The sequence below is a fragment of the Rissa tridactyla genome, chromosome 2, assembly GCF_028500815.1.
Source record: "Rissa tridactyla isolate bRisTri1 chromosome 2, bRisTri1.patW.cur.20221130, whole genome shotgun sequence".
Taxonomy (NCBI): Eukaryota; Metazoa; Chordata; class Aves; order Charadriiformes; family Laridae; genus Rissa; species Rissa tridactyla.
The window spans coordinates 107,524,933-107,585,880 of NC_071467.1; the positions used below are offsets into that span (position 1 = coordinate 107,524,933).

General features: G+C 41.1%; 1 protein-coding gene across 3 annotated transcripts; it reads right to left on the minus strand.

The window, feature by feature from the left end:
• Nucleotides 1–1,784: 1,784 nt before the first annotated feature.
• RAMP3 (receptor activity modifying protein 3) lies at nt 1,785–56,304 on the minus strand. 3 transcript variants are annotated; one of them, XR_008464908.1, is made up of 5 exons: nt 56,090–56,304; nt 38,780–38,809; nt 35,923–36,055; nt 8,477–8,558; nt 3,037–3,170 (listed from the first exon to the last, which is right to left on the minus strand). XR_008464908.1 is itself a non-coding variant. In XM_054191863.1 (4 exons), exons 1-4 carry the CDS (start codon nt 56,139–56,141, stop codon nt 2,915–2,917), a joined length of 471 nt encoding a protein of 156 aa, XP_054047838.1. In that variant the 5' UTR covers nt 56,142–56,294; the 3' UTR covers nt 1,785–2,914. The 3 variants fall into 3 exon arrangements, 2 of the variants coding, with proteins under 2 accessions (XP_054047838.1, XP_054047839.1); XM_054191863.1 differs by lacking the exon at nt 8,477–8,558 and having other exon boundaries at nt 1,785–3,170; nt 56,090–56,294; XM_054191864.1 differs by lacking the exons at nt 8,477–8,558; nt 38,780–38,809 and having other exon boundaries at nt 1,785–3,170; nt 56,090–56,296.
• Between the last annotated feature and the right edge of the window lie 4,644 nt (nt 56,305–60,948).

A 60,948-nucleotide genomic window follows, 5' to 3' on the forward strand; every position in this document is an offset into this window, starting at 1 on the left:
TAAACACTTTCCCAGTTATTCTTGAATGAAAAAAATTCCACAACTCACCGCAATTAAGCAATGTCGGCTAGCTGCTTAGCAAGCCTGTCACATCTCTTCTGGACTAACCGTTACTTGGGGTCAACCACGGTTCCAATTCTAGGAAGGATTTTAAACCAGTTACTTGCTTTCTATTTGAATCTCTGCCTATTTTCCTCTGAGACTCTGTTGTAATGTAGAATTAATTCACAATTACAAAATGAGCCAGATTCATGGTCCCAGATGTGATTTTCTTGGCAATGGAAACAGGCTTTGGGGGAAAGGTAGCAAGCTCCATGCAGCAGAAAATAACCACTAATTCTCACTAACACATAGTACAAGTTATGTCAAAAGATCCAACAGTTACCATTCTGGTTCCCTATTAATGCACACAGCTGTTAAGACCTGGATACTGTGGTTGCCTTTTTCCTTAAAACACTATAAATGTTTCTCCAGATTTAACCACTGAGGCTGCATTAAATTAGCAGTGTTATTTCCCACGCACTGTTTCAACTTCTCTGCCCTTCTATCAAGGATATCAAAAAAAATAGTTGAAGATCATAGTTTGGACGAGGAAGACACTCCAAAAAAGATGAAGTTTTCACATCCAAAGCACACAGCAGCAACACAATCCTTCCTCTGCCCCCACGGCAACATGAAGGAAAAGCCACTACCTTTTATTCTTCGAATCTTACATTTCTTCGACTCTTTGAAAAGCTCACACTAGATTTTATTTTCAAATTAAACATCATTTGCTTAAACACAGCATTTTCTTAAAGACCACAATACACATTTAATAATATGATGTCATCAAGATGACAGTTTCTTCTCCACTTAGTACACAAGGCCAATCTATTTTATAATGAATTAGCCTGGCTGACATCTCTCAGATGACCTGTTGATCAGGTGAACGCAGTTTCAAATGAGCCAGAACTGGTCAAGAATTCGCACCAAATACAGCAATTAGATTGAAATTAATATGGTTTTGAAAAAGTCAAAATGTTCGCTATGTGGTTTCCAAGCTAAAGTTTTGAAACTTGCTTTGAAGCTTGTTGAAATTTAAAGTAAAATGAGGATTAAAATAAAACTCCATGCAGAAAATAAAATATTTTGGTTTGGGCCACAAAAAAATGCTTAGGCAAACAATCTTTTGGATCAAATGAATGGGTTTGGTTTGGCTTTTTTTACTTCACCACTAGTTTTGGTGGACCAAAACATTTTAATGCAGAAAATAATAGTTAAGTAGAAAACTAAACCAAAATCCTTAGTATATATGTCATTCCTCTTCTACAAAGAGCAATTTTCTGCTAGCACCTAGAAAACAAAAAACTATCTTTGGAAAAATACACAGGAAACACCTTAGAAAATGAATCATTCTAATATTAGGGTAACGAAAAACAAGCCAGTGCCTTCAACTCTTGTGAAAGGACGTTAAACCAAACCAGTATGGATGTTACCTACCTATATATAAACAATTCTAGCAAAGGGCACACTTCTGGTTCAATTCAAGCCTGGAAATGCTTCTCATACACACAGACTTAAATCTCAAACACTGGGACAGAATCTTAAAGGAGAAAATCTAACTAGCAGAGATATAAAACACCATTACTTGGCCGTTCAACCTGTATTCTATTTGTGTGCATAAGGTATGGAAAACTGAAGAGTCACTTGTAATGGATATTGCTCATTCAAAACAGAAGAACGTTCAACTGAAAGGCATTTTGTGAAATGGCAGAAAAGAAAGGTTTACAACACAAACATACAAGTTGTTTTATTTTGGGCATATGAACTTTATTTAAATTGTTACATAGGAATAGCTTTATAGAATAAGATTTCTGAGAAGAATTTTTTGTCTTTCCTCCTATGTCTGTTCCAAGCTTTGATGTTCACACTTTAGTTCCCACACTCTTCATGGGACCAAGAACTGTTTATGTACAAAATTATACTCTGAAAGGCACCTCAATCAACATGATACCTTTATGTTTATTTGTAGGATACTGCTTGCACAAATTGAAGTAAGAGTGGGAAGTATACAGTGAACACAAGTCGTCAAGAATAATAACTATAAAAAAGGAAAAATAAAGAGTCTAGCATATGAAAATTTCTTCATTACTCCTTATAATCAACCAATGTCATCTCACATTTTCCAGCTCTGTAAAATAAGATCTGTATATCTTCCCAGAGTTTGTTTGTAAGCCATACAATTCCAAGTAGCCATGCTTAAAGGCATTTTATAAACTATTTTATAACGTGGTGTGGTATTTTCCCTGTGGGGATAATCACTGGACACATAAATTGTTCCTTTGCCAGAACAATACTTCCAATCCTTGAAAACGATGTTCTTGACTAGCTTCCGGGAAAAGCTGCCACCTGGTTACGTCCACGTTCAGTTCCTTTGCCAGTGATCTTCTATCCAAGTCACAAGGTTCACAGATGAAAGCCTCAAGCGTCCTGCACAAAAACTCAAGAGATATCATCTCCCCCGCAGTCGATGTTACACCACGTGCACATACACTTATATACAGCTTTGCAAAACTCAGCTTACCAACCAGCTTTACCAACGGGAAAGTAACTTTACCCCTTTTACAGCTAAGGGGTCCATTTGCCTGGGGACTCCCCTGTTTCTGGGAGCTGCCTGTGAATTCCATGACAATGAGGCCCAAAAGGAAGCAGAGAGCTTTGCACCAGCAACACCGATGGCCAAGCTCAGAAGCAAAGACTTTTGGAAGCAGCAGCAGGCGGCTCTTTGTTCACAGAGGCATTGCCTCTGTCTCAGTATCTCACAGGTTCCGTTTTGGCAGATCTGAAACCTTTGTGTCAAGTTTCTCTCTTCATCCCCCTTTCTTAGTGTTTTTGGAAGAAGGAAATAGAGGAAAAGAAAGCCCAGAGGAACAACTTACACCAGGATATCACTTCTCTTGCTGCACCATACTACCAGTGTTATCATGGCACATGTCAACATGACTGGGATCAAGATCAGAGTTATGAGAATTTCATCTGGTGGATCTTCCCAGTGAACCTTTTCTGAAGTACAGTTTGAAAAGAATTGTTTATGAATTCCAGTGATAAAGCCCTCTGCCAGGGGGTTTGGCCAAAAGCAACTTGCATCGTTGGCTTCACGTTCTGTGCACTGGGTAAAGTTGTCGTAATACCTAGGAGAAGAAGAAAATTATGAGAAATTTAAATAGAACACATATGCATATTACAGAAAGCAACATAGGGTGCCATATAGAATCTATAAGAGTGAGTGTATCACGTAGCTGCTCTGCTGAAGGACCTTTAAGGGAAGCTGTGTGTACCAAATACTACACAGTGAGCCAGAAGGAGAACTGACTCACACGTACTCACAAGTAGTGAGAGATTTCATGTGAAATCCTCAGATCCTGGATGGACAGTGTTCAAAATCCTGTCTTTTGGGTGCTGTTACCACAGCCAGGACCTCCTAATGCCACTTAAGTAGAATTAAAACCCCCTCAGTAGAGACATCCACAGTATCTTTAAAACACATACACACAAATGTGCCAAGAACAGGACATTTTGAGCAAAATATGGATAATTCATGCCTCATCTATCATTGAACGTGATGCTATAGTGAAAATGATGATGTGACGCTGGGACAGAGCCACAACACGCATTACTGTGTAACAATTTCAGTTCTGTTGTACCCTCAGGCCACAAGAAGATAATGGGAAAATAAAAACACAGAAAGTTAGCTTTTGACGACCTTTATCTTGCTCCCAGCTCCAGCAAATGCCCATCAGGAAAAAAAAAAAATTCCTAATTACACACGTTCGCAGTGCTCATGAAAAACTGGGAATGCCTTGTAATGTCTGACACTTGATTTCAACACAGCATGTGCTGAAATTTACCTGTCCAGGGATAACTTATATTTATGAGAATTGGCTACCTCTCAGGACGAAAAAAGGAAACAATAAGCCTAAATGAGTAATTGGATGGGGTTTGTGGTGTTATCATAAGCCAAAGAAATTCAGGAAGCGAATGGAATATGGGGGAGGAGATTGGAAGTTAAGAAGACGAAGTGTGTCTGGTCAGTACATGAATAGGGCAAGAAATAAGGAAGCTGAATTATTGTCTGCTGCATTTTTAAATATTTCTTTGACTTCTGTGTGACTCAATAAACTCACTTCAAAGGGAAATTAAAAATAGAAAGGAGAGAGCAAGAAGCCACATGACACCTCAAGGGATAGCATCCTGCACTATTATCCGAAGGCCCGACCCTGCCTTTCAGTACGTATAAATAAGGTAACTCCTCATGAATGACTCATTCTGACATTAAGTACCATAAGGGACTAAAGCTGACTCAATCCTTTGCTGTGATGTGCTACAGACACTCAGTGTTTAGGTCCAGACTGAAGCCCACTGTCTATGGCTTGCACACCAGGGGAAGCGTCCGCCTGCCCACGCTACAAGTACATAGTTGGGAATACAGGCTGCAGAGCACCTCTGTTCTCAGGGCCACGTTCACGGAAGAAGAAAAAGCCTCACAGAAAGGCCCTTCTGCAGCCTCCTCACACTTCTCATTCTCTGGGAGTCTGAGTTGATACCACTTTATTTATAAGCAAATAGACCGGACGATCTGACAAGCCCGCACCCAGATGCTCTGGCACGCAGATGCATATATGCACAATGTACGTATATTTTAAGCAAAGCAACTAGAAAGGAAGCTTTTGTGACAACGTCAGCAGCCGCAGAGAAACAACAGGAAATAAGCTAAAAATAAAAGACAAATATTAGCTGTTTATTATTTTAATAGTGCCATTCTTCCACGCGAGCCGGTGGCATCCATTCTTTATGACCTTGGACTAAATTAGAAGATGAAGATGTCTAGCTGAATACGGGAGAGACAGTCCCAGAGGACCTGAAGAATAATACATCTAAAGACCTGCCTACAAGGTTCAACAGACTACAATGCGGGGACAGCAGAGCTAGTATCCAGTTGTCCCCAGACAGGTCAGTGCTCTGTCTAGCACGGGCACCAGGCAGGGCTCCAGAAAGCATCGGGCTCTGCTCCAGCCCTGCTCTATGCCACGCGCTGGTGAGCAAGCTTGTCCCATCAATGGTTGCTTCGGCTCCCCGCTGCCACAGATACCTCAATTTGCCCATCCGTTCATGCAGAATAACAAAAACAACGTAAAGTCTCAGTGACCTGAGCAGACTTGAAAGATTTAATGATGTAAAACCTTTCTTTTTTTCTTTTAATTTTTTCTTTTTTTTTTTTTTCTGGGTAGTTATCCTATAGAAAGTTCGCTGCTCTTCCAAGAATTCTGTAGAATTTTTTCATAAATGTTAGATGTTGCAAACAAAAACATTTCCCACTGATTTTGCATTTCAAGTACAACATAGCTAGAAAAATCTGGTTAAATGTTGCCAAAAGGCCAAATAAAAATAATTAGGGAGTTATATTGTATTTGAAAGACTGAATCCTTAAGAGCCAAAATAGAATAAAAACGTTATCTTAATAGTTTGAATTCCTTACAATTTTCCCTTAATACCCTTACCTGCACTAAAACTGTTTTTTTTCACACAATTGTGAGAATGTAGATAAGAAAAAATCTCAACTATTTGAGAATTACATGCCTGCCAGGAAAGCTCAATTCACTTAAATATTTATGTACTTCAGTAATTTGGAGTTTATGCACTGCAACAGAAAGTTCACGTTAAAAAAAAAAAAAACAAACAAAAAACAAACACCACCTCTTCATGGTAGTGTGCAACAGCTGCCTCAGATGGGAGCAACTGAATCCTCATTACTGTGGCATGGGCATTTTATAGTTGATCAATTGCTTTGCGAGTTGTTGGGCTTTTTTTAAGATGGAGGTATAGGTTAATAGATTATTTAATTCCGGTTCGATTTTCCTATGCTTAATTCTCTTATGCATTACAGAATTCTCTTTATTCAAATCGCAAAGGCTAGAGTAGGCTAGTATTTTCATTCTGTATAATAAAATGCCTACCTCAAAGACACCCTGGCTTTTGACTGGAGGTACTTCAATACAAATGCATAAAAATTACACACTTCATGAAAGGAAAGAACACGAAATGACATTTTCTACTTATTCCCAGAACAAGTAATTTGAGAGCAGTAGAGCAGCACGAGTTATTTCACCTTTCGTATTATAAGGAGGTGTGGGAAGGTTATTATTCTCTGTGCTGAGTCACATTTTCATCTCTTTCAGGTTAGCTACAAGGACCCTAGTTAGTTAACACTCAGAAAAGGTATATTCACTGAGAGCTAGGTCACAAGCTTTGTGATCAGTGGGCTGAAAAATTAATGTAGCTGTGAGTTTCAACTCAGTTCAGTAGGCCAGTACTGAAAAACAAAAACTAAGCATAGCCTAAGCACCAAAATTCATATAAAGATAGGCTTTCCCCTAATATGCGCAAGAGAATCATTGTAAGTTTTATTGAGGAACCAGCTACTTGGTCATACTGCGTATTACCGAAAATACTCACTTTCAGAGAACACTAAAAATACTTAATTCCTCTACGGAGCAATATCTGAGCTGTAACGCATTTGTCTTGAAAGACAATTTTCAATATTCTAGAATAATACTTCATTTTCAAAGCACAAACACTTTTTTTCTCCTGTACTTTATGTTTTCACTAGAACAGATAATAACAATCATGTGTTTAGTTTTTGTAAAAACGGTGGGGAAAAAAAAAATTATTTTGCGAGTTACTTTACCCATGAGAAAATGTGTTTATATATATTCACGTATAACCAAGGACCTGGACAATGGGCAATTATCAGGGGTGCCAGCGCACACATGTGCCTTAATGGGATAGCATTTCACAGAGCAGCCACTCAAGCTATTTAAACAGACAGCTGGATGTATCCCATCTCATCCACCTCTGGGTACCCAGCTGCCTACCACTCAGGGCACTGCTCAGTGTAATTGGGGGCTTAAATCCCACCCACAGTTTCCCACATACCCAGGGAGGAATGTGGTAAATTCATGCTTTCTTCCTCAACGTCCCTGCACAGAAAAACTGCAGAGATGATTGGTTTGCGAACACAAAAAAAAAAAAAAAAAAAAAAAACCCAAAAACCACCACAACTCCCTCCTCCAAATTTTCATTACCAATGAAACCAAGAAAACAAACAGATTGTTTGTTTCATTAAGAGTTTCAACAAATTAGCAGTTTCCAAAGAAAAAAATGTTCTTTCAAAAAAACAATTCTCGAAAAGCTGAGTACCATATATCATGTTACTGAAGACACACTTTTGAAGGCATTCACTGGCTGCAGCCAGTAGACTCACCGGCAGTTCCAGGAAGAGAATTTTGCCACTTCTCCAGCACTCATGGATAGACCACCCCAGAGACACTCTGCACACATGCAGTCAGGGATGTTTTGCCATTGCTTAATGAGATGGTTCAGGAATTAAAAAAAAACAAAACAATCACCAGACTTTCACTGTCCCATTTTACATAAATCAGCTTCATGATTAGCGATATAATTCTGGAAGGGTACAGTATACAGTATGGTACATACATTATGAGTTAATTTTTGTTATTTTGAGTCCACTAAGTATACAGAAAACACAGGGAAAATTCTGTCTAGTGTGAACAAGTCTTGATATAAATCATGTAATAGATACTCCAGGGACACTCACTCCTCCTGCTACTCTACAATCCTGGATGGGAATCTAGAGTCACTGTTCCAGGATATTAGAAGTTTTGTGGTGTGTTTTAATAAATAAAGATGTTTTAAATCTCTTTTTCCCCCCAGATTTCTTTATACATAGTCATATATTAAATTAGAGTTCAAAGTGAATGATCATCCTTGTAGCCTCCACCCAGTCTGGAATTAGAAATGCTGTAATAATAATAATAATTATAAATATCATATGATGAGAAAGGCTCTTCTTACAGAATTTCCAGATGAAGCAGAGGCAGGAAGTAACAAACAACTTCACCAAAAAAAAAAAAAAAAAAAAGTGCGCCTATTCTTGTGTGATATCCAGCCAGATTTTATAGAATATAAGGGTGTAACAGCCTGGATGAACTTCAAATAAGGATCCAAACCTTAAGATTATTATCTCCTGAGGTTTCACCATCACGCTAAAAGGAAGACTTTAGTTTTCTAATCAGCCGTGAGCCTACAAATAGGGTGGAACATTTCTGAGCTTTTTTCACTCAACATCTCTCCAAACAGATTTGTGGCTGTATCTCACCATTCCTTTAATCACCGATCTTCTGCCAAGAGGAGTATTCTCACAGACACACTTTCACCTCCCTAATCAGATCAGATCTGCTGTTGTACATCTCCAATATAGACTTCTGCCAGAAGAAAATAATGCAATACAAAACATAAGGAAGGAAATGAATGTGGGGGGGAAAAAGGCAAAACAACCCTTGCCGGTGTAATGACAATATATAAAGCATAGTTTATTCCCATACCACCAAATGACGGGCATTATGACAGATTTACTCACTTGGGTTGAAAATAATAAATACATTCTGGTGTCCTTTGAAATAATTACAAATCTCCACCCTTGGCTTCACATCAACAGCTGTCTGGAAAATGAAAAATCGTTGAATAAACCTAACTGAAAACCCTGAAATCTACAACTCTTACTAAACTGATGTTAATTTCCTAAAGATACAGCAAGAAAATGTAAATAAAAGAGCAATTGTAAAGGTAAGCACTAGTTTGTATACCTAATATCCATCTCCAATGAGCAATAGAAGCTACTACATTAAGCAAACGCAGAACAAGGAGGAAAATATAGCCTGACACCAGGTACTCTGTTATGAAGATCAAAAATTTAGTAGCACTGGAATTTTACCAAGCTAGAAGCTTCTACTAGCAAGTGGCCTTTGCCTTCCACCACTCCTGAGCTACATTTTAATGATGACTTGGTTGTAAACTCAGCCCATTTTTTGGGAACACCAGTTCAGAGGGGAAGTATTCTCTAAAGCCATCACTATGCCATGTCTACACGAGCCAGTCCCATAACTCCCTGCAATTAGACAAAAATCAAAAGAGTAAGCAGAGGCAAATCCTAATCCCACAAAAAACTAAGCATATGTACCCAACTCTATATGCACCACCTCTTAAGTAGTCATTGCCATCAGTGATGACATGTATACAAAGTATACATGTATATAGTATACGAAGAGCCTGCACTGGGTCCCAGATGTTGTCAGCCACCTCATGAATTCCCACCAGAGGAACAGAGATACAGGGAGCGCACTGTGGAGGGTATTCAGGAAAATGCAGGATGCCAGAGCAGCACACGGAACTGGCACCCTACAGTACAAACACTGAAACAATCTGCAAACACCTGGCTTGCAAAAGTTCATTCATGTACTGTATCTTCCAGACAAAAGTTTGGTTTGCTCCTTAGAGATGATTACAGCGTTGCAGTATCACTCTGCTCTATTGCGTCTGGCTCAAGAGCTGTGGCTTTAAAATAATTTGTCTAAACCATTATTTACTATGCTATCGCATGAACAATGAATTACATCGGAATACATTACTCCATGATGAACTCATCAGGGACAAAGAGAAACATGAAGGCTGAACTCCAAATAAATGCTTCTTAAACTAACTTTCAGAGTAGCAATGAAGAAATATGTGCTGTTTTAGTGGTGAACAAGAATTGTCCTGGAAGTTGCCAAGTTGAGGTAAATCCTTCACCACTTTGACACAACAAATATGAACTATATGATCTTTAAGGTCCCTTCCAACCTAAACCATTCTATGATATTAAGCTGCTATACTAATTAACACACACATCGGATGCTTTGCATTTCTGGCTTAAAATTGTACATTTCTTTACTGTAAGAGTAGGGTCATCTGTGACTCACGGCTTTTGAATTATCACTGCTCCGTGTCTAAAGTTGACTTGAATTACAACTTTGATAGAGCAGCTGATAGAGACCGCAGTTACAACCGCAGCTCATTTCTGCGTAAGCCCCTGAGACAGTGCAAAGTTGCCTGTTAACAAGTTCCTTGGTAAACAGACGTCCCCAGGTTTGCAGCAGCAACCGCTCTATCTCAGCTCAGACTGAGCTTAACATGTAACACTGCCAACGGGACTGAGGATTCGGTACTATTTTAGGAAGTCTGATGCCTGCTCTCTGCTCTGGTCCAACACCAGCAGCTATTGTAGGAACACTGACATTTGACGAAAAACAGAGAGAATGGCAAGGAGGAAAGAAGGGTCATTTGTTATTCACTGAAAGTTGAAAGAAAGCAGAGAAATTTTTAAAACAGAGCTGTGAGCTAAAAAAGACACTTCTAATTCCCAAACCTTGAGAAGAAAGCTTAACCAAAAAATCGGCATCAGGAAATAGAATGAGACTGTATGTGGAGGAGAAAGAGGATTAACCAAAAACGTACCTTTTACTACATCGTACCTTTCATTTTAGAAAACTATGATATTACAGTGAATGAAGATAACAGTAATTCCAATGCATTTTCTCACTCTTCTGTTTCTTCTGTCTTGTGTGAAGAGTTGCTTTGTGCTTGATTTTATTTTATGAGCAGAGCTTAAGTGTCTAGTGTGGGTCTGGAGTGACACGAGCCATTATGAGATCTACAGCAATTGTGTAGAGACAGATTTTTAAAACTAGTGAAAACCCTAAAAAGAGTCGTGTATGTTATTTTGCAGTCAGTAGAAAATAGATGACTGGACACACATTAATTCCCTGGGAGGTATATGAAAATCCTTTTTCTTTCCTCTTCTTTTGGTGACTAGTAAAGTCTCTGTAGCTGAATTTCAGCTGCAATCATTCCAAAACTATTTGGGAATTGAGGTTGTATAGCCAAAAAGCAAGGGCGTTTAACTTGGCACAGACGACAATGTTTCTACACTTTGCTGTATTCCTCTTCCTCCAGCACCATGCTATGCACTCTTCTCAAACTGGTTTCTGAATCGCGGCACCATTCAGCGTGATGCTGGAGGACCACAAGGAACTGTGGTGGTTTGCCCTGCAGATGCTCATGAAGAAGAGGTGTTGCCAACCCAATCTGCATGCGCTCATCAGTTAGACATCTCTGTTCCTTATTTGCCTGTCTGTAAAACGATGCTAAAGTAGCACTGTCCAACCTCACGACAATACTGTGTAATAAAAATATGGTCTCTAATGACTACCTTATGAGAGACCATATGTGTCATATACAAATAGCTGGCACCCAGTTTAGATGTTCGATAACTTCCCAAGTACATAACAACAATCCCTGCGTTGTTTGATTGATTGCACTGTAAGTGTTAAAACGAAGCCCGCGGTAGCTATCTGTTTCTCATTCTCAGTCCTGTTTGCTGTGCTGCTCAAACTGGAGGTAGCAGGTTAAGCAAACCGAGGAAAGCTTTCTCTTTACAATTTCTGCTGTAAAAGAGACAGACAAACGTGGCATATTTTCCGTATCACTCCACAACATCTGTACTCAAAAACTCACACATGTAAGTATCCCTGCAGTGACAGTGAGAGACCACTGAAAAATGAATAAAAAAATAAAACCAGTACGGATGACTGCATAGTTTTGGTTTCAAACTCAGAGAGCGGTTATGAAATGCTAGCTAAAATAAAACAACTGATTTCTAAATAAGGGATGGTAACACAAAAAACCGTGCAGGACCGCTATTTCAGACACTGACTTCTATACACAAACATTTTAGTGGTTTGTGTTATTTACTAATGGATATAGGCAAAAAATATATTGCTAATAACGCCTGTGTGTCATCGAATACCTTTCATTCATTAATTTGCAAAGGAAGAAAACATCCTTATTGTTTTCTAGATGACAAAACTCAAACGTAATATGGAATCACAATTTGCCCGCAGCAGAGTAGTTCGTGGCAGAACTGGGAATACAGCATGTGTCTCCTGGGCTCAGGACCATGCCCTTAGATACAACCCACACTGCCTTCGAGGACTCTGATTCTTATCCTGCAACTGGGGGACTGAAAACAACCCTCTCCTTGTGGAATCTCCAGTTTGAGCTACACACATCCCCCCAGCATGCCTACATATGACTCAATGTCTTAGGAAACTGGGCCATAAAGTGGCCTGTCTTTCACAGAAAGTGGAGCTCCAGAAAAGCTCAGGCTTCAGGGATCACTTGGACAACAGAGCACCAGGTCCACCAAAACCTGATGGAGGGGAACGGAAGGATGCCCTGAACTTCTTTCTGCTCTTTCCTCTGCACCCGACTGACACGGAAGGAAAACCCTGTCGATGCTGAACTCAGGGACAGAAAACAAAGCACAAAGTTACACCTGAGCAACTATCTCAGACTATACACAAAACTGCAACAGCCTGAAGGAGATCCACGGGTGACTGAGACCCGAGCTGCTCATTTGCAAATAAAGAATATATGAACTACCACCTTTAATTCAAAGTATAGAAGACACCCTGTACCTCAGTTCTGAGCAAATGCAAGAGGCTCTGCTCCCAGAGAGTTCATGCAAGCGTTGATATGAATTTCAATTTCATTTATGTTACTGAAGACTGCAAGACAGTCCCCAGGCTAAGGGGAACTCAGTTACAAACTCATAGTTATCCACCTCCTCTCTCCTTCGGTTTCCACAAAAAGCAAACCTCAGCACACAGGCCAGATGAGACCCCCGACATGCTACAGCAGAGCCCTAATAACAGGCTATCAGAAGAGAAGGCTTCTGGAACATTGCACAGCAAGTGAATCACACCAAAATACCAGAAATCAGACACAGACACAAAATGGAGGTGGGACTCATTACATCCTGCTTTCATCTCGCTTCATTCCCCAGAAAATGCTTCAAGTTTGTATTTTTCACCCGAAGATCAAACCCCTGTCTACATTCAACAAATGGCTTGCCAATTTTAAGTTCTGCACAGATCCTGCAAAGCTCACTAAAAGAAATTTATGTTACATAGACTTGCATATCCTGAAAACGCAAAATTATACTTTTGAGACATGCTGCAAATAAGTCCATAAAGGTGAGGAGGTAAAACATTCTCACAAGATCTGTTTTATAAGCCTGTTTCTCCTAAGATAGTATGAAGTACTGTTGTGGCGGGTGTTACCAACTGATACTGTTTTCTACTCTCTCCAAGTGCTATTGGCTTTATTATTTTTTTTTTTCCACAATGCAGAAGCAAGCTTTGCTTTTGGAAAGACACAATGTGCTGCTAGCTTTAAAGTACGCAAAACGATGCATGCGAACAGTTTAAAAGACGGAAACCTGGATGAGCAGCAGGTAGAGTTTGCAGTTTGTCTGAAGCCCTGGTTAGAGTCAACTCCACTGAATAACTAAGGCTCAACATCAAAACAAATGCATACAAAAGCACAGATACCTTCCCTAACATTGCAGTCCCCAGCAAAACTCCTGCCAATTTGCAAAAAAAAAGACGTGCTCTTTTCCATCAAACTCTGCAGCAATGAACTAGCCCCTAATCCTTTAAGAATTAATCCTACTATTAAATCAAACATATTAATCCTACTACTATTAATCTATTTCAAAATGTAGATTAAAATCTAGATGAGCATGGACATTAACTGCTTTACTGGCAGACCAATGTGGGAGTGGTCACTGTTAAACTGCAGCAATGTTCGGCTAAACTTCGGTCTAACAAAACATAGTGTTCCCGTAGGAACAGAGTTCCTCCTCCAGCCAAATCACCGAACACACTGAAAAATCCTAACCCTCAAATTCAGCAACAGGAAAAACAAAATTACGGCTAAACCACAGACCTAGAACGGAATTCCTCAACAGTAATGTTTTATTGCTATTTAAATCATCGCTTCCAGACCCAGATAAAGCAGGTGGTGTTCTAGTGGGAATGGCAGTAAAAAAGCCTCCCTGTAAACAGCCTACATGATGTTGTCAAAAACCTCTTACCTTCAATACCATAAAGTGTCGAGGGACTGAGCTATATTAATCTGGCCAAGCAGCAAGTTAATAATTTTTTTACTAATTATTCCCTGTAAAGAACTTAGGTAACTCTGAAAACAGCAACTTTCCCTATAATTATACAACATTAGTCCATAACCTCTATTCCTATGGCAAATGAACCACAAATAAAAAGATGCTAATTCAATCAGTAGCTCAGTAAGCCACTAAACCAATGCAATGCAATACAATTACACCACAGTAACTTTCAATTTGCCAGCCTGAATATTAGGAACAGTTTAGCCTTACCTACGTGCATCTCAGAATAAGCTCGTGTATCTCGTTTTTACAGAGAGCTTTGCTCAGCTCCGTTCTCCTGCGGACTGGACTGGTATCGCTCCCAATCTACCTGGCTTTAAAGGCAGGCAGTTGAGCTGACATTACACTGCAGCTGGTGCTGGAGCTTTTGCGTGGAGACGACCACCGCAAGACTCCTTTTCTTCTGAAACTCAAAGCACAGCTCCCTGCTCAACTCCAAAAGCAGTAATTCATATGAATGAGAAGAAAACTTCTTTGCCCTCATCTGAAGAATGAATTCGCAGAACTGTAGCCAACAGCAAACATCAGGACTTATTAGTAAAATTATTAGTACTTTTATGCTTCTGCAAAGTGAGTCATGTTTTCAGCATTTCTAGGAAACAAAGAACAGCAAGACCCGCATCATCTAGACAAATGGTAAGTGCTCTTGTTGATCAAGTCCTATCCCATTTATATTCAAAGCAGTATCACTGGGGAAGTCTAAGGAATGCCTCAGCAATATCTGTACAGGATTACTGAGCTCCTTTGTTCCAAGATTTCGATAGACCCTCCAGCTTCTTTCAAGAAAAACAAAGCTGAATGTAAACGAATCTAACAACCAAGGGAAAGGGTTAACATGTTCCTTGATATCTTCATGTAAGCTGAGTCAGAGACAACAAAATTAAAGGACCCCGAACAATGTCCATGAAGGCTAAATTTCTCTTATTGTTACAAAATCGTTATTTTCCTTCCTGGAGTATTCTGACTGCACAAAGCACTATCTGTGTGTAGAAAACCTCAGCTGTGTCAAGTTTACAAATTGGCTGGTGACACTGCATCCTCAAATACCACCACCCCAATCACTAATGAATTCTTACATTTGTCACTTATTTCCTGCTCAGCGTTGCTCTTCACCTCTCAGTTGAAATGCCATAAAAGGTGGCTGTGGACCTTCCACGCACAAAAAGGTATTTTCTTGCAAACAGTCAGCAGAGAAAAAAAATACGACTTAACAGCGTGCTGAATGGAGAAATTGTACAAAAGCACAAGATAGCTCAGTGGCTCAGAGAATTTAAGTGCCTTAAACATCCTAATTGAGGCCAGTTATCTTGACACAAGGGCATTATACTGAACAATTCAATATTGTTCAGCAGTGATTCTTCTTTAAGAAAAACAAACAAACAAACAAAAAACACACTTCCCCCAAAAATCAGCTTAATTAATTCATATTAGCGTATTACTTTGAAGTAGAATGCGTGTGAATGCTGCATTTTGTAAAAGGACTAAGTACTTCCAAACCTGCGTGACATGGTTCTTGAGGAAAAGAAACATTTCATAAGGATAATTCTCTCAAAAAAATGATGTTCTAGCTGTATTTTGCTGTCTCTAGAATGGGAAAATTTTATCAGTAGGAAACATCTCCAGTGCACGGCAAGCAATAAATTTTCAGTTTAGTAGCAAGGACATTACATAGAATTGTTATTTTATTTGAGGTATCACGTGCTGCAGTTTTGTTAGACACATCTCTAATGAAGGGGAACAGCCAATGCATACAACAGAGAACGGAATTCTGTTCTCTGAACAGAACTATACCGAAGCCTGTTCTCTCACGTAACATTTAACAGTCTCCAAACACTGAATACTTTTCATGGGAAGCAGGTAACACATTTCTGCTTGGCAAGACCTAAAAGTAAAGCTCTTCTGCCAGCAACAGAGAGCTGAAGGGACTGCTGCTAGAAAACAAGCTTTTTCATTCACACGATATACATTACTTTCTTCTAGTTTGTATGGGGATAAAGACTGCTTCCAGTGATGACTGATGTCCCCCTAAAAAATTAAAGAGGTCCATGTCAGTTGGCATCAGTTTTCCTGTCTGTCTTATTGGGGGGTGGGGGTAGGGGGCTGTGTGCAAACATTTTCTTCAGTCTTGCTTTTCTCACCAACATACCTGTAGCCCTTATTATTCTTCGCATCCCCTGCCAAATCCAGCTCCAGCTATGCCTTAGCTTTCCTGATCACATCCCTACACATCCGGGCAGCCTCCCTGTATTCTTCCCAGAATAAGCTTCTCTGGTTCTACTGCCTGCGCATTTCATTCTTACGCTTGCTTTTGACCTGGAGGTCCCTACTTAGCCATGCTGGTCTCCTGCCTTCCTTGCCTGATTTTTTACACAGAAGAATCCAGAGCTGTTGCGCTCTAAAAAAAATATCCTTAAAGAGCTGCCAGCTCTGTTCTGCTCCTTTATGCCTGAGGGCAGTTTCCCAGGGAGTCCTATCCACTAATTCCTTAAACAAATGAAAGTTTGCTCTCCGAAAATTCAGGGTCCTGACTCCACACTTCATCTGGCCTGTATCCCTCAAGACTCTGAATTCCACCAGGGCACGATCACTGCAAACCAGGTTGCCACCAATCTTGGCCTCTAACATGAACATTTCCCAGTCTGCTTCCAAAGGCCTTGTGAGCAATGGTACAACCAGAGCAGGTACAGAGATGACAGCAGAGGCAATACTCTTTGTTAAGCAAAAAGTGAGGGATGCAATTCTGTCTTGAGCGAAAACAGAGTAAATCAGGAGTTGCTTTAGAAAGGCACTCAAGCTACTGCCTATTTCAGCAGCCTCCTAAGTATTTGCATCTCCTCAAAGGCTGAGGAGTTTTTCTTCTAAAGTAGAATAGATCCTCAAGATAATGCTGTATTTCAGACTCTCACATGCACGCCTGCAGTGCTGACATGGAAATAATATAAAAAAAAATATCAAAATCTTTACAGAACGACATAGGTTTTGCTTCCAAAGAGATGTTTTAATATGGCTGTTTATCTTCCCCTTTCTAGTTTGCTTTCCAAGACCCCTGAAATGCTGAGTGGCTACACCAGTGCGTCCCTTAATCCTCAGCTTTAACACCTGCAGTTTGGATACAGCCTCCAAACAACTCTGTCAAGAATTAAGGCCTGTGCTTCCAGCGCTCATCAAACATCTTGTCCACCACTCCTTAGTGCCGCATGTTCCTGTTGTCTGGTGCAAGCTTGAAAATGCTTTCTATGGTAACACAGCAATTCTAAAGCTATGTTGGGGCCTGGCCCACGTCTACCGAGCTGCTGTCCAGCACCCTCAAAGGGGCAAGAAGGTTTCCTGCTCTGAGGTCAGGCAAACAAGAGACGGAGAAGAGTGTCTTGCTCTGAGGCCACACAAATGGGCATTGAGACTAAGACACAGACCTAACCTTCAACTCTAATAGTTGCTCCTGTAGTCAAGAAGAAACAGTGGAAGCAGAGGTCAGCTCAGTTAGTAAGAGGAGAAGCAGCTCCTCCTGAGAGGGGGAGAGAGGAAGAATCAGAAGAGGCAGCCTATTCTGCAGCAGGACAGGAGAAGAGAGAGATATAAATCATAAAAGAGGCAAAAATTATCCATGGTCCCTATCCATAACCAAGCTCCGAGGCAGGCAAAAACATTTCACCCATCAACCAGGTGGGCGAAATTCTACCTGGTTGCTCCAACTCTGGGAACATAAGAGAGAACTATTTATAGCTTGGTGGGCCCATGTAACATTAGGACATCCCAGGAAAGACGCAATGTACGTTTGGGCTCAAGGTCAAGGGGCGGACGTAACCACTGAAGCCATTGCACAGATTATTCATGAATGTGAAACACGCATCATAATTAAGCGAGCTACACAAGTAAAGCCTCTTTGGTGTAAAGGACGGTGGCTACAATATCAGCAAGAGGAGGCCTTGCAGACTGCTTAAATCACACTGCCACAAACCCACCAAGGCAATGGTCATCTGCTTATCATGGTAGAAGTAACAACCAGATAGCTGGAAACATACCCTATAACCCAAACCACTGCCCAAAATCCCATCCTGGGCTTTGAAAAGCAAGTCCTGTGGCAACATGGCACCCCAGAAAGAATTAAGTCAGACAACGGGAGTCATTTCCAAAACAACCTCATTAGCACCTGGGCCAATGGACATGGTGCTGACTGGGTGTACCACATTCCCTACCGCACACTAGCCACTGGAAAGACAAAGATACGATGGACTGTTAAAGACCATGCTGAAAGGGATGGGCGCTGCAACATATAAGCAGCAGGATGCAAATTTAGCAGAAGCCACATGGCTAGTTCATACCACAGAATCAGGTAACTGACCAGGCCCTGACCAAACAAAACACCTGCATATTGTAAAAGGAGATAAAGTCCCTGTAATGCATGCAGGGAACTGGCTGGGAAAGACAGCAGATTTGCTTCTCCTTTGGGAAAAGGCAAACCTATCCGTGGGATTGCTTTTGCTCAAGGACCCAGTACACTTGGTGTGTAATGCAGGAGGATGAGGAAAACCTGTGTGTACCTCAAGGAGATTTAACCTTGGAGGAAAATTATTTGAGTTGTCTATTTTAGAAAGTGCCACAGTAGGAATCACCTAAAGCAGCAGAGAAAGAGCCATGCAAAATCTGAACAAGGGCAACAGTGACTTAACCTGAGCCGATTTTGGTGTCCAGTAACCCAACACAACTCTCCTGTTCAGAGTGACCACCGTAACAGAGAGAACCCAAGTCATGGACTAAATTAAGTCAGTGGACATGTTATGGAGATTTCACAGGGATGACCTATACACCAAGGGAAGATTTCTCTGTGTAGATCAAAGGATGGGAAGGGGGCTGCTAGTTAATGAGGATGTATTGGATAGCGTAGCTCCCAAGCAGGATATAAATGATACGGAATAAGGGGTGGAGATTGTACTGGGCTTGGCTAGGATAGAGTTAATTTTCCTCATAGCAGCTCACATGGTGGTGTGATTTAGAATTTTGATGAAAACGGTGCTGATAACACACTAATGCTCTAGCTTTTGCTGAACAGTGTTTGCACAGCATCAAGGCATTCTCTGTTTCTCACTCTGCCCCCCCGCAGTGAATAGATTGGTGGGTGCACAATAGGCTGGGAGGGGACACAACCAGCCAGATGACCCAAACTAACCAAAGAGATATTCCATACCATATAACATCAATATTCCCTACCGTATAACATCATGCTCAGTAATAAAAGGGAAAAGAGGTGGGTTTAGGGAGGTTAGCCATCTTTTTGCTTGGGAACTGATTGGGTATTGGTCTACCCACAGGAACTGATTGCCTTTGCATCATTTGTTTTGTTTTGTTTTCTTCTCTTCTCTCTCTTTCCACTTATCCTTCACTTCTTAAACAATTTAATTTTTTATTTGTTTTATCTTGACCCCCAAGTTTTCTTGCTTTTATTCTTCCTTTTCTCCTTCCCTGCCCCACTGGGGTGGACGTGGGGAGAAGCATCTGTGTGGTGCTTAGCTGCCCATCAGGGTTGACCCATGATATCTTTAATATAAATTCTCCCCTCCAGTTCAAAGTAGTATCTGAATTTAGAGCATTTTCTTTAGAAAATTGTTTTAAACTTTCCAAAACCATATATCCACAAGACATTTCGTATTTGAAGTACAAGAACTGGAAAATGAAGGAAAGGCCAAAAAAAAAAATGAGGTACGGTTCTTAAATTAACAGAGTTAATGTGTGACAACTGCTGCCAGCTGCATAACTGAACTATCACCTGGATAAGAATACAATTTGCCAGACAACATACTAGGGAACACCCTGGACTTACAGATGTGTACTTTCTACCAGACCACACACATACCTGTCAAGTGACATCGGTTGACTACAAGTAGCATGAATCATTACATACCTACCCTTTACAGTCAAACAAATCAGGCTTGTGTTTCTCTAAGTGAAATGTAAACTTTAAAACTTCTTACTTATGGGTCAAGTTTCAAACATTTGTCAGGTTACTACACTAGTGAAAACCCTTCATCCTCTTGGGCTTCTCATGATAGGAGACGGTATGTTTCTGGGACAAACATTCAAACACATCACTTTTTCTTTTTTGCGTGTGTGTCATTATACTTACCTTATATATACCTTATATATATATATATATACCTTATATATACCTTATACCTACTTATATACTTATATACTATACTTATACTTTAAATAACAGTCACCTGTTGAGGCAACTTTGCTTTCTCCCAAACACATCAGTCACTTTCTTCATTCACCTTGTAAAGCTTGCTGTGAAGAACAGCTTATTTGACATCACTTTTCTCAAAATGTTCCCACTCTACGCTAAAACCATTATTCCACCACTGCTTCCAAAATGAAATGCTCACCCAGCTTCAGTCCAATCCTCCAACACCTGGGGAGGAGCCAGAGTCAGGAGGGAAGAGCCGGTCCCCAGCCCAGAGCTGCTCTGAGCTAGTCATTCGCGGCACACTCTCTGTATCATCCCAGCAGCAAAAGGCTTTTCTTTCCATCTAGATGAACCAAGCTGACACGCAAGCAGAGGAAATACGGCTCTAATCCAGATGAGTACTACACAGCTGGGCCTCCAGACAGCCATTCAAAACAGGTACCTGTGAACACAGTCATTTTTCTGACCAGCAGGCAAAAACTCACAGGGAAAGAAATAGCAGAAGAGGCACCCTCGCTCATTCCAGCCTACATCTACAAACAACTGCTTCGGATTCCATTTTTAAAAGAATATTAAAGTGTCATCTGCTGAGTGGAAGCTGTTATTAGATTCCACTTAGTCCAAAGTAGCACAAGCCTTTTATAACACGACAGTGTCGTTTCTTAAAGTGGAAACAGGGGAGAGAAATGTCTGACGATATCCAGCTGTGAAACAGAAATCACAGGTCAACCAGGCTTACCCTTTGAGAAACACCCACTGCAGCATGTGCGCAGAGTGAAAAATAAATAAAAAAACAGTTCATCTGCTTCTAAGTGGAACTTTCCATCATAATTTCCATACCCCTCCTTACTTCATTTTTCTGAGCGTGCCAAGAATGTAGATTTTTTTCTGATTGTTTATGGAAAATAGGTTTTATATACACTGATAAAATTCCTGTAATTAAGAAAAAACATTTCCTTTGGGAAGAAAGCGGCAGTTGTTTTCTGTTCCAAGCAGAACACAAATAATGGGAGTCAAAAATCAGGTGAGTAATTACAGAACTTAAATTTTGGATCACATCAACTACTAGTTAATGAACATATGATTTTTGTAGTTTTGAATAATAAACATATTCTTCAAAATTGCAATCTGCCCACAGAAAGTTCACAAACAAGACCAAAATTGATGAAAAAATTAACTACAGGATCAGAGGGACAGTAACAATATTAGAAAATAATTTAAGGTATAGCATAAAGATCTGACAGGGGAAGCAACATGTATAGAAAAGTCCTGCTTAACTACTATTCAAGTATATGATTATGTTTTAACATGACTTTGACAGTACAGCCCATACACCATTGAATGTGGACTTCTTCCTCTCTTACGTCTTCCTTTCTTACTTGCAGAGGTAAAGACACATGCCCTGTCCTTAAGTAACTTCTTGTTGTGCTTTTTGGCTTCCTGAGTCTGTTCTGACATCTCATACAGACAACAGAAGCAAATGGTGGATCCAAAGGCCCCTACTCCATCTCCAGAACTGTTTATGGAAGGCTTGAGTGTTGCAACGCTCTCTGGAGTTGCTTAAGGACAAGTCATCACCCTCCTAAGCAGGTGCAAAAAATACTACGGCAGGAGATTTTGGATGACATTCAGAAGCAGGGGGACCCAGCATCTTGAGGGTGTCACCTGAGAGAGGCAGATGGTTCTCAGCTTCTGGCTCTGCTCAGTTTACACACCTTCTTCTTGGGTCCTGCTAAACTCTACATTAATTTGAGAAAGGCTCATCACCTGTGAAAGATTACAATCCATAGGAAGGCTATTACGGGGACTGTTCATTTTTAAGCACTGTGACTAGCCAAGTAGTGGTTTTACTTTCTGAGCCTTAATCTAATTCCTCTGTGGATGATGAAAACACTGCCTTATTTTCACACTGACAGTAAAAAAAACTATTTTTTTTCCATGCACACCAATACAGCTGTGCACTTTTGTACCTATTTTTTCATGAGTAATAACATTAATACCTTACAACTCTATACCACATGTCAGCCTAGATACGTATTATGTATATGTACTCCCCTGTAATAAGATGCAAAAATCCATGATAGATTACAGTGCAATGTGATAAATTGTACATAACATAGACCATCTCAAGATCATTCTGCTTCTTAAGCTACTTTTTTGCAGACAAAAATCAGACTGAGGGCCTCAGTGATAACTCCCAGTCCCACAGGCTCCATAACGGAGGCAGACGCAGAACCTGGTTCTAGATCCCAGAACATCCATTTTAACGTTTCCCTTCCCAAAACCCATCTGTGTTATGAACTGATACTCACCTTAATATGAAATGGTACATTTTAGCAGCCATTGAAATGGGTGAAAGACATTTGTATACCCAAGAGAAATGTAAAACAGCAGTTTCATGACAGCTGAAAAGAATGATCTTCTTAATTGTTCACCTATGCACTTTGTCCTTTCCGCTCCTTACGCATTCAGCTCTTATCACAGAAAAAAATCTTTGACTTTACAAAGCTGCTGTACCTCTACCATTTTTCATAAGTACTATAGTCATTTCATACATGGCCGTCAAGTTTATCAATGCAAATAGCAATGTATATGTCTGTCGTTTGCAAATTACACGATAGGCTGAAGAAGGTGACTGATGTCTTTAAGAGTACAGAACACTGCATTTTTTGTTTTGGATATACTTTCCAACATGGAATTATATCCTGTTTTGCACGGGTAAACAGAAATGCCAGAGCCTTGTCAACTAACCATGTAAAATACTTTTTTTAAAGTATCGTTATGTAATAAACTTCTGTAATTGAAACAAGACTCTGAATACAGAACAAATGGGTAGTATTAATTCATACCTCGTCATGCTGTCAACATTTAACCACATGACTAATACCACGTGTAGCCTGAAGCAAGAAAATCTATTTTTTTGCCTCTGCTAAATTAATCTGGGTTATTATACGTTCGTGGTTGATCCGTTCCAAAAACAGGAATGTAGAAACTGTCTCGCAAACCAAAACAGAAGAACCACAAAAGTTCTTATTAAGTATTCATTTTCATAACTTTTATCTTCTTTTGCATTTTCACTGTCTCTAAAATATACTGTCCGTGATATTCGCATTGCATAATTGATACCAGTCTATCATTTATGCCGTATTATTTTACCACCAAGTAACTTTAGACAGAAATCTTAGGTATTACTTATTTTGAAATAAAATCTTTAACAATACGCTCCATGAAGACTGTTTTCTATTACTGATCTTGCCATAGTAACATTCGCAGAGGGCATGAAAGGTGTTAAAAGGGCCTATCAGCTGACAGTCCTGAGACTTAACAGATGAGTGCTTTCTAATGTCACCTCTAAATCGCTTTCGTTTGGGTTTTTTTTGCAAGTGATTTTACACATTAGGATTATTATATTCTTATATCTTGAACTATTTGTTGTTTTACTTGGTAAAGTAAGCACTGATATACTGATCCCATATTGTGGGTGCAAGCTACCAGCCATTAGTCCAATGCATCTGATGTGGTACGCATCAATTTGACTCACGGCACCCTTGTTAAAATATTGTCACTGGTGTCTTCTGGTGACCTTAACTTCACTGGTGTTGAGAACTCAGAACTGTAAGAAGTAATTATCAATATTTACATCGGTGACCTTTCGGCAAACGCCAGATTTCACTCTCCTTTTGAAAACGACGACTCATGACAAATGTAACAGATGTCAAAACTTGTCGAAAAAAGGACTTGAAAAACTGAAATCTGATATTAAGAATTGAAGAGTTTTCAACTATTGGTAATGAAAAGCTGATTTTTATTTCTACTTCGTAGCAGGCTCAGAAGATCCCTCTCTTGCACTGGTAACAACTTTCATAAAGATTTGCAAAATTATCTGTAAACTGAAGAACAGGAAGGTCTGGGCTCTTAAAAGCCTTGAAAAGATGGAGAGTGGGCTGCAAAAAACACATTATTTGTCATGAAAAAGTTATCATCATTTTCTTAATGGCAGATCCAGAATCTCCAGGGGTTTAACAAGAAACAAACAGTTATCCTTGATGAAGAACAAACCCCTATCTATCCTCTCCTCTTCTCCCCATTCCTCAGCAGTGGTATCCCTGAGTGGAGGCTTTTGTAGACTGCAGTTACAACATGTGTTGTGGTAAAATAACAAATAAAATTGTTTCACTTCACCAAATCTGAGCTCTTGGAAATTTGTGTACTTAATTCAACAGCCTCCCAAAAGACTGGCCAATTTCTCCTTATCCTGTTCATTCAAACAGTTTACTGGTTTCAAGGAAGCTCTTCAAAGCAAGGTTTTCTTTGTGAAAACCAAGATTTTTCATTGTCTAACGTGAAAACCCAAGAAATCAGATTAAAAGCTGATAAGGCTTTGCTAGTTTGTAGCATAGCTATTTCTACAATATGCAGCAGAACAAAGTGATGGCTTTGCATGTATAAGCAAAATGGTCTGCAGGTCTTCACAGAATTTATAAATGCCAGTGTCCTTAATACATCGTTAAAATTCAGAAGTCAGAGTAATTCATTAAAAATTCAATGTTCATGAATATTTTTCACTACATTCCTGTATCATCTAAGATGGTCACAGCAGACACAGATTTAGGTGTGCATTGCCCTAACTTTGCAATAAAGAGAGAAAAAATATTAGAAACAAGTGTCCAAAGCCATAAGCCCATTCCATCCTTCATCTGGAATTATCAAATACCGATTTCATTCTCATAGCCTTGAATTGTATAAAATGTCCTTCCCTCTCCTATGCAGTAAAGGAGAAAAATTGTAACTGCATTAAGTAACCATATTTCAGCCTCTGCATCTATCAGGAGGAAAGCAATTACGTGGTAATGGAGTATTCTTGCCCGATGTGGAATCCTGGTCTCTGAATTCAAACGAACCCCTTTATTCACATTCATCAGGACATACTTTTATCTACACAATATAAAACAGAGCTAATATATCTCATATGGAAGTAAGGGAGATTCACCTGAAACGCAGTTCCTCTTAAAGATTTTCTAATATTGTCTCATTTAGGGAAAAGCTGTGCCTTTGCATTAACTTCACGGCAACTTTGCGGCTAGAACAGCTGATCCCAAACAGCAGGTGAACGTACGCATTTTCAGCACAGCCCTGCATCTGGCAATCTGGTGAGACTTTATAAACTGTAGGGTTCTTTTATTTCCAATTTTTAAAATAATACATCGGAAACATTATTATTTCTGCAATGATAAATTGCTGTTGTCAGCTACCAGCATGATGGCAACAAAACCGCTCAAATATGACATTCTTTTCCGTTGTTTTACTTGCTTGCACCTAACTGATTTATAAGCTGCTTTGCTTTGCTTTTAAAAAGAAAGGCATGAGTCACAGAAGAAAAATAATAGGTTCTTGGGGGTAATCATTACCAGCCTGGTTTTGCCACTGCTGCCATGACCTCTAGGAGTTTTTTGAAGGATTTTCTAATACAAAATTACTGTAAGTTTTGGTATGTGAAGAGGTGAAAGAAATACACAGGTAGAAAGGATGAAATACCAGGATTATCTGCATTTGAGAGCTTAAAAAAAAAGCAACAACCATACCTGTATGGGAAACCCAAAGGAGGACCACCCTATTAAAGAAGAAAATGCTAGCATCTACCACAGCGGTCCTCATTTTTCTATACCGCACCAAACACTTAATAGTAAATAAATTACACGGACATGAGGCCACATAAAGTGCAGGTTTCTTCAACCTTCCTTCACAGAGGAAGCTGACAAATAATGTTTTCTCCTACAAAATCTGGACTGACAAAACTGGGAGGGGTTACAGCAGGCTAAATAAGGAATTTTGGTTCCCTTCCCCAGTAAATCTCTAGGGAAAAAAGGGAATTTTACTCTTCAGACACATACAGAATGTTACATAAAAACACTGCAGAAGATAACCGGGAGACCAAGCAACAATACACTGAGCTTTTGTTATGCAAGCACTTTTGTGATTTGCAGCGTTTTACCATGACTTATCCAAGATAAAGCATAATGTACTAGTCTGTCTATGGGGATATAAATTCTAACACAGACACACGCACCCCCACATGGCACAACTGAGGAAGAGTGGAACTTCCTTTAAGCAGTACTATTCTGGATCTAAAATCACATGTGTGCTGGCCACTCAAAGGTCCAGCTCCAGGCAGCCCCCGTTAGCCTTTCATGTGAGAAAATCACATGCAAAAATCCAGAATTGAGGCTTTTTTGATAACGTTAAAGCGAATGAGCCAAAGGTGTCCGTTTTCCAAGTGTGAGACATGTTACTGTGGGAATGAATTAGCTCACACGAATGAGTGCCTCACCTTCGCTGCAAAACAAACCCAGAGGTTTGTCTGAGATATTCACAGTACATTCCTCTTCTACAGATGTTTTGACATTAGCAGCTGGATGCAATCACCAGTCAGCATCTAGATCAGACTTCCTGCAGCAGTCAATGGGGAAGATGAAAAAACCTTATACAGCCAACCAAGAAAATGACTCAGTTTGGAGGGCTCTTACACACTCAGCCAGCAGAGGTTATTAGCTCCAAGCTTTAAGACCTGGGGGCATATAATTTCATCTTGGACTGCATGTGTTTCTTCCACAGTTTGTTTTCCCGTTGATCTTACTGTCATCTGGCTTTATTTTCTTTAATATTTTACTATGTTTCTTTGAAAAACAGGCACTTTTATGATTAGCTTAGTTGGGCCAAATTGTAACAGGCAAAACTCCCATTGACTTCAAAATTGAGCAACATCTTTAGGATTATTTTTCCAGAAGATTAGATCAAATTTGGCTCAACTCATACACATCTTTTTTCCTTAATTCCTTTTTCAGATCTTCAACATCTGTATAGAACATGGGTGGACTCCTTCGTCATCTTCAATGGGACTGAAGCCTATTGCTTCTGTTTATAGAATTCATTTTTGATCTAAAGGGTTCTGGGAAAACTACGCTGAGGCTGTACAGATAATAAAACAGTTGTTCAGCATGGGGACAGACCTTGGACCATGCTCACAGCAAAGCGGAGAATTCCACCAGGTACACACATATGTGCAATGAATCAGCTTCAGACATACAGCTAAAGAAAAAATTTGCCCTCTCCTATTCTGCTACGGACTGAAATTTAAAACTTTGGAAAAATCAGAATTGTAACATCTTCCAGGTGCCATAGAGAGTGCCACAGAGCCACTGCTTCACAGCAAATCAGGGGCTCTCTGGACTGTGAAGACAGGTTTGATGAGGTAAAAAGAAATGCAGGGATTGCATGAAGCATCCTGTTACACTCAATTATTTTTCTGAAACAGAAAAGCCAGATGCATTGCACGCACTACTTTGCTAGAAGTCTCTTCCAAAGCACAAATTGCTATTTTACCCTTGGCCTCTCAAATCCAAAGCTATTCCTTGGCTGGCAAACATAGAATGAGCGGCTGGGAGCTCCCAGGGTAGCAGGTATGTGACCTTATACACTTGTGAGATGACTGCTGCAACAGTAGTATCGGCTTGAAATAACAGAATACCTTACACCGAAACAGATGACACTTGACTAAATGAAAGCTAACAATTCATTTCAGTCCAATAGCAAATAAACGTTACTGAGGCTGGTCTGTGCCTTCAGGAAATGGTTGGAGGACTCAAACACTGGAAAGTACATATCAGCACTATCTTTTGGATATGTAGTTATCAACTGTTATTTCATTTATTGATTCAGCTAAAGAGAAGTACTCCATAGTTTGCTTCGGCGAGAAATTAGTTTGGGGATGCGCTCCTTAGACAACTCCAAGGTGGCATGCCTATGTGGAGCCTAGGTTTAAGAAAGGACTGTTGGAGTGACAAGATGCGTAAGGATACAAATCAGTTAAGTGTGCAGCAAAAGGCACGTACGAAACATGTAGGCATCCACTTCTCTCTGGTGAAAGAAAGCCTTTGAAGGAAGATCACTTTCTGGGCTCATTTGACATCACTGTCCCTAATGACATTAGAGAGAGACTCATCAGCTCTGCTCAGAGACAACAGGGTGCTCTCTTCACTACATCTTTCCCTGTCTAGAATAACGCAGCACCCTGCCCTCATTTTGGTTTCCCGATACACTTGCCTGAGTGATGGCAATAGGGGTTGCGTTCTTCAGTGGCATCTGCTGCCCAGAGCCCCAGCCACACAATCTGCATCTTCCACCCAAAAGAGGTTCCTTCTGACAGCTGAGTAAATTAAGCATCAACTCTTAACATTTCAATCAAAGAAAGGAGGTGGCCTATGACTAAATATCTATGTTACGTTCATCTTTGCTCTTCCTTTAGTAACCCCTTGATTATTTCTCTGTATTCCTACGGCCTAAGAATTTTTATTGCAGAAAAACTGCAAGCCCAATTCAATGTTAAGGAGGTCCACATACTTCTAAATAGACAAGGTGCTCGGTGGTACGTCAACAAAAAGAGTACGTGAATATCAGAGTGCAATGCTGTTAGCCCTATGGCTACCACTGAAAGTACTTTATTTCTAGATATAACGATGTAATAAAATCAGGAAAGCCGACTCGCTTGTGCTACAGTATAGTTCAATTTGGACAGGGTTTTTTTTAAGTGCTGTCTTTGAACGGAATTACTGGATGCCAATGCAAAAAGTAGTATAATTGCCTATAATGAATGCAATACAGTATTAACCAGTAGCAAAGATTAAAGTTAACCTGATGTGACTTGATTTCACATACTAAGTAAAACTTCATAATTAATCAAAGCCCTTTACTTATGTCTCTTTTTTTGGTATACATTGGTAATACAGCTTCATGCACTGACATGCCATATAGATCTGTATTTCTTACCTCTATAGTGTTTGCTCTTAAGCAGCCAATTAACCAGAAATGCATATATGGCATACAAAAGTCTTATTCTTATGGATTTTTCAAATTAATCTTTTTGGACTTTTGTGTGAGCAGATACCACATGCCTCCTTATAATCACTGTATTTTGCTCATTCATGTTTAAAGACTGAATGTTTTATCAAACTTTGTTTAAAGCATTTTGATGAAAAAAAACCCAAAACAATTAGAAATCATGGTAGCCCTTGAAATGAAAACAGATGGAACTTGAAAATTAACTAGAAAAAAGCAATTGCCATTCATGGAGGGCAACTGCAAAAGTTTTGTCCCAATATCTTAATCAATCAAGTGAGGCAAACAATTTTTACTTAACTATGTTAATAGCACGGTAAATGGTGAAGAAGAAGATGTAGGTGTAGTTACACAGACTGTTTTGGATGACTTACAAATGTGGGCTTATCTAAATCACATGCATTTTAACACTGGTGAATGCAAGATCCAGAAACAAACAATATACGTCACACAAGTCCCTCTGAGAAGGACTTAAAATCTTGTACAGGTCATAGAGCCTGTCCTCCTGAAATTACAAGGTAGCTAGGAGGCTGTGGTGGTGTGCTCTCCTCTTTCCCCCCTCCCCGGCTCCTGCTCAAGCCATAACCATCAGTGGGAGTTGTGATGAGTTGCACCTGGGGTTTGGGGGATGGCTGGCAACACAGTCAAAACACTGTGGGAATGGGGACCTAGACATCCTGTTGCTAGGCAAATATGACTATAGGTCAATTATCTCACTCTATAAATAGTGGACAGCCCAAGAGCCCTTTGAGCTCTCCTGCCTGGCAGCGGGTTGCACACCAGGATCTCCCCTGCAGTGGGGACACCCCCTCAAGGTTACTACTCGAGATTTAGGCACAACAGAGTCTCAGTAAGTGGTTAATAGCATGCTAACTTTGAAATCTTAGCTAAGTGATATAAAGGATTGATTGCGCATTATGTCCTTTAGACACAAACCGTTGACCAAGTCTGGGACTAGGATTGGATCCAGCCGCACCTAGACTCCTCTCTGAGAAGGAGTTTAGAAAGCAAGGGGGTCCTTTCTGAACCTCGGGACTCAACAGGAGGGCCTCCCTGACGGTTCTGTCCAACCCTGCCCTCTATGCAGTAACCAACCAAGTGTACCTTGCCATCAAATCTCATAAAACACTGACGCATTTACTATCAACTTTGTTAAATTGCTGTTTTATGTCAATAAATATTTCACTGCTTCTCTCCTGTTAATCACTCCGTCCGCAATAGAGGGTTAATGCAATACACAAATATTTTGGCAAAAGAAAAATGCTGAATACCCAGTAGGTTCAGAGGAAGAAATAGGGAAGTCTGTACGTAACACTATGCAAACTACTTCTGGGTGAAATATTCAATTCTAGACTGGAATCCACTCTCCAAAAGAAAAGCTGCCAAAACTTGGAAGGGTTCAAGAAGTCTGAAATAGATGCGTTATCATGACAAGCTGTAAAACTTTGACCTTAATTTATCAAAAAAAAAAAAAAGTGATTGAGAGGTGACTTAAAAGCGATTTGGTTGTATTTAATTGGGAAAAAAGAATTTCTGACAACAGAAGAAATTTTACCGTATCAGGGAAATACATAAGAAGGTATAATCACTGGGAACTGGAGTCAGGCAAGCAGATGAGAAATAAGACACATTGTCTTCTGATTGTGAACTGGACAGTGAACCCTTAGGAACAGATGTATAACAGATCAATACTAATTTGATATCTTTTAAATGAAGAGTTGATGCCTTCTCATAAGATACTTGTTCACTCTTACAGGGTTTAAACAATGACTAGTGGGCAGATTGCGTGGCCTGTATTAGTCAACAGTGCAGACCAGATGGCCATAGACATCCCTCTGGCCTGAAAATTACTGAAATGCTAGTAACTACACTCAGAAACATTTGGAAAATGGGGACGCAGAACAGAGAGGAGATATGAGTGCTTGGGAGCAGATCAAAAACTTCATGACACCGAGAACCAGCACAAGGCACATTGCGGTCCCGTATTTCCACAGGGGTTAGGGCTGGGGGAGACACAGGGATTTGTTTAGAGACTGTTTGTTCTAGCTAAATTGTTTCCAGGATCTAGTTAGAAGTATTTAGAAAATCCTTTCATTAGCTAAGAATAGAAAGTAATCTACGCAACTACAATAAGCAACATTTTTTCAGCTCTGGGTACTCCCATCTTCATCTGGCCACTTGCTTCAGGAATTAGTCATACGTGGCCTCTTGACTACAGCCCCAGTGTAACCAGACCAGGATTTATCACACAGAGCACGGTGAAAAAAATGTGACAATTAATAATGGGCTTAGGTTTGTGGACAGTAGCAGATTTTATATATTTAGCTGCAGTTGCTAAATATTAAGAAAATAATACAGAGGTATAATATATCTAAGTTATCTATATCGCATATAATACAAAAATATATATGTTATTATAAATATATAAAACATAAGAGAAATATTACACATTAAGAATAAAAAGCTCTCTGTAATTTCCAGTCTTCTGGGGAACAAAAATTATATTCGCTTTTGATAACTCCTCATAGCTTTCACCCACACTTCAGTCTCGGCTTATTCACGTGCCATGTATCATAATTTCCTGTCATTTAAACGACCAAGTCGCATTTCCATCTTCAGGGCTCCCTCTGAACAGCCTAAAAGCATCAGCAAAACTGTGAACAGCTGATCTCCTCCTCTTTTGTCAATGAATGTCTCCAGCTGCTTTTTGAAGGTTATACCTTTCTGGTAAAGTGTTTCTGGTTGTCCTTCATATTCCAGTATCCCAGCAAGTACCACTGAAACCCACCACATCTAAGTAACTTATAATATTTTAAAATGCCATTTTGATCCCTCATCATATTTAAGCTTTCAAATACCTTTGGACAATCTGACCCAGAGTATTTGCATCCTAATTTCTGTATGGATCCTCGCAGAAAAATGTGAAAAATAAGAACGAAACTTTCTCCTGATAGTGCTTCTGTAAAGCTTTACCTGAAATTTTACAGTTTATATGCGATCATTAGACATTTCCAGCAAGATCAAAATCAGCTATGGAAGCTAAAACTCTTATACTGGCTTCCAGTACCAGTTGCCACACATGAAAGCCTCGTCTGTTTAAAATCTGTCAAAAGGCTGCTTTTTAAAGAAAATTAGTTTGTTAAGAATAAAGTCAAGAAACAAGTAACAGAGCTGTCAGAAAATCGTACCGTATAATTAAGTTACAGCAAATTGAAGTCACTGAAATCTCTCTCATGATTTTGTGTTTGGCCAAACAGTGAAGCAATGCAGATGATACAGGTGGGGCAGAGAATGGCTTGAGAGCAGCCGTGAGGAGGACTTGGGGGTGCTGGTGGATGAGAAATTGGACATGAGCTGGCAATGCATGCTTGTAGCCAAGAAAGACAACCCCATCCTGGGCTGCATCAAAAGAAGTATGGCCAGCAGGTCAAGGGAGGTGATTCTACCCCTCTACTCTGCTCTGGTGAGACCCCACCTGGAGTATTGCATCCAGCTTTGGAGTCCTCAACACAAGAAGGACATGGACCTGTTGGAATGGGTACAGCAGAGGGCCACAAAGATGATCTGGAGCACCTCCTGTATGAGGACAGGCTGAGAGAGTTGGGGTTGTTCAGCCTGGAGAAGAGAAGGCTCCAGGGAGACCTTGTAGCAGCCTTCCAGTACCTAAAGAGGGCCTACAGGACAGATGGGGAGGTACTCGTGAGCAGGGAGTGTAGCAATAGGACAAGGGGTAACGGCTTTAAACTGAAGGAGGGTAGATTTAGATTAGATACTGGAAGAAATTCTTTACTGCGAGGGTGGTGAGGCACTGGAACAGGTTGCCCAGGGAAGTTGTGGCTGCCCCATCCCTGAAAGTGTTCAAGGCCAGGCCGGATGGGGCTTTGAGCAGCCTGGTCTAGTGGGAGGTGTCCCTGCCCATGGCAGGGGCGTTGGAACTACATGATCTTTAAGGTCCCTTCCAACCCAAACCATTCTGTGATTCTATAATTGCTATTTACAATCCCATAACCAAGGACAGCCATTTAACCTGAAGAGCTAAAACTCCTCCATAAAACAAAGAGTTTAGATAAGAAGCAGATTTCCATAAATGATTACATTTTGATATAAGATACAAAGCGAAATTTTGCAAGATCTTTGTAACTGAAAAGCACTATGCAGAAATTACTGTATGAAAAAACAGTTTGCTTCATACAAAGCTCACAGTTTAAACCCACCATCTGATCAGGTTGACTAATTTTTACTGCTGGAGGCCAGATGTAAACTAATACCACCAGGCTTAAATATCTGAGTTTTAAGCGACCATGGCTAGAAATACCATTTTTTCATTAATTTGTCAGAATACTCCAAATAAAGAAGTGTTTCAGTCCCATCTGTCAGGGTTCCTCCAATAAGCTGGAAGAAATTAGCCTATATGCTTATTATCTAAAGCATGACATGAAATTACAATGTCGGTTCTCAAAAGAGTAAAATTCTTAAAGGCAGATGTAAATGTGCTGCTTCTTCAGTGCAATGAACCCTTAAGATAAGTTTGTAATCAGAGTGATAATGCTTGACTAATACTTGATTCAGGAAATAAATTCCAAAACAAATTCCTCCCTCTACTCTCTCCTAAGCTAGAGCTTGAAATACAAGTGACAGAAAGACATTTTTAAAAAACTATATTATATAAAAATGTGAAAGATTTTTGTTTTGGAAGAGGCTGCAATTCTACTTCTGGTACTGCACATGGGGAAATATGAGAAAAAGCCTCAGTCTGACCGATTTCTTCAGACAAAACAATCTCCTAGATAGGCAAGGATTTTCTTGTACAGGGAATGAAAATGACACCAAAGGGTAAGTGCGATCGGAAAGGATAAAAGCAAGGTGGATTCTGAACTCTTAATTGAAAATCAGGAGAACTCAGAGACTTCAGTCACCTCCAAACCTTGAAAAAAATCTCACACCAAAATATTTAAACTTTTGAAGACATTTTAGCGCAAGGCTTGCAAAAATCTGCCTGCTTCTTCACCTGCATTAACAAAGGCAGAGTTTAGTATTTTGACTCCTGTAGGTACCTTTCTTTCTCTGCTGCAAGTAGTCCCATTAGTTAAGGACACTTACCAATATGAACAAGATATCAACAAAGAACTCTGTTTTCTGATTATAATACAATTATAATGAAGATCAGATGGAGCAAAATTACAGTGCTTCCTTCAAAATAAGTCAAACAACTTACGCCTAGATGAGTTGCAAAATTAAAATTATTGCCCCATAACGCACAGATATTTGTTAAATAAATTTAGCAGTACCTGCATTGCAACGATTTTCTTTTCCTTTGTATGCTAACAATTCTTTGTCAGATTTGAATGCAATTTCTGCAAGCTGGATAAAAAGGGCTTACCTCCTCTTGCTCTTCCCCACAGTTGGAGAGAGCTGCATGAGTGCATCTTTCACTCCAGTGCATGTGTTTTAAGAAACTATCTTTTTAAAGGTTGTAAAGTCATCTAGGGTGTGCAAATAAAAGCACTAAGAAGTAATCGCATCCAAGTTGTTAGTGTGCTGTCAGATTATGAAACATTATCAACATTATCAGGTGGGACATGTCAACACGGGTGTCAGCGGTAAGAGACACATGGGGAACTGCTGCAGCATAGCACAGCAGTCCAACATTTTGTTATCTATCGTATCTACTGGTGATCAGCTAGTTAAAATCTTGCATAAGGTGACTGCAAAATCTTGCATCACGTGAGGTGATACTAAATAGGAGACAGGACCAACGATCATATGAGACAAGAACATATCCGGGGCTAAATGGCGCCGTTACAGGTGTGGTGACAGCTAGCTTGTGGCTCCCCTGCCTCTGGGGCAGCCCCAAAAATGGCACCAGCGCAGCTTCAAATCCAGGAAGATGTTCTGCTTCAGGCTGGCTCATACCACACCAGAGCTAATTCACTTGAGTCTCGTTTTCTGAAGTGCTGAACACCTGCAGTTTCCTCTGATTTCAGTTGGTGCAGAGGGTACTCAGCGCTTCCGAAAACCAAACATTATGCATGAGTAGACACGCTCTGAAGAACCAGATGCTCCACAAAGGCCAAAACTGCCACCACTCACAGAAGCCCTGTGAGTCTCCTCCAGAGCAGAGTCTGAAGTGTGCAGCTTCAGAGAGAGATGCTCAAATACCTCCAGCAACTACAGAACAGGAATAGAGAGAAGAAAATAATAATGCCACCCTCGCTACTGTTAGTCTTGCAGTATTTTAGACATCTGAACAAGATGGGTGGTGCTCACTCTCTCCAAGTTATCTGGCAGGCAAAGAAACAAACTGCAGCAGTTTCAATAGGCCGAATCGTTTTACATTTGGACAGGACAATTTCACACAAGAGGTGGATTGCTGAAACAGCGTATGAGGAAATATTCCTGTCATTTCAATAAAAGAAGGAAATCTGTTGCTACCATCAGAGAAAACAGAATAGCGTAATCGTAAAAGCACATCGCTTCAGTGGTTTCACAGTAAAAAAAAAATTAAAATTATTTAAGTAACATTTGCCTAAAATGCACAGAAATATCAACTAAATATAAACACAACTGCCTGAGGTAAAAAGAACAGCAGATAGTATCGATTAGCCCACTGCTTAGTTTTCATTGAAGCGCTCTATATTGTGCACTCTCTGAGTTAAGAGCTGGCTCTCTCTGTGCGCGTGAAGCCATTCTGCAGGGACTTAAGAACTACAGCTTAGCCCTCTGCAACTGGCAACCAAATACAGGAGGATTTCAATTTATCTGGAACACAAATGCATCAGGGATATATTAGGGATGCAGGCATTACAGTGTTTTTCGTATGTGATCCTTTTTTTCAAGGACAAACACCAAAAAGGTGAGAACGATCAAAACCAAAACTGACTCTTACATGATAAATTCTGTCAGGTTGCACCATTTTTTAGAGTCCACTTTCTTCATCATCTCTTCAAAGGATTTTCCACAGGCAGGCAACTTTTCTAACATGAGAGATTCATTGCAGAGGTTAGTCTGTTGACGTGCACCTAGGTAAAATCAGAAAGCACCTTAAAACTCAAACACTGAAATAGAAGAAGCACGAACACATCACTCACAAACTCCTTCACATAATTCTGCTTGTCACCTACACTGTTGCAAACCTAACATTCAGCTTTCTAGACAATTTTCTAGACAAAATATACCTTTACATAAATTAATTAAAAACATAACTTAATATCACATACTATAGGTTACCATATATAGTATCATCTTTTAGACAGAGCATAGAGGAACATACCTAGTCACTTTTCTGATCTTACTTAGCTTCTACTCATGCTAATTTATTACTGTCTGTTTGCATCTATAGTTAAAAGCTGACTGGAATTACTGATCACGTACTTCAGTGTAGAAAGCACTTCTCAAGCCTATACAGATCTGTCCCACTGAACTAACCATATGACTGTAAATGAACTTGGATGTCGGAAACAACTGTATATCTTACCAGCTAAAGGGCTCAAAATCCCACAGTCACAATTAAGCTTTGTTTTTTAGTATATCTTTAGTATATATTAAAGGAATTCTCTACCATTATCTGATGTTGATGTTACAAGCATGCGGCTACTTGCAAAGAGTTAATCCTGACTTGAGCAAGTCCCTATCTTTTGCAATCACTAATGGCAACTCCACAATATTTAGAGTCAAAGTCAAAGGTCTTTCTCATCCAGCCTACACCCGCATTGAAATACAAAGATAGTATTTTGACACCATCCTATGATTTCTTATAAAATTAAAACTCAGAAAAAATTCTATTGAGACTAACTAAAGCATTTGATTTTAATAAGGCTGAAACACTTTGTCTTGACTTAGTTAAATGTGTCTTGCTTTACCTTTATAATTTTCCTGTTTTGATTGCTCTGTTATATACAAAATGCATACATTTTGTAAAAAATTACCTGTAAGCATATGTATGTCAACATATTTAATATAAATGCCTAAATTAAATTAGTCAGAAAAAAAACAGTGTCGTTTCTTCTTTTTACAGCAGTACAAATCTGAGAAAAGGATTTAACTGAACAAAACTGCAACCATAACAAACCTCTTAGGAGGTGTCAGGCAACCCTCCTGAGAACTCTGGAGGAACAGCTTTTTTTAAGAATAAAGCCAAGAAGAACAGAACACTTCGTCCTTTTTTAATCATACAGAAAACAAGTCTAAGTAGAATCAGGTCTCGCACCTTTTTCATCTGAACTTACATTTTTACTCAGACCCTATTTACGCCAGTGAGAGGAGGTATTTCTTTTCCTTCTATTAGTTACTTTGAGAGCAGGATCCCATCATTGCTGAAAGAGCTGGCGGTTTTAATTTTACCTGGTGACAGCCAAACACGCTGCCAGGTGAAGTGAGGTCAAAGGCATGCAAGCCTTCACTTGAAGAGAAGTCAGGCGCAGTCCTCACCCTCAAAAGGGCCCCGTTCCTCACTATTTAGTCCAGAAAACTTAAGGCAAGATGACTGGTTTCAGGCTTCACATCATGACCCAGCCATCGATCAGAAACTTGAACACCTCCATTCGAAATGGGCCATGTGATTGCAAAACAGGCTCAAGTGCACATTAAGTGTCTCACCCATGAAGGAGATGGCTCCTCCGGAGCCCAGGCAGGAACACCTTGCAATTTAACTCCAACTACCGTAGCCGACTCTTTAGTTGGGGAAATCAATGACACAGTGATGCCATGTGCCAAACGAGAGACAAGCTGTCACATCTGACCAAAGAAATTACTTTGCTTTCACGTGCTTTCCAATGGTAGCAGACCCATAACCGGACAGCATACGTCACCTCTGAAACGCCAAGCCTACTATTTCATACGGACCACAAACCTCTCCAGGCATATGGCCGACTCACTGGGACTTGACCCTACCTACCTCCTTCACCACATCTGATTGTCAGAGCTCTTAGAGCTGACACTAAGCCTTCATCCATGTCAGAAAAAAATCACAACTACAGTTAATCACCAGTGATAGAAATGATGAAAGTTACAAAACAGCGGCAGTGCAATTTTGTCCTTGGGAAGTTAACATGATAGCATGGACCCTGCCCACGTAAGCTTCCCCACCAATTCATCTGGCAGCTGCAGCAGTTATACTCTTCATGGCTAGATTTGCACATGAATGTTAAGGCTGGGCAGAATTCAAACCCAGATATTAAAATTGCATAGCTGGCAACCTAAATCCTACAATGATGCTTTGACAAAAGTTAGGCAAAGCTGCCTTCCCTGGCAGGGTATTCTGAATAGCCAGCTATCACTTGATTTATATCCCTATAAATCCAACAGAATACAAGTTTCTCCTCCATTACGTCATGTGCGTTGACAATTTACTTCAGGCCCTTCCCAGCGAGGTATTTAAATGGATTTTCCATGGCTTTGGTATTTTTGGTTGGCTCTCTTTAGAGCTTCAGTATTTCGGAGGCTTATAGAAAAAGCTCTGATAAAGTCATTTGACGGGAACAATCTGATGACATCAGAGTTTCTGTCTGAATCCCTGGACAAAGGGGTTACAAATGATGAATAATTCTACACTTTTACCATCTCTATTGAGACTGACCGTTACAAAACACTACAACACTTTCTGTTCATGCAGTCGATGGAGAAGACCAGTTGTAAAAAATGCATGACGGTTGCCCAATTGAAATGAGATAGGATGAAAGCGCTTCTCAAATGGCTGCCATTAACAAAACAGAAACTGAAGTTTGAATTTTAGAAGTAAAGCTCACCTGTGAATCCAAGCATCACTAGACCATTAACTAGGGGGGGGAAAAAAAAAAAAAAAGAGATGAGTTAGATATCTCCATACATACTATTATATAAGAGAATTAGTGCAGATACAAGCAAACTTCAGTATAATTTAGATTTCAACAGAATACTCAAACTGTTCATTCAAACATTAGTTTCAGTTTTATTACAGAATGTGCCTGAATGGGAAAATAAACATTTAGAGAAGGTTATGTTTATAAATTTCTTTTTAATCTGTCTTTTAAATGGCTGACTCATGCAGAGTTGTTACGGGTCTGCCCACACCACTTCTTTCCTGTAGTTTACAATGTTAAGGATTAGGGACAGGGAAATTTTTACTTTAAGCTTCTTGAGGGTGAAAAAGTTGGAGAAGATAACACATTCACTCGCAATGTAGGTGAACCACACATTCTAAAGTGTAGAACACAAAAAAAAAAACAAACATCCTTTTGCTATTAAAATTAAGCAAGCACAGAATCATAAACAAGCGTGTACTCCGTTCATTTGGAAACATAACACTGTGTTTCATGGTCTCCACCCTTTGCACAGTGGAGTCATACATTTTGAAAAATGTTACACTGAAAAGCCATAAGCTTCTCATGCGGACATTATGCTAACACAGGTATGTCGAAAGAGCATCCGAATGGAAACGCAGGCTACACCAACAGGAGGAGTCTTCTGATCAGCTATTTGCAGTACATCCAGATGGACTAAATTAACAGAAGCCCAGTGTTTGCACAGCTCCAGCCACACTTAGGATTTTGCAAATATAGCCGAGGGATGTGGCTTTAATTATTTTTGATGTACCACTAAAAAAAAAAAAAAATTGCTGACAAATCTTTATAGTGTTAACCTTGCATCAGAAATGAAATTACTAATTTCACACAGACGGCGGCCTCCTTGTTTATACGCTATGCGTCACTCCAGTAAAATGAATCAAGATAAACGTAGCAGAACATCAGTCCCAATCATACTGATATAGACTGTGCATTCATTGAGATATGCCAAGCTCTCAACTGAGTTAACTGCAAATTGTTGTGTACATCTATCTGAGAAGAATTTAAACCCTTTTAATGAACATATTTTTTCTGCTCGACAGGCATTAACCTCTGTCTTAGTTACTAATGAGCCAGAATGTACTGAAACTGAAGAGAGGGAATCCAAGTATCACAAAATTCTGCTGCATCCAAACTCACAGAGCTGAAACTCCATTATACACTCTGATGGCTGTATCTCTTTCACAAATAGAGCACTTTTCTTTCCAGGCTATTAGCTGTTATACCAGTAAACATACTTGAGTTGCTGGGTAGGTTTTTTTCTTTAATCCTCACTTGAAAATGTGCCTTATCAACTGCAGAAAACTGAAGTTCAAATTAAAACCACACACTTCAGGAGAAAGACAAACCCACCCATTCTGAGGAAACAGTTTAGACACACGAAGGTGCCCCAGATGCTCCCATTGAAGACCACAGGCTGCACCCCCAATTCTTACTCTATCAAGTCACTGATCTCTAAATCCTTCACAGTTATTGCTGCAGTAATCCTCACACGACCACGGTGAGGCAAATAAAACAGGATTTACAACACAAGAGAACCAGTAAGAAAAAACAACGCACCCGTGTTTTACAGAGGAGAGGCTGAGTGACTACCCCAGTGTCAGGCAGGGAAGCTGTGATAAACCAAGTACTGAATGAAGGCTCACAGGTTTGTGCTCACAAATCCCCCTGCTCACAGGAAAACGTGCTTTTTGCATTTTCTGATCCAGTCGTAACAAAGTAACACAGGATGTTTTGCACCTATCGTCAAACAAAAGAGTCCAGATACCTTCAGAGAAGGGTAAAACAACAATCCAGACCACCATTTGGGCTATCAGGTCCACCTCTCTGTTTTCTTTATTCCTAGATATTCAACGCATAATAAAGATTTAATCAGGAGACCACAGTTTGTTGGCCGTGATAGTTTACACAAGAAGTATGACCTTTCCAGAAGCTCTTTTAAGAAGGGGCAAATTCAGCCTATTCCTTCAAAGACTGATGCCAGATGCCATCACATTTTCTAGATACACGGAGGAGGCAAAGTGGGTCACAGTGTTGGAAGGTGTTGCCACCATGATCCCAAAAATAAACAGGTGTGATACACTCCTACCTGAACTAGCATCTAAGGGAGGGAAAAGGGGGTTCAGTTTAACTGTACCAGTTGCCTGCAGGTTTAACCATGTTAATAATGGACCACAGCCATGGCCTTTAACTTTTTATTTTCTCCATCCACTGTAGCAGCGTGTATGATGGCCCCTAGCATTAGTGGAACCAGATGTGAAGGGACCACCAAGCTTATAGCCAGCACAAGAGGTGAAGGAAAGCACCATCAAACGAAAGATGAGGAAAAACAGGTTTTAAGAGCCTTTGGAAAGAGAAAGAAAAAGAAAAGATAAGCAAAATAGGATAAAGTAACAGAAAATAAGGAGACCAAGAAAAATCCAAGTTTTTATTAACAACCTACTTCAAAATCTTGTATATGGAAAAAAAAAAAAGAAAATCCAGTCCAAGACTTCAGCCTTCACTTCAGCCTCTTATTATCTACTCTCTACTCTGTTTTTGTAAACAGACATTCTTCTGACATTAAAAAGGGAATTCAGAATGCAATACGTAAATTCTCTTTTGTGATACATGAGAGGGTAACTGTCCTATAATTTTTCAAGTATATAAACTTCTGCTTTTCTGTGAAATGGATAAATATTTCTCAATGTTTATTTTTCTGTTATAATATTATTATTCACTGGTATTTTTTTTCCAGAGGCTTAGAAGTAGCACTGAAAGTCTCTGTAATGCAACTACTTTATAAATCTGAAGCAGCATATGAATTGCTGTGTGTTCTTCCTACTCCACGTTCCTCCAAACACTTTGTAAAAATACTTTTGAAAACCTTGTGTAAGTATATAAGGGAAACGTTAGAATATTATTTAACCTTGCCTGAACATTTCTTCAGGGTGCTGCAATTACTGACAGGACAGTAAGCTTTCTGAGCAGCTCCAATACTTTCTCAGAATACAGATATCAAATAATTCTGGTTTTACCTGACCACTGTATGCAGCTTTTCACAAGCAATTACAACAGTGTAATCCTATGTATATTCTTCTAAATTTGCGATGTCCGATTCAAAAACATATTTTTATCAATCATAATTTTCATAAGAAAAAAAGAACATATAATGACCTCACGTCAAGACCCTATTTCTATACCTCTTCTTAAAGACAATCCTGCCAATTACCATCATCTAATCTTTAACTATATGTCAGGACATCAGACCTATATTGGAAGTTATGCACTAAAAAAAACCACCTGTCAGTCTGCAGAATCTGAAGTTTTATTGATAGCAGCACGTTACTGTGCAAGAACTGCTCTGACATACAGTTCAAGAAAGCAATTAAAACCACAGTTTTAAATGGCAGCTGCTTCTCTGCAGTCGTGCACCTATGATTTGTTGGAAACACAGGAGAGAGATTAATACTCCATTAATATCATTTTGTCATACTGATCAAATCTCATTACGCACATTCCTTTTATAAATCTGCTTTTAAATACTGAAGAGATCAACCTTACAGAAGTGTACCAATGTTTCTCCAGGTGTTCGGATGTTACATAAAGTTACCTATTGCATAGGTAGTATTAAAGATCATGTTAAATTCACCGATCTTTTATGTAAACCCCAAGTTATACCATTACAGGTTTTCTGGCAGGAATGCACAGACATTTCAGAGTATCCAACGCGCATGAGACTCCAATGGAAATAACCTCACCTATGCTCTGACACAATGTCAAGAGGCATCCCGCTGCATCAGAAAAACACTGGTTATGGTTGGGGTAGGGTTTCTTTATTATCTGTCTTCGGGGGCATTTACAACCTCAAGAGCCTCACACATCACTAGGGTCTGTATGAACACAGAAGGGAAAGATGAGCTACCACAGCCTGCCTTCCAATGACTTCTCTAAAAGCCCTCTGTGGGGAGCAAGTCCCAGTATGTGGCCAAGACACCTCAGACTCTGAAGAGGCTGAGCAATCCTAAACCTTGATGGGAAAGCCCACAAAGGTCCCACGAAGGATTGAGGCCCCCTGATTTGAATAATAGGACTGTAAGACAAAACAGTTTCTTCAAATATATTTCATCCAACTCACTTTTTTCCCCTGCATAATCTCTATACCTAGCTTCAGCCAAATACCATCAGTAAACATTTTTTGAAGGCACATGTCTCTCTTCCAATTCTGCATCTCGTTAGGGCACACAGTTTCGTATTGCCTGCTTGAGCACAGTGCTGGCAGGAGGGGCAGAGATGGACCAAGTCAGGGTATGGTCATGAAGATAGGAGTGCAGAAACTAGTCCCAACAGTAAGAGAAACAGGTGAATAAACTTACCGTTTCTGTCCTTCCTGCTAGAAGCCAAGGTTTGCTACACCTGCCGTCAGAAGAAAAGGGGCTGACCCTTAGCTAGTAGTCCATTAAGGAGCTCGCTGACATATGTTGACTGACCAGACATGATAACTGAGTTACTGAAACAGATTTGGCTTAACACCCACAGTGCCACTGCCTGCAACTCGGAGGGAAGAGTCTTAATACAGATAGCTACCTACAGGGCTGCAGAAGCTTGAAGCAATGTATTACTCAGCAGCCACACAAGAGACCTTGCTCAAGTGCCACAGGGAGCTGGCTGGCCCTCCCCCTGCTGCAGCCTGTGCTTACAGATCTAAGCTTTTATCCTTACTGCCCTTATAGGCCTACTTTGTATCCCCACAAACTGCAGCTCTGGGTTATTTTTTAATTATTATAATTATTTTTTATATTTGCTTCTCTGAGCCCAATTCTTATTCCAGCTAACCACAGCAGGGCTTTAAACCCTGAATAGAGATAATAAAGTGACAATTAGCACGAAACTGCTATATAGATGGGCAAAGCATAAACTGCTATGAAAAAGTCTGAAGCACACTCAGGAAAAAAAAAAAAATAAAAAATCGGAGACAAGTGGTGATGAGCTGGGGTGACCTCAGCACCATCCCCCAGGATGGGCAGAGCCATGGGTGGGAAACCGGCTCCATCAACAGCTCCGACGTGGCAGGGAGTGCAGATAGCAGCAGCAGGAGATAGTGCCAGAGATGGGATGGGAGACAAGGCAACCCAGTACGTAGGTCTGGATCACATACAGGAAAACAGCCAGTAAGCCAGGACCACTTATGGTGTAGCTCAGGGCACGATGGGGGACCCAGGTCCATACATGGGGGCAAAGGGGGACCCAGTTCAGGGCACTGTTAATGCACTGAGAGTCCTGATAGCACGTCAGCAAGCAGCCAGCAAAGCACAGCCTTCCACCCAGGCTTAATGAACATGATTCAAAAACTGGTCCAGCTGGATACCTCTGCTGCTACACAGTGAAATGCATGCATATATTTATAGGGAAAATGAAACATATCTTCTCAGGTGGCCCCCCCTCAGAGAGAAAGCACACGTGAGTGATCGTATTGTTTCAAGTCTAGAGGCTGTTGCAAAAGTACATAAAGGATAAATAAGACTATTGGTACAAAACCTAAAGCCCCACCTGCCCATCTTTAAATAACCCTCACTACAATATATATGTCTCAGAAGGTCATCTTTTGTTCTCAGTTACAAACTGTCCCTTTGACACTTTTCTTTATAAGAGGATCAGGACGGGGAGAGGGGGACAGGACGCAAGAACGTCATCACATAGTGTGAAAGCAGCCAAGGAAATGAGGCAACTGAAGTTCACGGAGCCAGGCAATGACAGGAACCCAACACAAAGGAAGGATGCCAGGAATAAACAGAAGCTTGCAGTAAGTATACTACTTGCATTCAAAATTGGCCCAGAAAAAAAACACGCCTCAGCACATGGAGGCAGGGGCAAGGTAAACCTGTTGGCAGGGTGGACGGATCTGTCCCCATGTCCAAGAACCTATCTAGAGAACTAGCGTAACACAGAAGTCAGCTTTGCATTATCCGCTGCTTTGATGCTGAATTCTTTTTAACACTTCTTTTTTTCTTGCGTCAACTACATGGAAGATGTATATTAGCCATGGAAACGTAATATTCAAAACTAAAAGCGCTGTTCAGTGCTGTACTTTTATCACAGTTTGAGGCATTACATTATTGCTTTTGAATTGGTAAGGTAATTCAGACAGTTAACAATTTTGGACATTAGAGTCTTCTTCCTGCAGAGCAAGAAAAGCATGAAAGGAAGCAATTTAAGCTTTTTCATTTCATCAGTGCAAATCAACGGGGAGCATTACTGAGGCCATCAACTGTTCCGTCTCCTGTTGGTTCAGAGTTCCCCAGCTTTCCAGTGACTGCAAAGAAATGTGACAATTATTCTGAACTCATACTTCAATTGGGAATTTTTCAGAGCAGGAATACAAATAATTGTCCTTTACATTCCTTTGTGAAGTTCTCAAATCACTGCTGGCAGCATATAAATAACACTTCACAATTTCTGCACCGCCTATGTCTACTTCCAGAGGTGTTGGATGGGGTTTCTGCTACTTTGTTTGAAACCAGTAAGTTTTATTTAAATAAACATAAAACCAGTATGTTCTATTTAATTATTTCTTTATTAAATGTTAATTAGTTATTTGTTAAATAAATATTTAAATTAAGCATACCGGTTCAACAACACACTTAGGGAGGGGATTACTTAGCAATCGACCAAATGCTAAGATGTGTATTCGAATAGAGGCTGTGTGACTCGCCCTGAAATGTGATGTTTTCTTCACCTCTTTTCTGTCCTGTTATGTTTTTGATGAAGCACATATAAAATGGTATTTTTTACAGCCGCTGACTTTCAGACAGTAGATGAACTAGATATTCCAACAGCAGAATCAATTGCTTGAAGTAAACTCTGTTGACATTCTTTTAGAAGAGTGATATAGACAAATGTGCTCCTTGATAGAAGTCCCAACTCACGATCCTTCCAGAGAGTAAAACTGAAGAAGAATAAGAGGAGATCCTTAATTTTTAGCCTAGAAAGAAATTTGTGGCATTAGCAACTCTTTAAAGATGACACTTGACAACAACGCAGGGACCACGACCAAAGCAACGGAAGAACATGATGATCTCTCTCTGCCTGTAAGATAATTGTGAAATGTGTCTGTCATGTAAGTCATGGGAAAGATACATCAACAAATGAGGCAGCATAGTTCAGATTTATTCCCCTCAAAAGGCCAGACAGCTTGCAATTACTGCAGAGAGACACACACCCCTAGTCCGCAAGCAAACTGTGACAGACACTGAAGTTGGTCATCCCCACGCAGGACCTCAGTCTGGCACTGTGCCACCTGATCACCTGGAAGCACATATTTGACCTAATGGGTGATCATTATTGTAACCCTGTTGCTTGCCGTTAGTCAAAAAGGTAGGAAAACACAAAAAAAAAATGTGATGTGACATAAGGTTTCCCTGTAACAAGGACACATAAGGTCAGCACAATACTGACTTTACTCTATACCTATACTGACTTTACTCTATACCTATCCACCTGGGAATGAGTATAAAAAAAAAAAAAAGTGTCCCTCAAGACAAATAAGAACTCTAATATGTTCCTGTGGAGTAGCCTGAAAGAGAAGCCAAGCAACTTTTTTTTTTTTTTTTTTAAATAACCTTGGGAAGGGGAAATGACCCATGAAGGTTTCACAGACGAGGGTCACGGCACACTCCCTCCTGAGGAAGTGTTTAAAACCATGGGATACTTGAAGACATTAAAAGTCTCTTCTTCCCTTGACAGGTAGAACATTTAAATCAAGATACTGCCATCACAGAAGGCCTGGGAAAATATTTTTTTTCCTTTTCTGACCAGACAACAAAAATCCCCACTCTGCACATCCACCTTCTGTTGATGCTGCATGTACTCCTCTTGCAGACTCCTAATGCTGTTACATACCGTGTTATCTCATTACATCAACATAATTTCAGTGGAGTCATGCTTTCAGTGAACTCTACATCTACCCTGAAATACTAAGCTGGCCTGACCATTCAGTTGTGGGTTGTTTTTCTTCAGAGCTCTGGATACTCAACTACATGATCACAGAATATTTTAAATGACATATCGCCATGAAGAAGTCACAAGAGCAATAACACACTAACAAAATCTCAGAGCTTCACGTGTCTACTTATACTGTTATATATGTACCCGCTCGTAGTAGGTGTGCATGGCTCTTCACAATAGCATCCTTGTTCCAAGGAATAAACACTGAAAACAGATCCTCGCCAGCCGGGCACGGCAGCATAATCCCTGCACACCGTAATTTTCCCTGGACAGATACCCACATAGGAAACTGCACAGCAGCAGACTGGCATAGGAAATTACTTAGGCCAATCCTGGAGTAAACCATTACTCTCAGTGGACCTGAGGAGCAGAACTGAACCCCAGAGTAGCACAAATTCCCAGGTATCCCCTCATAAAGCATGCTGCCTAACCAGCAAGGCAGGACACATCTAGGTGCCCATACAGAACCCAGGGCTTCTCAGTTTGCACTTTCTGTATTTTCTTCCATTTCACATTTCTTAACACAGTTCTTTTGCTTTGTTTTTCAAATAGCATGTGCCACTAAAGGAGTAAGAGGATGTGACAGTGAAAGGTTTAAACTTCTTTCTTCCTTCTACCATCTACAATCTTCATATATTAACACTGTACTGAAAGCTGATTACAATTATTCATAAGTAATAGAATTATAGAATTGTTTGGCTTGGAAAAGACCTTTGAGATTATCAAATCCAATCGTTAATCTAGCACTGCCAGGTTCACCACTAAACCATATCCCTAAGCACCACATCTACACACCTTTTAAATACTAGAAACAAAGCATTTACTAGTAAGTGTTCCACAAAAAAAACCTTACAGTAACAAAGCCATACATAAAGTAACAAGACAGTAAAATCTTTGAATTAAAGTTCTCTTTACAGCCATTAGTAATCTCTGTCCTATTTTTCTTTCATGACAGTATCTTACTAAAAACATTTAAAAAGAGGGTAGTGTGTCTGACCTTGTTTTCTCAACCAGCCCAAGACCAAAAGACATTTCAACAACAGCAGATCAGCAGTGCTTACATTTACATAGGAAAATGAAGATTGTGCTAGGTATATGCCAGTTAACAAGTATGGAAAACCAAAAGAAGTAAACACTGTACGAAAAAATGTTAAACCATATTTCTTCTTGAGCTAAGAGAATTGCCGGGGAGTGCAGAAGAAATCATCCATATCGCTATTTGTGGAGCCAGGCTGAAACAGTGAACATGACCAACCCTGAAGAGCAGGCTCCTACGAAGATCTTCAGATCTGCACATTTTTGAGCTCTGGGACAGCTGATGCCTAGCTTTGAGTCCCCTGCTGCACAGCCACCCTATTGTGGTCACTATCCAAACCTTCTTCACAGAGGCTTTTTTCTCAAGCTTTCACCCTATAAATAATAAAAACGCCTTCAATAACTTGAGAATAAAGCAAAAGCTCCTTTTGGGGGTTACACAAATAAACATCTGCATAAAGCCAGCTGCAAAAAAAATTTGTGTCCCACTATTCAAAAAAAACCCATCAGAGTTAACTGTATTATTGAGTGACTGTCTCCTCAGCTAACACTTCTCTTTTGTAACCAGGACTTTAATTAAAGTGGTGGTGTTAGAGCTGGCTGCTTAGTTCTGTATAAAACCAACCTCCCTGCACTGCTGCAGGGGCCTTTTTGTAACTCTCTAGTGATGCCCTGAGGAGCAAGTGATGCGCTTTAACTCACCCTGGCTTACAGAAAATAGCACTCCATACAGCTCCATACAGCTACTTCATTGCATATTCAGAACTTTCAGCCCAAACATCAGGAACTAAAATGCACGTGTAGACACAATGTGACCAATATTGCCTATTCTCTATTGATCTATAGAACATAAGGGTTTAATTCAAACACCATCAGTGAAGCTGCAAAACAGTTTACCTAAACCTGACTGCTTTCACAGTCTCTTACAGGTTCTTCTTCGGCTGAAATTTTCTATGGCTTTGCTCCCATACTGGGGTGAACTGCTTTTCACCCTGAAGTCTGAGGAAAATCCTCATCAGGATTTTCCAGTCATGCAAGAAATCAGTTAAAAGGGGAGCAGGGAAGAACAAGGACTTCCCTCCCTCTCAATTTTGCACGTGTCAACAATTCTTTTCCTTACAAACTTACAAACATCTTTATTTTAGAAGGCTGTGGCGTGATGCACTCCAAGGCCAGAAGGAATCCCTCAGTTCATCCGGATCTACTACTTTTGTAACACAAGGCAAAGAAGTCTTCCAATAATTTCTGCACCAAGCCAATAACGTTTACTCAAGTGACAAGATACTCTTCATAAACATTTCCAGTGTAGATTTCAAGACTGCAAGTGATGAAGAATCCCCCACTTCTTGCAGAAGGTTTATTTTGGATGTTTTTTGCCAACACTTTTTATTTCTTCGACAATTTTTTTTTAGAATTCATTGCTTGATAAAGTATGAAATAGCTGGGAGAAGAAAAAAAAAAACAACAAATATGTCTAAGGCATACTCAGCATGCAACAGCCAAAATCATCAGCAGACCAGTATAGGATCAAACATTCTTAGGGTGTTGTAATGCATATTCTACCTGTTCTGTACTGCCCCACCAGAAAGGTAAGAAAAAGAGGAGTCGGAACCTACTTTAATTATAACTCACTGAAAATACCAGGCTTAAAATGTTATGTTACTACACAGAGGGAGATTCCACCATCAAGTTATTAAAAATATTTAATTAAATGCAAGAAAAAGAGCATTTCCAAAAATCTTAAAATGCAGAGACATGAAAACACAAATATTTAGAGGACCTTAATTCTCCTTTGATCTTTCCTCCACACTTTCTTAGTGTTTCTGGTTTACACTAGAGATCGTTAAAGAGAAACTGGACCAATGGTTATTCCCGCAACACTACCTATACTTCATTGTGCATCACAAAGTGTTTCATGGCAGAACACTTCCCACCCCAAAGGTACCCCTGCAAATACGTTCTGCAGCAACGTTAACTAATGGCAAAGGCTGGCGTACCTGAACACGAATCCAGCCTAGGTCCACTGGTTGAAAACAAGGAAGGGGATTTCTTTGATTTTTTTTAATACGATGCAGTAAGTTCTAACTCTGAGTTATTTTGAAGTATGTACTTAGCTTATAACAAAACTATATATTGATCTGCTTTTCTAAAAATAAAATAGGAATAGAGGAGATTTCACACACACTGTATGACAATCAATGTTTCTATGGAAATATTAGCTTGGAGCGTCCCCAAATTGAAAGGCAAAACAGATTTATTTTTCCTATTTCACTTGAACATGTAAGCTTAATGCCTTATCACAGTAAGCGTTCATCACCTGTTGCTAAATACATTTAAAGAAATTTCTTCTAATATTCAATTGGACAAGTTACGTTCTTGATACATGGAGATCCTTGAGAAGTAAAGCTGGAATAGCTCATGAACTCAAGGGGTGTGGAAGGACTTGCAGCAACTTGCCAAAAACAAATGTGAAGAGAAAATCAGCCCCATGTGGCTACCGGGCAGCAAAGCTCTGACGCCAAGGATGAGATACCCTTCGAGCAAAGGGCCCCCTCCACTCCAAAGGTGCCGAACGTATCTGGGTACCCCAGAAACAGCTGAATCTCTTCAGACAATGAGACTGACTGCAAGCGCTCCTGTGGCCTTTGCACCGCCACATCAGGAGGACACCTTCCTCACAGCCTCGAAGATATTCTTCTGTGTGCAGAGGGTGAGCAAGAGAGAGGACTACAGACCAAACCTGAAGTCCAAGAGCTTACGACTTGGAAGAAACCTGGGCTGTGTGTCCTATTGATGAGCACTTGAATGACATCTACAGGGTGCTATTTCTGTCCCAGTATGTTCGCAATACCCTATGGCTGTGAACTCTCTTTCCTTTCTACCATAGGCCGGAGGGCCAGGCAGACCAAGAACAGCACACCCTGTCAAATCCTGAACCATGTATTTTGAGACAACAAAAATGCCATAATATTTTCCAAAGATTAAAGTCTTTAGCGTCAGTGTCTCTGTGCACAAAGGGAGGCAAAAGAAATCTGTCACTTCCAACATTTGGAAACAAAATTCTGAATTCCCATAAGCGACAGTCATTAGTGGCCAATGTGAATTACAGTATTTCCTCTCACACCGCCTGCAGAATTTTTCCCCAGATCACGCTCTCCAAAATAACGCCAAATTAGTCACATTTATTGGGGTGTGAAAGTAATAAGACAGATGCTGTATTGTAGGGTGCGGTGCCTTCTACATAGTCCTTTGCTGACTCAGCTTAATCTGCTTAGATGTGAACAAGATGTGCTTTCGTCAGCCCGGTGCTGTGCTAGGGCCCCAGCAGCGCCTATCACATTGTCCTCTTCAGATCAGAGTCTGCCTGGCTTGGAGCATAGGTGGAGCAAGTGACACCCCATCTGCAGAAGGCCATAAATCAGGCTTCACGCAGACAAAATTCTGTATTCCAGAGGATAAATTGAGGCCACCAGCTGTTATGCACACATGCCCCTTGTCCAAGCCAACATGGTAGGTCACGTCAAGCTGCTCTCAAGACGAAGGCTGGGATGCTCTCTAGCCTTCAGACCATTTCTAACAGCACCAATGCGCTTTCTTTTAAAGCCTTTAGAGAGGAATGAAGCTGCCTCCTCTTTCCAGACTAGTTTCAGGGAGGCCAGCGTATGAACAGAGATCAAGCCTAAAAACTTGTGGAAAAGGCAGCTTTCTCCTATTCCGCTTTCCTTCTCCTTTTTTTTCTTCATATCCACCCATCTTCTTCCCAAATGACTCAGAAGTTCTTCAGGCAGCTTTTTAGGTTGTTCTAAATATACAGTCACATTAAAATAATGTAAATTTTTTTCATTTATATTTTCCAGTTTATCTCAACGCAAGCCGCATTGTGAAGAGACTCTTATTTTAGAAAAAAAGCACAGGCCGTTTTCATAAAACACAAAATAATACACTTCTATTCTGAAAGAAGACGGTTCACGCAACAGCTTTTGCTAAAATAAAAAGGTGTGAATTAAAACAGACTTCATTGTGTTTGTGAAAATCAATCTCTTTATGAGCCCTAAATGAGAACATGGTTTGTTTTCTTCACACCTCTCTTAAGCAATAATTTCAATAGCAAAGACACAGATGGTAGCAAATGTTGTTTTGTAAAGGACTCCCTCACTGTATTTCTTTCCTTGGTAGGAGAAACTGGAATTTCATTCGTTTGCCTCCAATCCAAGCCGTGAATCATCTCTGTTATCAGCAGAGAGGTGGGAGAAACTGAAACAACACACCAAACCGTACAAAAAACGCTGGTGCTGCAGTGTTTAAATACAACTTAATAGGCAGAACCTCCCAGAGTTCCCCTTGAGCCGACCCAGTCACCTTCAAGGCCCTTTCCTTAAAACCTCGTGGTTTTGCATGTATCTGTACCTATAGCAGTACCTGTCTATCTCGGTATATATTTCTAGCTTCAGTTCGCAGCCTCTGACAGTTTGCTTCACAGGTTTGGCTAAAACAAACCTAAAAGCCAAGGTCTCAGATCTCAAAGGTATTAAAAAAGCCTACCTACTACGTAGGTAGGAAAATCTTAATAATTTAAGAACAAGAGTTTATTAGCTAAGTGTTTTCCAGGACTGGACCTCACGGGTGTAAATCAGGTTCAGAAGGCCCATTTTCTTCCTTCCCACCTTCAATCTGGAGTTACCTTCAAACACTGAGTGCCATTCCTCCAGGCTGCTGGGACCAGGCCAGCTGGAGGTGGCATTTGATGCTCTGTGCTACCACCTGCAGTCCACTTGGAGTCACCACAGACAACTGAGCCGGGACAGAACATACTGCGGTTTGCCCTGTCAAGCGCGCTGAGGATGAACCTGTCTCCTGCTGTCCGTGCAGACCTCAGGGCAAAGGCAACACCTTCCCGAGAAAGGGATCAGGAGACACAGAAAGGGTGAAGGGTGGTGGGAAGGACGTCTGGATCCAACAGCAAGTTGGAACAGAGGTTGCATTTACACTTGGCGCTTTGCTTTCGGGATGGATGTTGACGGGGTCTGCTGACTGTCTTCCTGTTTGCCTGCTGTTGAAAAATGCGTCTTTAGAAAACGAAGCAACGTTTTGGTAGAGAAGTGTTTTTGTTAAAACTCTCTGGTCTTCCTCAAAATCAGATATTCTGCCTTCCAAAGGTTTATTTTACACGCACGCTCGCCTGGGTCTATTAAATTCAGGACTCCCACAATGGTTTTCCCTTTCTTCGTTCCACCCTTTGCAGCTGCAGAACAGCATGATATATTCATAGGAAAATAATGGAAAAAACTTTGATTTGCTTTTCAAATTTTAACCCAATAAAATTGTTCCCCTGCTTGTTTTTCTTCCTCATTAGAGTCCACACTCCCCAGGAGTTAGGGACACTACGTTCCACCCAAGGAGAGCTCGGAACTTTACAGAATCCAGTCTTTAATACATAGATTTTTCATGATTGTTTGCAGGATGAGATATGGTCTTTAAAATGGAAAGTAAGAACAGCAGCCTGGAGCCAGGCTCTGTTCCCAGCTTTCCAACTGTCTGGTTGTTCACCTCTGGCCAAAATCCTAAGCTTCTCTAACTGCTGAGAAACAGGGTTATGAAAAGTGATCAACTATAGACTTTGAAATCTGCACAGGAAAACTGCTCCAGATAAGAACCACACCATGTATCTCTCTGTGGTATACATACATATACTGAGAAAGATCCCTCTAGAATTTAAAAAAATATCCAGCTTTACTCTGGTAGCATCTTTCAACTCATATAGAAAAAGCACCACTGAAATGCAGGTGTTATGTAAAGGATGAAGGAGCAAATGTTTGAACAGGGATACCGAAACAGCAACTACTTGTTTAAAAGACCTACTTGGTCCGTTAAAAAGTCTTGGTCAAGCCCTCAAGTTTCTCCTTGCCTCAGTTTCCATGCATAGAAGCAGAATAAAAGAATCTGGTATTATGGTAAATACACTGATATTTCTGAGGTGCTTAGATCTTGCAGTAAGTAGGTATCTTCTAAGTATCTACAGCTCTGTTAAGCAAAGTACAGAGGATTTCACCTGACGGCTGGTGTTTCCAGCTCTGCATCTCACCCCATTCTGGATGTTATCAGCATTTCACAGGGGAAACCGCGCCGATGACGTGCCTGTGTACCAGGTACCTCAGTTCACACATTCCTCGCCCCTGATACAGACACACACTCCCCCACACACACAGCCACTCCAACTTCTCCTATAATCGCTGAGCTTCCAGCAAGTGAACAGACTGCCTTTTTTGCCATCCTCACTAAGGAGGGACTACACAGCAGATGGTTCTACATAGTGATAATGTTTCAAGAGCCCTGGACAGAAAGATACGCAGCAAGCAGTGGTCCGAGGTTACAGAAGTACGGCCCCGGTCCCCACCCAGACAGGCTTCCCACTGGATTCAGCGAGAGCTAACCCTGAGGAATCCTGGCAAGAGTTTTACCTTAATGAGGGAGGTCACGGGTCTCTGGTTAATCAAAAGAAGCCATTAGGAAAAAGGGAGGAAAGCACATTCAATTCAAGTAAAAATCCTTCTCAAATAAATATTAAAAGTGTGTTTGTATTACTTGAGGAAAAATTTTAGTTTTCTACCACTTAAGGCTTTCCTTATTAAAAACCTCAATTTCAGATCATAAAACTTTCAGGGCTTTTCTATTAGGAAATAAGTCTAATTTCATTAGTTCTTGATTATATCCATCCTTTCCAATTCCAAATAAAATAATGCATTATCAGTAAACAGATATCTTGAAAATCAATTTTTCTGATGTTATTAAGAAAGCAACTAGAACAGTCAAAAATGTCTAGCACAATTGATTTAACTGTGTCTCTCAGGTGAAAAATGTCTTTCTGTAGCTTTCTGAGCTACATTGTCCCTCAGTTCACTTATTCTCTGAAAATAAATCTCCAGTGAGCAATTTTGCTTTGTAAAACTCACAGAAACATCAGGATGCCTCCACATACAAAAAGATTACTGCCCCGTTCCCTAAGTTCAAGACTGCATAAATCTTTCACGTGTCAAGACAGGTGTTGGCCATTTTTTTTTATTCCTTTTCAGCTGGGAAATAACAAAAAATCTGAGCAATTAAGGTAAAATATTAGCAGTCCTCAAGCCACAGAGAATCAGAAAAATTATGCATTTGACATGACATTCTTTTGACAGGTCAAGACAACGCAACTGAATACAACTATCCACTTCTTTGTGGGTCTTTTCATAGAAAGATGTTCAGTGTTTACCAGATTTGTAAAGGGAACGGGCATAAAGTTAGCAAACAAAGTTATAAAGTCCTCAGATAAACCTCCTAAACGTAGGAGGCCTGATTTTCTTCTCCCCTATCTGTGACTCGTGGGGAATTAACTACATCTCTGGGTTTACTATTGAGGGAAGATCAGAACTGACTTCTCCCAGCAACTCTTGACCCGGCTGCAACATATTAGATCTGGGAGTCAGGGAGTCATAAAACAAGCTACCTGACAAGGAAAAAAATAAATAAATAAATAGTTTTTCTAGCAGTAGAGTTACTATTATAGCAAGTGAAAGATCTGAAGGATATCTGCACTTTTACAACTGCCTGTTCGTAACTCAACCACTCTTAACGCTAATCAACCCCTCGCCTGCAACGGAAAGAAAACCTTCCCCAACGGCCAAACCTGCCTCCCCAGCATCGGATTTGGGATACGAGACGGAAAGCCTGGAAGTTGGCGAGATGTTTTTCTCCCTGGAGGGCTGCGCGCCCTGTGCCGTGTTTCGGGGCTACCCCCCCTCCGCCTCCCCGCCCCGGCGGCGGGATGCTGGGCTGCCGCGCCCGGCCCGCGCTGCCCAAACGCTCCCGCCGCGGAGCCTCCGCTCTGCTCGGGACGGAGAGCCCCGGGGGACAAGCAGCCCCCCGCAGCCCGGCTAGACCCACCCGCCGGGCCCTGCCTGCCTGCGCCCCGGCCGTGCCCGCGAGGGACCCCCCGGGGAAACCTCCCCCTTCTCAAGGGATGCTATTGCAAAGGGACGGGGGAGCTCACACCTCTCCCGAACTTCACCCCCCGCGCCCCGGCACAAACCGCCGCCCGCGGGGGCCGCGCACACGCCGCGAGGATGCTCGGCCGGTCCCCGCCGCCCCTGAGGAGGGCAGCCGCCGGCGTCCCGGGGCGGTAGCGGCGAGCCCCGCCGCACGCTGCCGGGCCGCCCCCGGCCAGCCCCCCCCGCCACTTACCCCACAGCAGCAGGACGGGGAGGCGCCGCCGGAGGCAGCCGGGCGCCTCCATCCCGGCGCGGGCGGCAGCGGCGACGAGGGGCCGCGGAGGACGGAGCCCGCATGGGGCGGCCGGTCCGCAGCCGCGCAGGGCCCGGGCCCGCCTCAGCCCCCCCGCCGGGGAGGCTCCTCTTCATGCCTCGGCGTCCAGCCCCGGGCTGCGGCGGCGGCGGGGGCGGGCGCGGAGGGGAGCAGCTCCCCCGCCCCCGGGGTGCTTCGGAGTCGGAGGGGGGGCGGACCCTGCGGCCAGGCGGGGGGCGGGCTGCGGAGTTGGGGGGGGGGGGGGCGGGCGTGTGCACGCGCGGGAAGAGTGCGCGTGCGAGTGCGCGTGCACGCGTGGGCACGCGAGCGCGAGGGCAGCCACCCCTCCGGGCCCTCCGAAACCTCGGCGGGAGGGATGGCCCTCCCAGCCCACGGGGGCGGGTGGGCGTCTGAGGGGGAAGGACCCACGGGGAAGGGTCCGGCCCCGAGTTGCCCCCTCGTCCCCTGCCCCGGGGAGCCGGAGCAGCCTCTCCCCTCCTGTCACAACACAGCAGGGGTGAAGGCGTGAGGGGCTGGAGGGCCACCTGCGTTAGCCCACCTGCAGCCCTTTCAGTTCGGCTTGCACTTAGAGCTGAACGCGGGCAGCGAGCTACCCTCACCCCACGCAGGGCCAGAGCACGGTAGCCAGGACCTCTGAGGAACTGCTTAATGTATTTTTATGTTGCCATTCCGTCTCTGCGCGGCTCTGTTCAGAGAGCCTGTACAGCTCTCTGCAGCTCCTCATTTTCATCAATATTTAAGGACTCTGTTCCTGGAGCTCTCTCTCGAGGAAATTAGCATCTCCAGCAAGAAACACCAGACCGAGAAGCTGCTAAGGAAGCCTTTTCTTAGCTAAAAATAATAGTACTGCTCACTAATAAAGAGCCAGAGTGTGTTTCTAGGTACATGGACACTCCAGCTCAGTAGCTGCCTTTCAGCAGAACATTAAATCACTGACATTGTTAAAGGTCAAATGTACTGTAAAACCTTTACATTTCAAAAAGATTTTCATGCCACACACAAGAACAAAGGGTGCTTTACGCATCAGTCAGGCTGTTCCCATTGACTTCCTACACCTGCATAGCAATGTGCTTCCAAACGCTTTTGGAGAGCCGGACCCCGACACAGTAGCAGAATTAACGCATTGCACGTGTCTCCGAAAGCAAACTGCTCAATACACAAACTCTGTTACCTAGGCCGACGGAAATGGAAAACTTGGGAAACCGCCGAGAAGGCAGGGAATCCACAGTGTTGAAATAGCTTTGCAGACATTTAAGTGTGTCAGTTATTAATGAGCCTCCTATCATTTTTGTGCCGCTTTTTTCCTCTTAGCTGAAAGCCAATCTTGTAAAATACCATAAACCATAAATAAACCATAGCTCAGGGAGATCATCCTTCAGCGGAGGGGCTGCCGCTTCTGCTTCGTAAGGAGCGTTTGCAAGCTGCCCCTGCCAGAAGGAACTACAGTGAAGTGACAAGCGTGAAGATGCATACACTGCAGACTTGCTATAGCATCCTTCCTAACAGTAAGATCTTGATTTCCCCTCATAAAATCTCTCGCGGGCAATATCTGAAGTTGCATTTAGCATTTTCAAGAATTTGGACTGGTCTTCAGGAGGTGTTACGACGTATTGTGCAATACTAAAAGTCGGGTAGACGTGGTGCTTGGGGACACGGTTTAGTGGTGGTTTTGGCAGTGTTAGGCTGATGGTTGGACTCGATGTCCTTAAAGGTCCCTTCCCACCTAGATGATTCGATGATTATACATTAAACAATATGCAGTATATTATACAGTATACAGGCAACATTTTTTGTCTTTTTGTCTTAACCTGTTTCTGGTGAGAAACTGACAAATGTTACAAGTGAATGCTACAGCTTCCAGCTATCAAGATTCAGCAAGAAACTCAGCATTTTACGCTTGCAGCAGGTAGTATGAAGGTCCAAAGAGGATCTTTGAGGTAGAAGAAAGCTAAAATTTATAGGTAAATGCACTAATTTAGAGCGTTGTATTGAATCACAAGCCAGCTATGCCAGGTGGTATCTTCAGCAATGTAATCTAAAATGAATAAGTCTGATTCACGGATGCATCTGAACAAAACTGTCACAGTGTTAGAACCATCAGCTGGATGGTTCCAGCTTTGGCTGTTTTAAGGTTTTCATTGAGACTGCCTCTCCCCCGCTGTTGCAGTAATGCCAACAAATTTACTTTACAAAGGCTTTTTATGCTGCGAACCTTTTTATTCTGCAAATCTGCCTTAGTAGCATCATGTCTCTACACCAGTAGTAGAAATTAAATTCACCCGCAAATAAAAAATGCTGTAAATGCCCTTTGCTGTGCAAAGCTCTGAATTCCATCCCCGACAACATGGAACAACAATAACCTCAAAACCATAATCTGTTCTAATTTCCAAACATACAACCTCCAGAGATCACACTAACCCCTTTTCCGGTACCCTGCAGACAGTGCTGCGATCGCATTACTTCAGGCATTGTTTCTATTTAAATCTGCTAATAAGCCACTGACTGAAAAAAAAAAGAATAAGCGCAATAGACAGGTAGGTAGTTGTTTCAGTCTGGAAAGTTCCCAAGGAGTCTGAGATGGGAAGAGATGGAAGCAGTCCAGGACAGGTGTTATTATGATGAGTGCTAAACTGGTCAGGGTGGTGCAAGATAACGTAATAAACTCTCCTGCTCCAGAGGTTAAACTGATCCACCAGCTACTAAAAAATTTAAAAAAGAAAAGAAAATTAAAAAGCCAAAGACATTACTCTTTGGAAAGCAACATTGCCTTTCCTTGTCACCTCGAGTATGGGCCCGGACAGAGCGACCAGTCACCTGTGTGGAGAGACCTTGCCCAGTGTTGGATGGAAAGTTTTCTTCTCCTCTTCCTAGCACAGCAATTTTGTATAAAAGACACATGAAGACCACATTTTAATGGGATTTCTTGCTGGAGTGAGGTTTGAAAAAGTAGGTTCAGCTCATCTGTGGTTTTAAACTAAAGTAGGTCATCTTTCCCATTCAGTGTGCTCCTAGGAGCATGCCTTTCCTGCTCCAGAAATTTAAAAAACTAAAAGGCATCTGTAGGTCATTAAAATAATTTCCTCCTTTATATTCTGCTTGTGTAATTCCACACAAATCTTTTCTCCTGTCTTTTTACCATCAATATAGGAAATGTACAAACACGCTAAAAAATAGATCGTTAAAAAAATGGCTTCTTCCTGTGACTCAAAGGCCACACTGTGGTATACTGACTGCACATAAAAGCCAGATTGATTTTAAGTCAGTCAAATTTGATGACCTGAAACTCTTTGTGCCTGTATAAACTGAAACAAAGGGCGGGGGGGAAAAGGATATTTTTGTATGTAAAGATCTTTATTATTTTACGTAAGGGCAGACGTGGATTAGGAGAGCGCACAAATGTTTTGCCAGCCTCCTAAAACTGCATTTTTGAAGCCACGTGTGAATGTGCTCTGTGATCTCAGCAGGGTTCCCACGAACAGAGCAAAGCATCTAAGCAGTGCACACACGTTTCAAACTGCACTCGATTTCAGAGGTGCCGAGCTGTGAGCGTTCAGCACCTCTGAGACCATTTTATTTTGCGTACCCAGCTGTGACATGACAGCCTTTCCACTGGCACAACTGAAGGAACCAGAACAGTCCATTACTTTGCTTCCATACTAGTTTCTAGGATGGAAAACTTGACAAGGGATGCGAGCCCAAATCAGTAAGAGATGGGGTCTCTCACTGACTCCCAGCTGCTTTTCTCTCGTCAGAAGGAGCATCCCAAGGCTGCTGGTGACTGCATGTCATACACGTCGCAATCTCTTCCCGTGTGCACGGCTGTTCTTTTTGCACATCAGGCAGAAGCTTTAGCGTAACAGAAAGCCTTTGTAATTTGGCCCAGGCATGGGAAACAAATCATGCCCTCATTTTTAATGTAAACATTAGCAAAATGTGCACAATGCTCTACTCCTTCTAGACTAAATAAAGCCAAAATTAATTTATGGGTTTTTAAACACTTCACTGTCAGTTATGTTCTAGAGGCCCTGAATTTTTACTCAGAAAATGCATTTATTTTTTCATGACAGGCTGTCTAAGCAGCTTGGGAAATGCCAGCGAGGGAATATGTAGACTGTCTCCATACATGGTTGTGTCTCTGAGAAATAACTCAGCTTGGAAAATCAGTCAGAAAGGTACAAGAAGAGAGCTGGAAACACACATGTGTTTTTCTTTTTAGAAATAACAATGCTGTTACGATTTCTCATGATATAAAATCTTACAGAGCTGAAGTCTGAAATCTTTTACAGGATTGAGTCATCAATGCTCTTGCAGCCATCTGAGGGCATATTCAAGGATCATTTTATAACCCTTGATATTCAGCTGACTCTGCAGAGATTGGTGAAGCCGCGCACAGCACCACCGTAAACCTACCTGCAACAGAAAGCAGCAAAGCCTATTGGAGTTCAGTCTGAACCCAGGGTTTCTGACTCCACACGTGGTACTTTGATCAGGGCAATTATAAACCAGCCAGCATCTCCTTAGCATGAAAACAGACTAATTGTCCTTTTTAGGTGCATGAAAGACTGTCTTTAGGACTGAGCAAGATAGATCCTAGGACGCTTCTTAGGTGGGAAATTCCATAGATTTTCATTCCATGGAAAAATGCAGTGCTATATTAAATGGAAAATATTGCCAGTAAACAAAAGGTTATTTGGAGGTACAAAGTGAGTGCAATACATGGCATTTCTAATTTTCTCCAGTCCTAATTCCTACTCTAGTTCTCCTAAAGTAAAACAGAA

Excerpts from the sequence above, each read along its gene's own strand:
- RAMP3 (XM_054191863.1), bottom strand. The coding sequence starts at position 56,141 with ATGGAGGCGCCCGGCTGCCTCCGGCGGCGCCTCCCCGTCCTGCTGCTG. Across the intron at positions 38,810-56,089 it reads CCCCGTCCTGCTGCTGTGGG|TTAATGGTCTAGTGATGCTT; the intron begins GTAAGTGGCGGG and ends TCCCCCCCCTAG. Across the intron at positions 3,171-35,922 it reads AACCTGACAGAATTTATCAT|GTATTACGACAACTTTACCC; the intron begins GTAAGAGTCAGT and ends TTCTTCTCCTAG.